The sequence below is a fragment of the Microchirus variegatus genome (assembly GCF_963457635.1).
Source record: "Microchirus variegatus genome assembly, chromosome: 2".
Taxonomy (NCBI): Eukaryota; Metazoa; Chordata; class Actinopteri; order Pleuronectiformes; family Soleidae; genus Microchirus; species Microchirus variegatus.
The window spans coordinates 4,137,324-4,196,180 of NC_139803.1; the positions used below are offsets into that span (position 1 = coordinate 4,137,324).

The following is a 58,857-nucleotide window of genomic DNA, read 5'->3' on the forward strand; positions in this document are numbered from 1 at the left end:
GGCGAGGGCTCAATTGCGGCGTCTGAGTGGTGGGGATAATCGCCTCGGTTTTAGCAGCGCGTTGCCACGAGGTCGCTGTCTGGCCCCGTTAGCGTTGCACCCTGCAGGGAAATTGTGAAGACGGGTAAAGCAGTAGTAGCAACGGAGGGGGTTTAAACAGGCCCTGGGCCGAGCAGGGGGGCACCAACGTTTACTCTTTGTCGTCATGGATACGGTGTCACCAGTAGTGAAGAATTCTCACCCCATGGCAGTGTTTTAAAGTTTGTGTTTTTTTCACTCTGATTCCTGTCTTTCTTGTTCCCCAACAGTGACCGGTTTCTCACAAAAGTCCACCTTGTACCCCAAAGAATACATAGCAACTACCCTCTATATGTATTTGCCAAGAAAGTGGTGCTAAGGGAATCGCTGTTTAGTGATTTTTTTTCCAAGCCCGTGGCAAAGACAAATTATATGAGAGGGGGGTCAGCGACTGAAGAAAAAGCTGCTGGCTCAGGGGACGTCGGGTCACAGTGTGGGAAGCTGTGCACCCAAGGGGGGGGGTGGGGGGGGGGGGGGGGGGGGGGGCGTTCTGCTTTTGTACCGAGCCAATCAGATTGGACGGAGAACGCCATTGAACGCTTGATTGATTGGCAGGATTTGCATGCCAGCAAATGGAGGAGATGTCCTTGGCGTCTAAGTCAGCAAAAATACTTCAGCAGCAAAGTTGATGAAACGCCAGTTGTTCTCAGAGAGAGAGAGAGAGAGAGAGACACTTAAGGACAACATAGATCACCATTATGATAATCACAAGCGGCAATGTCTGGGGAATAGTAATGGGAAGGAGATGAGGTGGCGGCCGTAAAAGAGCGTTTCTGCATTAGCACTGGCCTGATTAGACTGACAAAAAGTTTCACTAATGGACAATTAAGCAAATGGTCGAATGAGATGTAAGGTCTTCCATTACCAATTGGTGTATTTTTGTGCCCCCCCCCCCCCAAGTTTCCTCGATTCGAGACGTGTGATGGACTCGTGACACGTGATATACACTTGAAGAGGAAACTAGGGGCCAATTCCAATTCCTATCTTAACCCTCAAGCTCAACCCTTAATCTTAACTGGCCCTCAAAACCAAGTGTTGAGCGTTATTTTGTCACTTAGAAATGGGACACCCCTTAAATGCAGATACGTCTTCAGACTGTAGGGGGCAGAATAACGCGAATAAGCTGCGTCCAGTCTGTCAACTCCAAAAAAGAAGAAGAAGAAGAAGAACACGTTTACGTCAGGATTATTTATTACGATCCGTTTGTCGGTCAAGTTATTAGGTTGTCAGTTAGTTATAAGATGATACTCATGCAAATATTCAGCTGACAGTTACCACACACCACGGCTTATTGAAAAGTAAACCATAGCAAACCATCGCTTGGCCGCACCGGCCGACTATTGACAAAAGATCGTAAAATAAAAAAATAAATGTTACGCAACAATGACGTCAGTAATCCATAATATGGGCCTAAACTAAGATAATACAATGGTTTTCATCATTTTTTATATCTCTATTAACAAAGAAAATACTTCATTTGTAGCGTACTCGTTTGGCTGCTTTTGGGCGCCATCTTTGTTATGGCAAAACACGCAATGCATTCTGGGTAGCCCTTGCTCCCGAGGGTGGTCTCGGAAAATCTCAATATTGAGGGCGATACAGCCCTTAAACTCGACCCTCAACTTAATTTTTCTGAGAATCGGGACAGCACTTGCACTAGAGGGAGCGCATTTTTGAGATTGAGGATTAAGATTGAGGGTTAAGATAGGAATTGGAATTCACCCTAAATGACCGAGCTTATTATTATTATTCCCATCATTTCTACTTAAGCGAGTGTAAATATAAATTCCTCTACGGACCCGGTCTATGACGCTGCGGGGGGTTATTGAGACGCAATCAAAGCACGAAACAACAGCCGTTCAAAACAAGGAGTTATGGATCGCGCGCCAAAGACTCGGGGCAGATGAGGAGATAATTACGGTAAAATACATCACCTGAACGGTAAGGCCAGGAACTTCTTCTGCTTCTGAGTAATGGACCTATAAAAAAAAAGCCCGAGGGAGAATAAAAACCAGCCCACACTAAGCTCTGTAACTCTTTCAGTCGTCACTTGCGACCAAGAAGCTTATGCCGATGTCGGTTGCTGAGCTGAGATAGCGGGCATGGGCCACCCTGTCAGGACCCTCTGTGACTGCATGCACGACAGCCAGCAGGCAGCTTTTAAAAGAAACTGGAGGGGTGATAGTCGACGACTACTAATGCTCCGCGCTGAGTCACTGCGCCCACATTTTTATGCCAATTTTAAAGCAAAATTTGCACAGGCAATGAAGGCCACTTTGGACACGTGGTGTGCAGCGGTGACCTTGAAAAGTAGGTCAAGGTCACCCATCTTCGAACTCGTCCAAGATACTTGTAAGAGGCACGGACAGCGCCAGTTTGACATCAATATGTCGAATATTTGTCAAGTTATTGCGTTGACGAGCTCGTAAAGTGCCGTTTTTTTGGCTATTTTTCAAGTTTCAAGTGCAGCTGTGACCTTGAAAAGTAGGTCAAGGTCACCCATCTTCGAACTTGTCCAAGATACTCGTAAGAGGCACGGACAGCGCCAGTTTGACATCAATATGTCGAATATTTGTCAAGTTATCGCGTTGGCTCCCTTTTAAATGTTGTAGTCTACTTTTCCACTTTGCAATTATATACAAATAGTTTGGCTGACTTAAAGGCGCCATATGTAAGAATGTGGCCAAAAACGGTTACTACATTCAAATTCAAAATACCGAGGTCTTTTAGGTTTGTTTTTTTTTGGACGTAACTGGCAACCCGTGGTTGCTCGGCAGCTGAGACTCTACCGACTGCAATGATTGGTAGACGGCGGTAGGTGGCGCCACATGACGCCAAAAAACATGATTTCAAAACATAAACATGATTTGCAGTCTGCAAACGATTTTTTTTTTTTTTTATGCAAATATTTTGTCTGTACTGTTGTTGTTGGTGAGTTCAGTTTGTTATATGAACATTATTCCTGAGTCTCTGTGACATATTAGGAGGATTTTACGGCCAGTTGCTTTAGATTTATTACATAATGCACCTTTAATGTTCTTTAACTGTGGTTTTCTTTTGTTTTATTTAAAAAAAGCAAGTGATAGTTTGATCTACAGAACTGGAGGAGAAGACTTTTCTGTTGCAGGGCAGCCAGACACATTTATTGGATTATTATTATTATGGCAGAGGCTGCATGTGAATATGGTGGAAAATGAACATGCTCCCTTGTGGTTCAGAGGTGTACTGCAGATATAAATCAATAGGTTCCAAAAAAAAAAAGTGCTAGTGCTAATTTATACGGCAACCAAAAACAAAAAAAACCTCCTGTGGGTCCAAACCCAGTCTCTGGAAAGAACCGCGTTTGAGAACAAAAGATGTAGAAATAGCAAAGTCAGCGCGATGTGGAAGAAAGTGACAAGGCGATGTCAAGTCTGCTATAATGCAAACTGCATCTGACACAGATCAGAAATAGCAACTGGGATCTGAGGAAGTCTTGCATAAGCATGCAGTCCTATTTCTCTGTCTAAAAGAAACTCCAATGCACTGCATAAGCCATCTATAGGTGAGACGTATATGCACTTGTGTGTGTTTCCACCCATGGGTTTGATGATATGGGTCTAAATGTGTTTGTGTATTGTGTATACAGCATTTTTCCTTGATGTTTGTGTTTACACGCCAGGCTTCTCTCATAGAGTCACAGTGATTTATGCATGGCCTCAGTGTTTCTCTGTGGTGTGTGTGTGTGTGTGTGTGTGTTCTTGTACTTGTGGCATACTGAGGACCAGTGAGGGTTTTTAAATTGAGGTCATTTTTACGGAGTGAGGACATTTTGGCCGGTCCTCACTTTGTTTTTATTGAAATCACTTCCTTAGGTTGCTATAACATGCTATACTCAATTTGTCAAAAAAAACGACATAGTATAGTATGATTTTTTGTTTTTGTTTTTGTCAAAAAAAAATTTGTCCAAAATTTGACAAAAAATGTATGTCTTCCAAAATTTGAAAAAAAAAAAACTTGACCCCAAATTTTTGGACCAAATTTTTTTTTTCAAATTTTGGACGACATAGTATAGTAAGACGTTTTTGTCAAATTTTGGACCAAAAATTTTGGGTCAAATTTTTTTTTGTCAAATATTTTTTAAAATTTTTGGTTAAAATTGTTTTGATTTTGGTCGACATAGTATAGTAAGACGTTTTTGTCAAATTTTGGACCAAAAATTTTGGGTCAAATTTTTTTTTGTCAAATATTTTTTTAAAATTTTTGGTTAAAATTGTTTTGATTTTGGTCGACATAGTATAGTATGACGTTTTTGTAAAATTTTGGACCAAAAGTTTTGGGTCAAATTTTTTTTTGTCAAATATTTTGTCAAATTTTTGGTATCATTTTGTTTTGATTTTGGTCGACAAAGTATAGTATGACGTTTTTGTAAAATTTTGGACAAAAAAAAAATAAAAAAATTCGTAAAAAAATCTAAAAAGTTTTCCAGCCCTTTTAGCTCTGGGGCTGCACCTTCAGACATTTTATGGTACTGCAGCCAGTAGTTCTTTGTAGATGTTGTTCATTAAGTAGATATTTGTAATTGTGTTGATTTATAAAGTGGAAATGCTGGTCCTCACTTTGTCAGCAACCCAGTCCTCAGTATGCAGCAAGTACAAGCATGTGTGTGTGTGTGTGTGTGTGTGTGTACCGGCTATAATTGGTATTCAAATCTCCTCCCACAAGTACGTCCGACGACTGCTGCTGCTGCTGCTGCTGCCGTTTTTCAAACCGCCAGAGCCCCCCCAGCCAAGGACCAAACAGAAATGATGCCAAACGGGCTCAAACGGATGACTCTCATTGCACACTTTCAAACAAAACAAATGGAGGTGATTTAATGTGAGCGCGGCGATAAGGCAGGTGGTAATGGGGAGGCATGAGAGGGACGCAAAGGAAAAGGAGGCAGAGGAATGTAAACGACGGAGAGGGGAAGCGCGGCGGTCTGCAGAGATGGAGTTTAACAGCATTTTGTTACTGTACGTAAAGGGTTTATGTTGAACCCACGGCTGCCATGGATAAACCATGCACTCAGTCCTCATACGCTTTCCCTGTGTGTGTGTGTGTGTGCACGTTAGTCCCTCAGGCCTGCCCATCAGACACACTGTGAAGTCTTTCTTGCCTTTCTTTCCTCCGCCCTTCCCTGGCTCTTTCCCGTCTTTCATATTCCCTCCGTCTCTCCACGGTTTTGACAAAGGAGGGCCCCGAGACTCCCAGCCTCGGCATCATCACAGCGCCCTCTAAATCTATCTGTCCGCTCATCCGTCTATCTGCCAAATCAATCTGTCCATCTCTATTCTGGTTCTAATAACAAGCGCCATCCTTTATGTGTCCGCCCACTTTTTTTTTGTTCTCTCCGTTTTCTCTCTCTCCTCTTAATTGGATTTGACAAGTTTCGCTTCACAGGACAATGGAACGAAGACACGGTTATTATTTACGTGTATTGCGATAGTTCGGGGTCTTTTGAATTGTGGTTGTTTGAGGTACTGACACACGGTGTTTCTCAGTGAAGACACGGCTGCCAGCAGGATCACACAAAAGCAAAGCTTTCAGCGACTTGTGCACGCACAAAGCCCAATTTATACTCCTGCGTAAAGTGCTCTACGTAGGTTACGCAAAGCCCTCTGCGTCGTCTCCGACAGCGAAAAAAATTTTTTTTAGTGTCTGTCACTCCGTCAAGGGACAACGGAGACGGCAAGAGCTGCGATTGGGGCCTCAGGACAGGCCGAGATAACGCTGCTCTGTGCCGGCTCACAGCGCGCACCGAGCGTCCACAGAGGCGGCGCTGATCACCGCCGACAACGTCGCTGCCGAACTATAAATACGTCATATCTCAACGCACGCAGCGCACGTTTAGACTCTAAATGGCCAATTCCTCGCCTCAAATGATCTTAAAACTGCGTTCCGTGACACAGAAAAGTGAGAAACGGCCACTGTTTCAACAACAACAACAACAGTCTTTTTCTCTCGGACGCCATTGCTCACTGTAGCACAAAAGCACAACAACCTTGTGTGTTATGTACGATTGTGTCACCAAGGTCAATAAAACCGAGGTAAAACAAAAGGATTTTGAATAATTAAGTCACAAAATAACACATATGAACTTGTCGATGGAGACAGTAGTGTATGAGCAGGGCCGTTTCTAGCTATTTGGGGGCCCTATGCGAGATGCTATTTGGGGGGCCCCTCGAGGTCGAGATTCCTAACTTTTTCTGATTACCCCACAAACACTTACATGCTTTGCAAATTAATGCATCCAATACATGCAAATAAAGACAGGTACTTTGAATTCTCAAAAATATAATAAAATATGAGTCTGAACTTGCAGTTTGGGTGGCCCCCCTGGTGGCTGTGGGGCCCTATGCAGCTGGCATAGTCCGCATAGAGCAAGAAACGGCTCTGTGTATCAGTACCGTGGGCGTAAAAAAATTGTGGATATTCTCTGTGGACTTTGATGCGGGAGAGTGAGGTTACAAAGCAACACACACACACACACTTCAGTGTCGGGTTGAGAAGGAAGAATTTAAAGTGGCAAAGAACATATTCTTAACCCAGAGAGTTAAGCTGATGTTGACTTTATTAGGGGAGGCTTTTCGTAAGTGGCTCTAATTGAGTTTGAGTGTATTTAAAGTGGGGACAATACATATTAATGAACATATACATGTAAATATGCAAGATTATAGCCTAATAATCGGCTAATTTCCATCTTTAGTGCCTTTGGCAGGTTGATGTCAACGACATAGGATAGTAAAATCAATTAAAAACAATAGTAACAACAAATAGAACAGTTAGCCTTCATGGCTAGTATGAGTAGGGGGAAATAATTACAGATAGAGAAAAAACAAAATTAGACAAAATCCGTTTTAACATTTGTCTCCGATGAGCGTGAAAAGCAAGCGTCCGTGTCTCAAGCTGGTTCTCGACACGAAAAAACTGAATCCCCCCCCCTTTAACACTGAGCGGTTAGAATCAAACCATCTATATTCGTCCTCCTCCTCCTCCTCCATCCATCCACTCACTCTCTGCCTTCAACACCCCCTCCACCCCCTTGGCCTCCTGTCTTCCCTGGCCCCTGTCAGTGGCAGGATTAATGACAGTGATCAGTGAGCAGCCCCCAGCAGAGGCTGCAGCCTGCAGCCTGCAGCCTGCAGCCCAGGCAAAAAAGCAGCGCTGGGTAGAGCGCGCACGGCAGAGCACACGGACACTGCATGCAACACACAAGCACATATGCCCACACGTATACTTAGTATAAATAAATGGGCTACGCTCAAAGTGTCTTACATAGTTTAAGTAACATACAAACACCGACTTATTCGAGCATACAAATGATCCATACGTTGTTCCCGAAAACAGACAAGAGAAGAAATCAATACAGAGGCCGTGTAGAGGTTGGCGTCAGAGCGGCCAGAAGAAACGGTCGTGGAGTAAAGAAGCACAGTAGCACAGTAGCACAGCACAGGGTCTGACTGTGACAACGCACTTCAGAGCATGAGGACAATGTAAACAAACAAACAACAACAATCAGACACAAGCACTGACGTCCTTGTTAAGTCGCTGCCGTTTGGTCAGGGGTCACCGAGGCTTTGGGAGGAATTTAATGAGGTTTGTTACGAGTCTGCATTACAGCACCGACCCACACACACACACACACACACACACACATGCGGGTTTGCACAGCTATCCTTTCAAGCACGTGCATTGATTTTCCATTGATTTGGACGGAAATCGCAAATCACACAATCCCTTAACCCCCAAAAAATAGAATTCAAATCTTAAGCCCCTAAACTTTACCAGTTTACCGCAGAAATTAGGTTCTGCCAGGTTTTGTTGTCTCCATGAGGACTACTAGTCCTGATAAAGGTCAGTGTTTACGCCAGAAAAAGGTTAAACAACAACAACAAGAACACAGATTTACGGCTGAGAAGAAACCAAATCCCCATTCTGCAGCAAATCCACGACTACTGTTATATTTGCCCTCGACACAATAGCTGGCTTTTTCCCATCAACCTGTTTTTTTATGCACATTTTCGATTTGCGCATAAACGGAAACTAGATAGAAGAAAACAATCTTACGTTTTTTTTTTTACTGCGCTTAAGGGAAATGTGAAGTATCTATGAGCGAAGGAATGAAGCGGCGGATGAACCCAACGTGTCAAAATGTCACCAAAAAAACATATTTGTGGACTAATAAGGAGACACAACACTGCTCAAATACTACAACAACTGATGTAGGTCATTTCAAATGCATAATTTAGCTTCTTTGGTGACCCTAGACCAGGGGTCTGCAACCTTTGGGATGCCAAGAGCCATTTTGCATTTCATTTGGAGCCGCAAAACAATCCACAAAATGAAGATAATAACAGGAATAAAGGTTTTTATGCAGAGATATAATACATAAAAGAGCAATAGTTCTTTTATAGACTAGTACTTTGATAGACTAATAGTACTTTAAGAACTACAAAATGTTATAAAGACCTAGTTCTTCCATCGTTTCATTGTTTGTGACAAATTATTGAAATTAAAATGAACCCACTTAGAAGGCATGTGGACCCAAAGATGGACAGGACATCCACATGTGTACTTAATATTGCATTTTAGTGGCTAAAATGCAATATAATGCAATATTGGCTGCAGAGCCACAGACCCCTGCCCTATAGACTGTGTCCACTCATATATCCCAGGCTTAATCGCCTCCAAAATGTGAGGATACAAATTCACAAAATTTACATTGTGTTCTATTGGAAGAAGATCCAAAACCAAAACAACCCAACTGAGACCATTAAATGCTGTGACATTAAATAAGCCAGCCACTAAAGGGGGGGCCACGTCCAGTGTGGTTCTTCTAGTGCCAGAACCAAGCCCCGGGATAAACCGGGGAGGGGGTTGAGCCAGGAAGAGGAGAGTGGTGATGCTAATGTGAACTGTCCCGGGCTGAGATGATGATGATGATGATCCAGGGGGGAGAACATCAGGTGCCATAAGAGCCTCTTTGTGTTGTGTGTTGGGGGGAATCGTGGTTTTATTATTTTGTTAGTGTGTGTGATAAAGGTGAGGTCTCGGAGGTGCTTTCTACTCACATGGAATATTGAAAAAACAGACACAGACAGATAACGTGCGCTCTTGTGGCACATGAGCTCTCCATGTGCACACACACACACACACACACACACACACAAAGTGGAAGTAAACCACATTAAGACATTCACGATAACATTCCCGTGAGTGCGTAAAGTCCAAACCACCTTTCACTTTCGTCGTCACTTTTTGTTTAAAAGGGTCTTTCCAGCGTTTATCACTTTTGCAGAACCGGGTCAAAAATAATGACTCACAACGGTTGCGGGCTTGTTTCTGTTTTTCTTTTCGTTGTGCAAAAGGACAGTGAATTGTGCAGCAGCGGACACGTAAAGTGCACACACACAGTGCGGGGAGGACGTCCGCACACTGAAAATCTCTGCACGTGCAAACACTAACACTAATCTCTCCACAGCCTGACAGCTGCTGCTGGAGATTTTTTTTTGTTGTTGTTGCTTGAATCCTGATGTTTGCAAACTTGCGCCACAAAAACCCACAACAACACACACACACACACACACAAATCACATCGCATCGCAGCAGCGCGATCGCTCCTCGCATTCACATCACACTCTTTTTTTCCTTCCACGCTGCGAGATCCTTACCAGTGCGCACCAGGCAGGCGGCTGTGATCACGGCGAGCGGGACGCAGTAGTTCCACACGGTCGCGGCGCGAGCCATCGCTGTGGTGGTTATTGTTATTATTATTCCTCCTCCTCCTCCTCCTCTTTCTCCTCCTCTGCTGATGTTGCTCTCAGTCAAGTATTCCTCTTCCGTGCGAGGGGGAAAAATCACAGTGACAACGAACCCGCAGTGTGCGCTCAGAGCGTCCGTGCGTCTTTCTCTCTCTCTGTGCGTGTGTTTGTCTTGCGCGACTGCGCGTGAAAGACTGCGAGTGTGTGTGTTTTTCCTCCTGCGCTCGGTGCGTAAAGCTGCTGCTGCTGCTGCTCCCAGTTCCTTCCCACACACACACACACACACACCCACTTTCACTCTCTCTCTCTCTGTGTGTGTGAGAGTGTGTGTTTGAGCGTGACTGCGACGGCTGAGCCGGTTTTTCTTGGTTTTCTTTACGTTGTATTTAAATGTCATTTAAAGGCTTTTGCCAATGAGGCGGGGCCCCCGCGCGTGCGTCAGTCTGACCAATGGCAGGGAGCGGGAGAAGGTGGAGGGGCTGGGCTTTAAATGGGGTCGTATATAGGAGCAGGGGCGATTCTAGGGTCAGAGCTTTAGGGGTAATGAGCACCCAATGAGCCACCACCACCACCACCCATCCTTATTATGAGCAAAAGTAGGGCTGAACCATTTTGAATAAATATCTGATTGCGATTATTATTATTATTATTATTATTTGTGAAGCTCTGTGAGAAACAAAGATGTGTAATAATAATTCATCTAAAATGATATTTTCTCACACAGATATCGCGCCTCCTACGATTTGAAAATTGCTGTATTTGGATTTTTATTATTATTGAGCTTAAAAACACAATATTTGTTTAAAGCCCAAATTCCTTTCACAATGTATTCTCCATTGTGGATTTGAGATAAATAATAATAATAATAATAATAATAAATAAAAGTATTTTGACACAAGATATATATAGCTGGTTTATATTACTATGCTAGCTTACTAATGCTACTTTCTTTTAAAGGTGCCATATGTAAGAATGTGGCCAAAAACGGTTACTGCGTTCAAATTCAAAACACCGAGGTCTTTTAGGTTTTTGTTTCCTTTCGACGTAACTGGCAACCCGTGGTTGCTCGGCAGCTGAGACTCTACTGACTGCAATGATTGGTAGACGGCGGTAGGTGGCGCACCACATGACGCCAAAACACGATTTCAAAACATAAACATGATTTGCAGTCTGCAAAAGATTTTTTTTTTTTTTAATGCAAATATTTTGTCTGTACTGTTGTTGTTGGTGAGTTCAGTTTGTTATATGAACATTATTCCTGAGTCTCTGTGACATATTAGGAGGATTTTATGATTTATTACATAATGCACCTTTAAATAAGTGTCGTATGTCCGTGGTCACCGGCTCACACACAAACACACACAGAAACGCTAGGAGTTATCTTTCATACACCTCATACCAGTGTGATAAATAGCAGCTATTTAACGCAGCTAACAGCGCTAACTGGTGCCTGGACCCCCCAGTAATCGCCTAATTTGGTATCGGAATAACTCTCGGTAAAAGGAAAGAAGTGTGAGACATGGCTTTGGAGCAACTTACTTGATTCACAACACGGATTCTCACTCGTGCATGAGGAGGCGCTTGCAGAGCGGTGCAGCCGCACAGGTACAGAGAACGCAACGGTGAGAATAGGGTGATACCATTTGTTAGGCGGGGGACAACAACATCCGCGTTGTGGTCAATCGCGGGAAACAAGTTTTTGCGTTGTTGTTTTTTGAGTTGCATTTCCGTTGTGTTGTCTGCTTTTTTGTTTGCGTTTTATGATTTGCGTTTCCGTTGTGGGATAATGTTGTTGTGTTAAATGCTTTTGTGTTTGTGTGTTCTGCATGGGGCGGGATTCGAACTGGGGCTATCTGTAGTGTGCACTTCTACATGGAACGGCAGCTCTACCAAGTGAGTTAATGTTCTTGTGTTTTCTGCTTTTGTGTTTGCGTTGTGAGTAAATGTTTTTGTGTTTTCTGCTTTTGTGTTTGCGTTGTGAGTTAACATTTTTGTTTTTTCTGCTTTTTTGTTTGCGTTGTGTGATTTGTGTTTGCCTTGTGAATTAATGTTTTTGTGTTTTCTGCATTTGTGTTTGCGTTGTGAGTTAATGTTTTTGTGTTTTCTGCTTTTGTGTTTGCGTTGTGAGTCAATGTTTTTGTGTTTTCTGCTTTTGTGTTTGCGTTGTGAGTCAATGTTTTTGTGTTTTCTGCTTTTGTGTTTGCGTTGTGAGTCAATGTTTTTGTGTTTTCTGCTTTTGTGTTTGCGTTGTGAGTCAATGTTTTTGTGTTTTCTGCTTTTGTGTTTGCGTTGTGAGTTAAAATTGTTGTGTTTTCTGCTTATTTATTTGCGTTGTGAGTTAATGTTTTTGTGTTTTCTGCTTTTGCGTTTGCGTTGTGAGTCAATGTTTTTGTGTTTTTCCGCTTTTGTGTTTGCTTTGTGAGTCAATGTTTTTGTGTTTTCTGCTTTTGTGTTTGCGTTGTGAGTTAACATTTTTGTGTTTCTGCTTTTTTGTTTGCGTTGTGTGATTCGTGTTTGCGTTGTGAGTTAATGTTTTCGTGTTTTCTGCATTTGCGTTGTGAGTGAATGTTTTCGTGTTTTCTGCTTTTGTGTTTGTGTTGTGTGATTTGTGATTCCGTTTTGAGCTAATGTTTTCGTGTTTTTGATTTGCGTTTGTTTTTTGTGATTTGCGTTTGTGTTTTGCGTTTGTGTTTTGCACCTCAGGGCCACCGTACAATTATATATATATCCATTTTACATATTCATTTTACATACAGATGAGCAACAATTTTAGAATAACAACATTTCTTACTCCAGGTTTTAAGGGTGCTGAAAGGGCTAGCGACGCCCATGTATAGCAGAGAAAGGGGGGGGGGGGGGGCTGCATCTTCCAATTAATTGCGCTCAATTCGCTCTAAACATGATTGATAACCAACATCAATTTCCCACACGCAAACAAGCAATTCCTTCCAAACTCAGCTCCGCAGAGCGAAAAGAATGCGCGTGGCACAGTGATTAAGACGACGAGGACGGAGCAGATGTTTATTGTTGGAAGAGACAACAATGTCCTTCACTGAATCCTGAAGTGGAATGAGGAGAAAGAAAAAATTATAATACAGATTATCCGTGCAGAGTTTGTTTTTGTCTGCTCATTCACCTGCAGCTGGACTCACCTTCTTCAAGGATGGATCAGTGAATGGATTACTGAGGGGGCCCCAAGGACACAGGGGGGCCCCAAGACCCACGCATCCGTGCTACTACCCTGATATCTTTGTTATTACTATTATATTTTATAGGGGCCCTGAAGCCAAATCATTATTTATTATTATTATTCTGGATGTCTTCACAGGGCCGTGTATAGGCTATGTGATACACTCTCACTGACACGGCAAACAACGGCCCAACTCAAAAAAAGCCAAAAAAAACCATCATTTATTTAAATGTTCTTGTTTTACGAAAAATAACCTGCAAGAATACTTAAAGGCAGGGGTTCTCAAAGTGTTGATACCTGAGGGCCAATTTAGGAACCCAACATTGGACTGAGGGCCGCCAGAAGGGAAAAAAAAGAAAAAAAACTGAAAGAAATCCCATTTTTAATAACTATGGCGTCCAAAATTTGACAAAACAGACATACTATACTACGTTGTCCAAAATGTGACAATTTAAAAAAAAAAAAAAATTTGGGTCCAAAATTTGACAAAAACGTCAGAATATCGTTCAAAATTTTAGCATTTTTGGGAAAAAAAGTTTTTGGTCCAAAATTTGACAAAAACGTTGTACAATACTATGTCGTCCCAAATTTGACAATTTTTTTCAAAGAAAAATTTGGTCCAAAATTTGAATAAACGTCATACTATACTATGTCGTCCAAAATGTGACAATTTTTTGGGAAAAAAAGTTTTTGGTCCAAAATTTGACAAAAACGTTGTGCAGTACTATGTCGTCCCAAATTTGATAATTTTTTTAAAAGAAAAATTTGGTCCAAAATTTGACAGAAATGACATATATGCCGTCCCAAATTTGAAAAAAAATTTCCAAAAAAATTTGGGTCCAAAATTTGACAAAAACGTCATACTAAACTATGTCGTCCAAAATGTGAAATTTTTGGGGTAAAAAATGTAAATGCCAAAATTTGACAAAAACGTCATACTATACTGTGTCACTATGTCATCCAAAATTTGATGACATAGTAAATACAGTTGTACAGTTTACACTTATTGGTCTGTATCCAGTAATGTCCAATAAACATTTAACAAGTTTAGTAGCTCCTGGATTAAAACTATCAACTGTAATTCATTGCAATTCATTGTAATTCATTATATCTGGGCCGCCAGATATATTTCTGCGGGCCGCCATTGGCCCGCGGGCCGCACTTTGAGAACCAATGTTTATGTTTGTTGATTTAAAAAAACAACAACAACAACAACAGCAAAGTCATGCCCTGTGTGCAGATGAATCCCAGGAGTGTCGAGGTCCTGGCACACACTGCTGTTGAAGCTGCAATCGTCTACACTGAATATGCATACAAGAGTCATTAAGAAGAGCCTGGAACAGACCTGAGTGTATTTGGTTAATTCACCATTCACGAAGACGGTAATGGCCCGGAACTAAAACTTGAGCTCTGGATGAGCCAGTGTTCCTGCTCCTCTGCAGTCAGGGCCTATTAGATCCTGCTAAAGGGGGCTCTTTAAAATGTTCCCTCATGCTGTGGCCATAGTTTGCCCATAATTGTGTTTTCTAGTCAGAGAGTGCTGCTCCATTATGAAAATTGTTTCTATTTCCACATCTCTTTTTTTTTTTTTCTTTTTTTGTCCTCTCCCTAATCTAGTGGGCTTCAGTGGCTCCAAGACCCTGAATTCATTTGTTTTTTTAAACTGTGTCTTTGGCGCCCTCATCAGGTAACATTGAACATGACATGTCATGTCTCTGTCTCTCTCCCTCGCTCATCCGTCACAAATCCTCCAGACACTTTGGTCAGTTTGGGTTCAAACAGTCAGAAAAAGTTCAAACAGAGAGCGAGGCATCAAAGTATTCAGTTAGCATTAATATTAATATTTATCCCCCTCGACTTCCACAAAGTTACTTTGAACACTTCAACCTCTTATTTGAATTTCCCCTCATGGATCTGTGCAACAATCTTGAACAGTCTCAGCTCCAGGCTCTCTCTCCGCTAAGCTGAGTTTCCGCCTCGACACAAAGTTTTAACCTTGTTGTTTCGGCGACGATAACATCTTCCCTGCTCCTTCCCCAAAACCCTCCCTCCCCCATTTCTCCCTGTCAGCCTCCCTGCGAGTGTTTGTTCCCCCACTTGGCAGGGAGTCTGTGGCAGCAGCTTCCCCACGACACCAGATGGGGTATTGTCAGGAAGTAATGAGGGAAAACACCTGCTTCAGCAAACAAACTCCGCTCCTCCATTTTTCCACCGACATTTGACACAACACACGCGGCGTGAGCACACAAACCTCAAGTGACCGTGACGAGAACAGCAGTGGGTGATGGCGCGCGGTCGCAAATGCGGCTTCAGTGTATCAGTCAGTGTTTTGCTGCGAGTCGGTGTTGTGTGTACTGCACACTAGAGGGAAAACGAGACATGCTTTAGAGGTACGAACGCAAATTACAAAAAAACACAAATCAAAAACGCAAATGCAAACGAAAAAAAAAAAAAAAAACGCAAATCAAAAAACACAAACGCAAATCAAAAGCACAAAAACATTAACTCAAAACGGAAACACAAATCACACACCACAAACACAAAAGCAGAAAACATGAAAAACGTTAACTCACAACGCAAACACAAAAGCAGAAAACACGAAAAGATTGACTCATAACGCAAACACAAAAGCAGAAAACACAAAAACATTAACTCACAACACAAATCACACAACGCAAACACAAAAGCAGAAAACACAAAAATATTAACTCACGACGCAAACACAAAAGCAGAAAACACAAAAACATTAACTCACAACGCAAACACAAAAGCACAAAACACAAAAACATTAACTCACAACGCAAACACAAAAGCAGAAAACACAAAAACATTAACTCACAATGCAAACACAAAAGCAGAAAGCACAAAAACATGAATTCACAACGCAAACACAAATCACACAGCACAAACACAAAAGCAGAAAACACAAAAACATTAACTCACAACGCAAACACAAAAGCAGAAAACACGAAAACATTGACTCATAACGCAAACGCAAATCACACAACGCAAACACAAAAGCAGAAAACACAAAAACATTAACTCACGACGCAAACACAAAAGCAGAAGACACGAAAAACGTTAACTCAACGCAAACACAAAAAAAGAAAACACAAAAACATTAACTCACAATGCAAACACAAAAGCAGAAAGCACAAAAACATTAATTCACAACGCAAACACAAATCACACAGCACAAACACAAAAGCAGAAAACACAAAAACATTAACTCACAACGCAAACACAAATCACACAACGCAAACACAAAAGCAGAAAACACAAAAACATTAACTCACGACGCAAACACAAAAGCAGAAAACACAAAAACATTAACTCACAACGCAAGCAGAAAACACAAACACAAAAGCATTTAACACAACAACATTATCTCACAACGGAAACGCAAACAAAAAAGCAGACAACACAATGGAGATGCATGTCAAAACGGAAACTTTTAAAAAAAACAACAACCAAAAACGCTGTTTCCCGCGATCGACCAGTGACAACACAATGGATGTGAGTTAATGTTTTTGTGTTTTTTGATTTGCGTTTGTGTTTTTGATTTGCGTTTGTGTTTTGTAATTTGTGTTTGTGTCTTTGATTTGTGTTGTGTTTTGCACCTCAGGGCCACCGTAATAGACAGTGGAGACATCACAGTGGTCATATGAAGTGATCATAGGACACATAAGTGAAAAAAGAGCCACAGAACCAAACTATTCTCAGTCATTAGCAGAAACAAAAATGACATTCTGACGCTCAAAGTGAATAATTAGGAGGAAAAAAAAACACCAGAGACGAGGAAACACAGACAATGTTCAAAGAAACACATTCTGAGACCAAACATCTTTAATTTAAGAGATGTGAGGAACTGTGCAAAGCTTGATTATAGTTACGGTTGAAATAGATTTTAAAGCTGATTTCATCTTAATGATGTAAGAATGCGGATAAAGGCTTCAAGAGACTAAACATTACAGTCGGAAATGTGATAGTGTTACAAAAAACTGGTCTGAAACCAGTATTTAAGCTGCATAAAAAGCTGCAGTGAGTAACTTTTGGTGATTTTTATTGTTGTTGAAGAAAATTCTTTAAAGAAAAACACACACACAAAAAAAAACCACTTAACCTTTGCAGCCATTTCAATTCTGTTGCCGCCGTCTCGTTCTGTCTTGTAAAAACAAATCACACTGGGAGACATAATATCCAAACATCTCTATACTGAGAAACACAGGCTTAATCAACAGTTTTAAGTTTTCAGTGAGGTTTTTTCAGCAAACACGTCTGACAAGGCCGCCGTTTTTTCCCCCCCCTGGCAGGTTTAGAGGTGGTTCTTAACGCACTGGAGACATCCAGCAGCTTTTGTTTACATCCAACAAGAGCAGCTATCTTTTGATTTGGCTGTTGCTTTCATTTCAAGCGAATTGCTCCGCTGACCTCAACTGGGCAAAAAGTCGTTAGACGCCATCACTAGATAGCCATCACTCCTCGAAAAACTACAAACACGTTTGTTGACACATCACATTGCGTCGCCATCCGGATCATTAGTCTGATTGGTTGTAGGTTTTTGCATACAGAGACATTTTGATCTACGTTTCCTTTGGACACGCCTCTTTCTCCAGCCTCATACTTGTTAGCCAGTCTTGGTCTGAGTTGAAAATACGATATAGACTTATATTCTGAAAAGAAAAGATATGTGGTGTAGTTCACTTCGTCGCCTATAGAGGGCAGATTAATGACGACAAAAATGTCATATTATAGTATGTCGTCCAAAATGTGACATTTATTTGGAAAAAAAATTATTAGTCCAAAATTTGACAAAAACGTTATACTATACTGTGTCGTCCAAAATTTGACAAAAAGGTCAAACTATAGTATGTCGTCTAAAATTTGACACTTTCTTTGAAAAAAACATTTTGGTCCAAATTTTTTTTTTTTAAATTGTCCAAAATAACAAACAAAGTAACAAGAACGTCATGCTATAGTATGACGTCCAAAATGTGAGCATTTTTTGAAAAAAAATATTTGGTCAAAAATTGGACAAAAACCTCATACTATAGTATGTTGTCCAAAATTTGACTGTTTTTTCCCTATTCTTTTTTTGTCCAAAATTTGACCAAAAAGTCAAACTATAGTATTAGCCAGTCTTGGGCGGAGTAGAAATACAATATAGACTTATATTCTGAAAAGAAAAGATATGTGGTGTAGTTAGCTTCGTCGCCTATAGAGGGCAGATTAATGACGAAAAAAAAACGTTTAGTTTTAGTTTAATTTATAGTATGTCGTCTAAAAATTTGACATTTATTTGGAAAAAAATTCTTTGTCCAAAACTTGACAAAAAAGTCAAAGTACAGTATGTCGTCTAAAATTTGACAATTTCTTTGAAAAAAACAAAAAAAAATGTTTCAATTATCCAAAATATATATATATATATATATATATATATATATATATACATAAAAACGTCATGCTATAGTATGACGTACAAAATGTGAGCATTTTCTTGGAAAAATTGTTCTTTGTCAAAAATTTGACAAAAACTTCATATTATAGTATGTTGTCCAAAATTTGACTTTTTGTTCACTATTTTTTTTGTCTAAAATTTGACAAAAAAGTCAAAGTATAGTATGTCGTCTAAAATTTGACAATTTCTTTGTTTTTAAAAATTGTCCAAAATGTAACAAAAAAACGTCATGCTATAGTATGACGTCCAAAATGTGAGCATTTTTTTGAAAAAAAAAATGTGGTCAAGAATTTGACAAAAACCTCATATTATAGTATGTAAAATTTGACTTTTTTCACTATTTTTATCTGTCCAAAATTTGACCAAAAAGTCAAACTATAGTATAGTCCAAATTTGACAATTAAAAAAAAAAATATATATATATGTTTGTTCCAAAATTTGACAAAAATGTTATATTATAGTATGTCGTCCAAAATTGACAAAAACGTTATATTATAGTATGTCGTCCAAAATTGACAAAAACGTTATATTATAGTATTTCGTCCAAATTTGACAAAAACGTTATATTATAGTATGTCGTCCAAATTTGACAAAAAAGTTATACTAGAATGAAGCTGAACAATGCTGAACTGTAGATCAGTTTAAAAAGCCTTAACGATCCTGAAAACATGCGTTAATCTCCAACATTTAGCAAGGACATTTATAAAATCTCAATATTTAACAGAGGTGTATTTAGTGACAACACCGCCCGAAAAGCAATTGTGAGCCGAATCGCCATATTTGTGGTCCGGTCATGCAGGAAGTACTGAACTATTCGTTTTAGTTAACCGATTCTAACGATTCAAGACACCAAAAATAGCTGCTTTGCTCTTGTGTCGCGTAAAAAAGGACATCACTGCCGTTTCTTCTTTCTGTGATGCTATTGCTAGCAGAACGAGTACTCAGTGTGATATCAGTTATCATAACGTTTACAAAGAAGGTGCCTTTAACCCGACACAGGGTCCCAAACAGGACCACACGTGGTGTTTTGACTGCTCTAAATTCTGTGCACAGCTCCTGCATCTACTTAAGCTGTTGCCCACTGGTTTATCCATGAGACACTATGAAGGTCAAAATGTCACTGTGAACTACATCACCCCCCCCCCTCGACCAGAGCCTCCCTCCTCATGGGGACAGCTCCACTGCATGAAATACCTGATACATAATCTTGTCTTTTCTGACCAACCGGATGAAGCTTCTTGCATGAACCAAAGCCCACTAGGGAGTATTCAGCCTTTCACTCATGACTGACTCAAAGGCCAAAAACAAAATGGTGCTTGCTGGCATTTCGCAGGAAGGCATTTTAACATTTTTCAACATTGTGTTATTGTGTGTTTTTCTTTTCCAACAGAGGATGACAGTTTTTCAAAATTTCCTCCAGTGTTTTTTGATTTCACAACTTTCATAAAACATCAAGTATTGGCTGTTTTCCTCTAATGGCCTCAAGATCGTATGATGTTATCCACACTAAGAATAACAAACAAATACAAATATTGTCCACTTTTTTTTTTCAGTGGATTTTTTTTTATATACTGGCACTTTGGTGTCCACAACTTCCATCTAGCCATCGAAGGCCTAACTAGGACTAACTAAGAGACAAACAACCAATCCACTTTCACACTCACACTTACAGTCAATTTAGAGTGCCCAATTTACCTAATCCCCAAATCTGTATGTTTTAGACCATTGGTTCTCAAAGTGCGGCCCCGGGGCCAATGTTGGCCCGCAGAAACATTTCTGGCGGCCCCGCAATGAATTACAGTTGATAGTTTTAATCCAGGAGCTACTAAGCTTGTTAAATGTTTATTGGACATTACTGGATACAGACCAATAAGTGTAAATTGTACAACTGTATTTACTATGTCATCAAATTTTGGGTGACATAGTGACACAGTATAGTATGACGTTTTCGTCAAATTTTGGCATTTAAATTTTTATCCAAAAATGTTCACATTTTGGACGACATAGTATAGTATGACGTTTTTGTCAAATTTTGGACCAAATTTTTCTGCGAAATTTTTTTTCAAATTTGGGATGGCATAGTTTTGTACAACGTTTTTGTCAAATTTTGGACCAAAAACTTTTTTCCCAAAAAAATGTCACATTTTGGACGACAAAGTATTGTTTGACGTTTTTGTCAAATGTTGGACCAAATCTTTTTTTGTTTGAAAAAAAAGTATTTTTTTTTTTGATAACAATTGTCAAATTGGGACGACATAGTATTGTACAACGTTTTTGTCAAATTTTGGACCAAAAACTTTCTGCCAATCCCAGCTGACAAAGAGCAAAAGGGGGAGTACATCATGAACTGCTCGCCAGTCCATCACAAGGTCAACATATAGATTCGAACATACACTCTCACAGGGTCAATTAACCTAATCTGCACGTTTTTGGGCCGTGGAAGGAAACCTGAGAACATCTACAGCACATGTGTCAAACTTAAGGCCCGGTGGCCAGATGTTGTCCGCCACGTCATTTTATGTGGCCCGTGAGTGATTAATTGGTCTTAAGAATCTGTGTTAAAATAGGTCTATGCTGCTTTGAGGCGTCCTTTGGCCATAAACTACATTTCCCACAATGCATGGCGATTGCGTTACCCGCAAAGTGACGGCATCACCATCGCAAAAAGACCGTGAATCAATCACTCCATCAGAAAGTGACATACATAAATGCATGATAAGATAAGATTGGTAACAGTTGCTTTAAATTGTTGTTGTTGTTGTTGTCGTGGTCTTAGAACAATAACAATAATAGAAGTTTCAATGACAACATTTTATTTTGGTAATTTTCTAACCCTGTCCACTGTTCCCTTGCTTTCCTGCTGTGGACCTGACATAAAATAAGAGTAGAGTTGCAAAAGAAATACAAGGCGTGTGTAAAAATGACTCAACAGAGGACGGTTGTAGCAGAGCAGATCTGCACGGGGGGGGGGGGGGGGGGGTCTTGAATAATCAGTTTAATAACATTATCTTGGCAGTGCTCTGTGGCGCATGCACCCGTTAATGGAGTGTCAGTGTTGAACTGCCACTTCACCCGTTATTAACGATGGCCCACGGTCAACCACACACCACATAATAAAAAAAAAACACATAAAAACCCCCAACATAACTTCAACAGACAAGCGTAATGAAATCCTCGGCATTATGGGCAAAGTTATGGTAATAAGTGATGTTGCGCGGTGGTCGGGGTTACAAGGCAACAGAGGAGAAAATTAAAAGGATGAACTCGTGGGCTGCGATCATTATTTTGCGTGAAAAGTGAAGAGACTGAATCTTGCGCGGTAACAAATGAACTAGCGGTGGTTAATGCGGCTTCTGCTTCGCTTGACTTTATTCTCATGTTATGTATTTGTATTTTGTCTGTGAGCTGAACAGTCTTGGAATGGGGGTTTTGTGCTTAAAGGCGTGGTTCAGAAAAAAACCAAAAAAACTGATTTAGCCGAGAAACGGCCTGAAACACTTCGCTCTGTCTGAAAACACGGCTGCCAGCAAGGACAAACTGACAAACCGGCCACTGAAGAGAAGGCTCACCTTATAAAAATGTGCACCTGTTTGAAGTTTATATAATATCCAAACATATGTTCTGCAGCTTTACCTTGCCATACGACCTTTATGTTGAAACTAAACAGAAAAAAATTAAAAAACTTTAACTAACACATTTGCAGTTTAAAGCGGACCTAGACCAGAAGTTCCAATTAAAGCTGTTTTTTAGTGTGTATCTGCGTCATTACCTTGTTTAAGAAGCCCTGAAGGTTCTAAACAAACAGTTCAGCCACTGCTGAGAACGCTGTGTTTTATTTTAATCTCAGGCTCAGCGAGATCTCTGAAAAAACCCGGTCCGGTTACGTAAACACCGGTTCTCCTGAACAGCAGATCGTCCTGCTCCGGGCACTAGTCCGGGCACATCCGGTTGCGTACATTGAACCGCAGAAGAAGAATAACGTCCGTTGTGGAGGTGTTTCACGAGCGACAGTGTCTTCTGACTCTGGGTCAAAGGTCGTCAAAGGGACTGCGGCGGGGAGTCGTGAAGAAGCTATTTTTTAAACACTGTTAAAACAATGTTTTGATAATGAGGAGCAGTGCATCCACCGTTCCAGAGGGGGGAGCTGCGCTTCTGAGAGCGTGTGTGCTGAATATGTCACTTCTGGGTACTGGCCAATCACATGATAGTTGGGAAGCCTCTACGCTGGCTGGCCAATCACAACACACTCTGTCTTCTGGGGGTGAGATTTATGTCTGAAATATCGAGGCTGAGGAACGGCGCCAGAAAAGAGGATTTCTATCGGCTCGTTCACAGCAACTAGGAGGTTTTTGACCATAAAAACAAGTTCATGTATGTAAGTAGACCTCCATAACTAACATATATGTGCAACAGGACCACTCTATGTGAGCTTTAAAAAAAAAAAGCAACACAAGATTTTTCCAACACTGAGATGACCCAGCCAGTATTCAGGCTTTGTCCGTGGTTTCTATGGTGGCCCCACCCATGTTTGCCCACTTCCAATTTGTGGTTCATGTTATTTAAATATATACGAGACCCGTATATGGCCTGCATTGTTCGGTTTGATACTCGAGTCGTTTGTTGTGTTCATGACTCTGCCAACCAGTGGCCGTCAGTCTGTCGACGTCACATTTTAATATCGGTTCAGCTCACTTGGAACCTCTCCAGAGCAGGTACCAAAAAAAGGCTCCAGGTACCAGGGACTATCGGGTTGAGTTCTTGAACTGTATTGTGGCCATAAGTACCCTCTCCAGGCTATCTGGGTACTAAGTGGGCATTAGCTTGAAGTGGGCAATTTATACAGGTCTCATGAAACACAAATTTGAAGTGGACAAACATGGGTGGGGCCACCGTAGAAACCTTGGATTAACTTGCTTGGGACCCATATTGTCAGTACGAATATAACCATTATAGCCAGGGCCTACATGGACATGCTAGCTGGGTAAGAGACAAATATTCTTAGACAAACATTTTATGAGGTAAACTGAGAGCGAACCTGGACTGTCATCCCAAAAGCAGATGGAGGGGGAAAAAAAAAAGGCAATGAACGTTAGGTTTAAAACGTTCCTTTTAGTGTAAGGACTTAAGAGACTGACAGGGAGGGTTGGTAAACAAGCTGATGCAAGACCAAAAATAGCACTGGATCGAGAAGATGTGCAGCCATGCAAGCATGCATGCATGCTCAGCCTGTCAATATTTCCCCATTCTCTTTTGGAACAAAATCAATGGCACCAACAAGGACATTAGCCATTTAAAAGCCATTTAATGTAGAAGAAATTGCAATGTAGAAGTACAACAATTTAAATAGTAGAGTGCATTGTGCTTATACTGGCTGTCATGTTAAGGGACTTATCATTTTCATTTTAACAGAATCTTAAGACGGCTCCACTTTTTAGAGGGAGGGGGGGGGGGGGTCGATAGGTAAACAGATCTACGAAATAAAAGCTTTTCCCTTCACCCACTAGGTTTATTCATGACGAGCAACCATGTTTGCAACACAATGGCGAGAATTGCACGCGTCTTTTCAGCTGTCGCAGTACACGATAATCACCCGGCGTAAATGCCGGTAAAATTGCCCATGTTTTTGTTCCCGATGTGTAAGTGCATACACCCACAAGCAAAGCAGCTGGCGCGGCTCTAAAGCAATCATTTTGCCCTGCAGTTTTTAACACCCAGCTAATTACTTTATTATGATTTCCATTCACAATGTATAGTCAACTAATAACACCATTCTCTCCCTCCCCTCCCTCCCTCCCTAAATGTAAACCATTTCCTTAACTATCCTCTTCAAGGCAAGTCATCGCTCCTTTTTCTGGCCATCGACTCCATCTTCATCCCTCCTCATCCTCCAGCCGGTGCAGTCACACCAGAGGCTGTTTGTCTCCGCAGGCAGATGGCAGGGATTCTGAACTGCCTTTGTAGATGGGCTTCTTCTGAGAGTGGTCATCGCTGAGGAGAGAGAGAGAGAGAGAGATGGGGGGGGAAAGACAGAGGAGCGTGATTATCAGTGTATCGACCTCCCAGTAGGCACTAGGACAGAATAAGTGAGGAAATTGTAGTGTAGGACTGAGCGGTGGAGCCACACATGGCTGTTGATGAGAAAGTCCATTTGTCTCTATTTTACTCTCCGTTTCTCTTTGTACACATTATGCTTATTTTGATGAATTAAGAAGTACAGGAAGTAACCAAGGTGTGAACGCCGCTGTTGTCGTCTCACACTCCCTTAATTGGCAAGTGTGTAACATTTAGTAAGATTCATAGGCACGGACACAGGAGAGCTGTGGCTGAGGACGTGAATCTCGTTCGCGAACGTACCGACACTGGAGAGCTGCGGCTGAGGACGTGAATCTCGTTCGCGAACGTACGGACACAGGAGAGCTGTGGCTGAGGACGTGAATCTCGTTCGCGAACGTACCGACACTGGAGAGCTGTGGTAGAGGACGTGAATCTCGTTCGCGAACGTACTGACACTGGAGAGCTGTGGCTGACGACGTGAATCTCGTACGTGTACGTACTGACACTGGAGAACTGTGGCTGAGGATGTGAATCTCGTTCGCGAACGTACCGACACTGGAGAGCTGTGCTTGAAGACGTGAATCTCGTTCGCTAACGTACTGACACAGGAGAGCTGTGGCTGAGGACGTGAATCTCGTTCGCGAACGTACTGACACTGGAGAACTGTGGCTGAGGACGTGAATCTCGTTCACGAACGTACCGACACTGGAGAGCTGTGGTAGAGGACGTGAATCTCGTTCGCGAACGTACCGACACTGGAGAGCTGTGGCTGAGGACGTGAATCTCGTTGGAGAAAGTACTGACACTGCAGAACTGTGGCTGAGGACGTGAATCTCGTTCGCGAACGTACCGATACTGGAGAGCTGTGGCTGAGGACGTGAATCTCGTTCGCGAACGTACCGACACTGGAGAACTGTGGCTGAGGACGTGAATCTCGTTTGCGAACGTACGGACACAGGAGAGTTGTGGCTGAGGCCGTGAATCTCGTTCTGGAACGTACCGACACTGGAGAGCTGCGGCTGAGGACGTGAATCTCGTTCGCGAACGTACCGACACTGGAGAGCTGCGGCTGAGGACGTGAATCTCGTTTGCGAAAGTACTGACACTGGAGAACTGTGGCTGAGGACGTGAATCTCGTTCGCGAACGTACCGACACAGGAGAGCTGTGGCTGAGGACGTGAATCTCGTTGGCGAGCGTACTGACACAGGAGAACTGTGGCTGAGGACGTGAATCTATTCGCGAACGTACTGACACTGGAGAACTGTGGCTGAGGACGTGAATCTCGTTCGCGAACGTACTGACACTGGAGAACTGGGGCTGAGGACGTGAATCTCGTTCTCGAACGTACCGACACTGGAGAACTGTGGCCGAGGACGTGAATCTCGTCCGCGAACGTACCGACACAGGAGAACTGTGGCTGAGGACGTGAATCTCGTTCGCGAACGTACCGACACTGAAGAGCTGTGGCTGAGGACGTGAATCTCGTTCGGGAACGTACCGACACTGGAGAACTGTGGCTGAGGACGTGAATCTCGTTCTGGAACGTACCGACACTGGAGAGCTGTGGCTGAGGACGTGGATCTCGTTTGCGAACGTACTGACACTGGAGAACTGTGGCTGACGATGTGAATCTCGTTCTGGAACGTACCGACACTGGAGAACTGCGGCTGAGGACGTGAATCTCGCTCGCGAACGTACTGACACAGGAGAATCCGTTCATGGGATAAAGAACAGATTCTCTGTTTTTTTTTAATTTTTATATTAGTTTTATAAAAGTATGCTTCCTGTTTGAAATTATACATGCATTTATGGAAATTCTGTCTTTTGAAATAACTTTTTTTTCAGCTCCTGAGAAAAAAAAGGAAAAATTTAATGAGCGAAGCTACATAGGGTCATGGCGCACATTAGCATACTGTCAGCAGCAGCATACAGGTTTAATGGGAATTCCCGCTAATGATCTTATCGTCGCAGCGTCCCTGGTTGTAGCTTATACACTCTCAAATAAGTCAACCTGGTGTTAATAACCTCGTTTTTCAGGGGAGGGAGCATGAAAAAGATCGGAGATGGGGTCAAGAAATGTCAGTCCTACTGAGGCTGACTCATATTCAGAGTGGATAATACTTTTTAAAACACATAAAAAGCAACCAGGCACCGGTCTGTGCATTCGAGCAGAGGTATTTTAGACACACACACACACCAAAGTGAACGCTGGCACTCAGACGACACACACTATAAGCGAAATTGCCCTTGTTCAATCACATGAGACAGAATGAAATAGTGCTGCAACAGCCATATCTGCAATATAAATCAAAACTTTAGGGAGGAGAGACCGGAGCTGAGTTAGTGAAAATGGGAAAAGGTGGATAAAGCGTTGTCAAGGAACGAAACAAGCACACACTGCGCTCCCGTCCACGGGCGCGATATACATCACATTCTGAGAGTGATTTAAGAGGAGGATCGCGAGCAAAGAGCAGAGAGATTGTTTATTATGAGAGAGGAGCGGCAGACCCGAACACTCCGACAGTCCTTTTTTCTTACATGGGTCCCTTGCTGGCGGTGTTGGTTTGCTTGGCCCTGCGGCAAAGGAACACACTCATGGAGAGGATGAAGACCAGGAGAGCCACGCCAGCCGCCGAGGTCATCAGAATGAGACGGCCATTACTGGACTCGTACCAGGGGGCGTCCTCTGTGGGGACGGGAAGAGTCAGACATGAAGGTGATGCACACATGCTTCACGTGGAATCGGAAATCAGCTAAACTGAGCTTCCTGCCTCTGGGCACATCTTCAAACAGCTCACCTCATTGTTTGTTTGTGGTGGGGAAAAAGTGTACAGTTATATTTCCACACACACAACGCTGTGTATCTTCAGCCTGTGATCATTAAAAATGCTTTCATATTCATTTTTAAATGCTTTGGTGAATCAAAACTGACCCTTTCTTTGGTAGCCATTTTGACTGCAGGAAAACCACAGGAGTTCCTTTCAGTTTCATCAGATATTTTTAGGAAAACAAGCCAACTAAATAGAAAATTTAAACAAAATACCAAAAAAACAGCCTGAAACCAATGGGGTTACGAATTTCTGCATCATTATGCAACTAATATTATAATGCAGTATCTCTTTATTTTGATTTTGAAAAACGATAAATAAAAAAAGCAAAGCCTGTCAAAAAACGCTTTACTTACACTTAGTATAAGTGTTTCTGTAAAATGCGACACTTGAGGTATTTTGGTCCCTTCAATCTGTACCTGCTTAAATCTACAATATTTTATCGATAACTTTAAATGTTTCACCTCATAATCTCAAATTAATCAGCCTTTTCTACTGGAGAAATGATGTTTCTCAACTTGCTCACTCTTCTGCACCAAAGTCCATAGAGAGAATCAACATTTTAGAATTAAATTTGACAATTTTTTTTCAAGATGCTTACGTGTAAGTTGTCATCTGTGTGAAACCTTTAATGCCTTCTGTGTCTAAGTTGAGTCTCTTTCTATCTGCGGCATGAATTATAAGGAAGAAGACTTCCGTGACATCACAGAAAACACTGCAAGTTAGAAAAGTCAAATTTGGGACAGCATATATGTAATTTTTGTCAAATTTTGGACCAAATTTTTTTGTGAAAAAAATTGTCACATTTGGGACGGCATATATGTAATTTTTGTCAAACTTTGGACCAAATTTTTTTGGGGAAAATATTTTCAAATTTGTGACAGCATATATGTCATTTTTGTCAAATTTTGGACCAAATTTTTTTTTTTTTAAATTGTCAAATTTGGGACAGCATATATGTCATTTTTGTCAAATTTTGGACAACATTTTTTTTTGACAAAATTTTGTCAAATTTGGGACGGCATATATGTAATTTTTGTCAAATTTTGGACCTAAATTTTTTTTCGCAGTTGAACTTTCCCTTCCAAGTTTCCAAGATGTCTAAAGAATAAAAGTGACAACCATACATTAGATGCTTACATGTAAGTTGTCATCTGTGTGAAACCTTTAATGCCTTCTATGTCTAAGTTGAGTCTCTTTCTATCTGCGGCATGAATTATAAGGAAGAAGACTTCCGTGACATCACAGAAAACACTGCAAATTAGAAAAGGTGACAAAAAAGGCCCAAAGGGAAATTACCACCGAAATGTCAAAGGACGTCGCAGCGATAACTTTAAAGGACGAGAAGATAACGCAAACACACAAGACCAAAACTATTTTATCTGACCTTTTGATTCTTTGTTTTCTTCTCTACAAACTTTTACTTAAGTGCAGTTCAGAGTGAAGAGACACACTGAAGACTTGTTATAACTTATTTCTTTTGATTTTATTTGTCCTACAATGAGAAATCAGACGAGCTGAGGGATACAGCACAGTGTGATTTTAGAATTCTGCTTTTCAATGCTCGTGTTTATAGATGACAGTTTGTGGCTCACTTCTCGTGAAAACATGAACGCCACACAAACCGAGCGCGGTACTAATTTCATTACGGTGTGTTATAGCTGATCCGATTTATGGCCCTTCATCGATCTTCATCATCTTTATCAGTGACCTGTGAGACGACTGCACTGTGTTAACGCGCCGCAGTTTTCCCCTCAGCTCAGCTCAGCTCAGCTCAGCGCGATTCATGGTCCCCGTGATTTCAATCACAGAAATTACACAACCTCTAAAAATGCAATTAAGCCAATGCATGTTATTTATTACGCCGGCGTTATCTTATTACTGCCGCAATTGACTCATTGGTCACCGTGCTCCGCGCGGTGTCTCCTCTATCTTCTCTGGAGCACGTGTACTAATTAAAACGGTAATAATTTTTGTAGATGCTGGAATAATGTTTGCTCACCCTTGAAGGTGCGACAGGCAAACGTTAGACGTCACCGCTGCGGCTTTGATTTTCACGACCGACGGTGGCGGCAAATATTGCCATGGTGCAAAGCTGCACGACTCCAGCTGCCAAGCCGTCCTCTTAAAGCATTGGTTCTCAAAGTGCGGCCCGCGGGCCAATGAATTACAGTTGATAGTTTTAATCCAGGAGCTACTAAGCTTGTTAAATGTTTATTGGACATTACTGGATACAGACCAATAAGTGTAAACTGTACAACTGTATTTACTATGTCATAGTGACACAGTAGAGTATGACATTTTTGTCAAATTTTGGCATTTAAGTTTTTCCCCAAAAAATGGTCACATTTTGGACGACATAGTATAGTATGACGTTTTTGTCAAAATTTGGACAAACATTTTTTTTTTTTTTTAAATTGTCAAATTTGGGACAGCATAGATGTAATTTTTGTCAAATTTTGGACCAATTTTTTTGGATGTCAGTCAATTGACATTACAACTTGAAATTCTGACCACATTCAAGATTTTAAAAAAAACACACAAAACAAGCGCTAACGTCTACAATGTACACACAAAAACTACGACAGGTACTGACAAAATTGACTGACATCCCAAATTGACTTAAATTTGGGATGTCATATGTCTTTTTTTGCCAAAATTTGAGCCAAAAATTTTTTTGAAATCTTTTTTCAAATTTGGGACGGCATATATGGAATTTTTGTCAAATTTTGGACCGGAATTTTATTTGAAAAAAATTGTCAAATTTGGGACGGCATATGTCATTTTTGTCAAATTTGGCATATGGTTGTCACTTTTATTCTTTAGACGTCTTGGAAACTTGGAAGGGAAAGTTCAACTGTGAAAAAAAATGTAGGTCCAAAATTTGACAAAAACGTTGAAAAATTACAAATGCCGTCCCAAATTTGAAAAAAAATAATCAAAAAAATGTTCGGGTCAAAATTTGACAAAAATTACATATGCCGTCCCAAATCTGACAATTTTTTTCCCCCAAAAAATTGGTCCAAAATCTGACAAAAATGACATATATGCTGTCCCAAATTTGACTTTTCTAACTTGCAGTGTTTTCTGTGATGTCACGGAAGTCTTCTTCCTTATAATTCATGCAGCAGATAAAAAGAGACTCCTCAAACATAGAAGGCATTAAATCTCAATTGATCTCAATGGGTCTTTTCTCTGGTTAAATAAAGGTTCAATAAATAAATGTTCTAATGCTTCATGTTCTAAACCAGGGGTTCTCAAAGTTTTGATACCTGAGGGCCAATTCAGGAACCCAACATTGGACTGAGTGCCGCAAAAGGAAAAAAAACAGAAAGAAATCCGATTTGTAATCATTGGGTTAAGAGTCTTGTCATTTTACTGAGATTTCTTATCCTGTGCTAATAGGCCATTGATATTACAGATGTCCTGTGGTAAAATGACATTACTCCACCTCCTCATGTAAAGGTAAATTCACTCCTTGTGCTGGTCCCAAGCCCGGATCAATGGGTGGGTGTGGGATCTCTGCCAAATCAAGTGTGTGAATCATCCACAACCCCTATAGTAGGGTGTGTTTGCTGCAATATTACGAATAATGACCTCACATTTGTGATGGGGGGGTGAGTTTTGGACAGGGGAAATATATGAATATCCGTAAAAAGGAATAGCTTATCAATAAATATTCATTCAAACTCGAGTTTTGAAAAAAAGCGACAGCCCTAATCTAATGACGTAAGTGCAGCACAGACATAATTCAAGAACCCGTTTCATTACCACATTTTTACAGTTTTATTTTCTTCTGGCTCACGGGATCCAGTGAATTCCCCTGCACTTATGAGAAATCACCAAAGCAGTTTTTTGGAAAGAGGAAGCGAGGAGAAAAAAAAAAAAAATAATAATAATGCTGCGGGCAGTAAAACTGGCAGCCGGCCTTGTCCGGGAAGATGTGAGGTCTTTTCTTACCTGGCAGCACAGTGATTCTGACCGAGCGCTTCTTGCTGAGCGACTCCACGGAACGATGCTCGGCCATGCAGGTGTACTGTCCTTCATCCGTCACGCTCGCCTTCCTCAGTGTCAGCGTAGACGAAGGCAGGATCCAGTCGCTGCCCTGCGATGAAAAGACAAGAGACAAATGGGAGAGAATAAGGAGCCTGATTTACTACAGAAAACAGAAAGCGCTACAGCGCCTGCTGCTGGTTTTGCGTTTTGCGGGTTATACCAAATACCAAAGTTGAACATGCTCTGGAAAAGCGTAATTTCCTGATTTACAAATAGTATTTTTGTTTATGGATTATGCTTCAGAGGGGTGCGGAAATATGTGCGTAACCGCAGCCATGTGTGCGCACTGCTGTGTCAGTTAAAGCGGACATAGAGTTGGTCCTGTTGCACATATATGTTAGTTATGGAGGTCTACTTACATACATTAACTTGTTTTTGTGGTCAAAAACCTCCTAGTTGCTGTAAACGAGCCGATAGAAATCCTCTTTTCTGACGCTGTTGCCCAGCCGCGATATTTCAGACATAAATCTCACCCCCAGAAGACAGACAGACTGTCTTGTGATTGGCCAATACCCGGAAGTGACATATTCAGCACACCAGCTCTCAGAAGCGCAGCTCCCCCCTCTGGAACGGTGGATGCACTGCTACTCATTATCAAAACATTGTTTTAACAGCTTCTTCACGACTCCCCGCCGCAGGTCCTTTGACGACCTTTGACCCGGAGTCAGACCCAGAGTCAGAAGACACTGTCGCTCGTGAAACACCTCCACAACGGACGTTATTCTTCTTCTGCGGTTCAATGTACGCAACCGGATGTGCCCGGACTAGTGCCCGGACTAGTACCTGGACTAGTACCCGGAGCAGGACGATCTGCTGTTCAGGAGAACCGGTGTTTACGTAACCGGACCAGGTTTTTTCAGAGATCTCTCTGAGCCCGAGATTACAATAAAACACAGCGTTCTCAGCAGTGGCTGAACTGTTTGTTTAGAACCTTCAGGGCTTCATAAACAAGGTTATGACGCAGATACACACTTAAAAAAAAAACGTTAATTGGAACTTCCGGTCTAGATCCGCTTTAAGGCAAGACCCCTAAATGGATTGCGAGAGCTATTTTTGCCCCAGTTTGCGCACGTTTTTGCACGCGCAAAGTTTTAGTAAATCAGGCCCTAAGTGAGCGGGAAACAAATATGAATGAGGGCCGCGTCAGTAGAAAGGTAAAAGTGTGATCTGCTGAGAACGGAAAAGAGATGGAGAATAAACAACCCTTACTGGTAAAAGAGCGAGTCGGAGAGGAAAACATACACATCTGTCATATTTGACAAGTGCAGCAGGGAAGCAAGAAACTGAGAGGAACAAATAAAGACAACGAAATAGACGGGGGGGAAACCGAGAGACTGAAGATCGGGCATGGAATGATAAGATCGCAAGACATGAATTAACACAGTGAACAATGTAAATATGATTTTTCCTGATCTAAATAACTGTGATTCATGAAAATATTGTGATAGTAATCATTATAAATCATGAGGTTCTGGAATGACTGGCCCTCTATGGCACTTCAAAATCACTAGGACCACACTCACATGAAATAATAGTGATGTTTTTTCCACTTCAGGATTACCCCAACTATACAAATTCACCACTATCAACTTACTCCGAGTGCTTTTTCATCGCAATGTGCAACAATACGATGTATTGCGCCGTCTCTAAAGGCGGTAACATTGGGACAGAGACAGGAAGACGGAGCGTATTTACCTGGGCAGTAATCCCAGTGAGTGAATACAACACGAGCCAATAACCCAGATAAATAACACCATCATCTACACACAACGCTGCTGCTGCTGCAACACATTGTTAACACAACTTGTAATGAGATGGCAAGAGGGAGAGGGATGAATTGTGGACACACAGAATATCAGCATTGTTACGAGACAGATCCCAACATGGGAGGAAACAAATAAACAGGCCTTTGGATTGGAAAACAAACAAATGTGAAGAATGGAGTTTTAAAAAAAAAATTACACCATGCAAATGATTTGGCTTCTGAGAGCCACAGCTCCTGCCAAGAAAGTCTATTTCAATTTGAATGGATTGGAATTAAGAGGATTTCCCATAAAGGACAGGTCTGGCCAAAGCAGCATTTTGTATGCAAATCCACTGGCTCCTAAAGCAGTGGAGCGTTTCTGCCTCTATCCTAGCTGTCATTACCAGGGGCCCCGACGTGTCCACAGTGACCGTCTGTCATTCTGATGCAACTTCCTGTACCATATCCTTTCTTGTCAAATATAAAAGTGGGCCACACACACACACACCTAAACACACTCCGTCAAACATTTGTTTTATGTGTCACTTCTGGTTTCTAGAGGTCTTGTGAAGTATGTAAATACACCTGCAGACACATTGATAGAGTGAGTCATGAGCTCCAGGCGAGGAAGCTGCCAGTCACGCAGACTGTAAAGTCTCCTTCACACAATTATTAGTGGCTATACATTTTAAAAACAATTCCCATTGCCAATGGTTATGAACACACTGGAAATAAAACCAGTTGAAGGAAGAAAAAAAATGAAGCTCCAGGAATTACATGTGTTTACATTCATGTTAAAAGTTCGATTTTAGTCGGACTAAAATAATTACTCTTTTCTTATTGTCCCGTAAACACGTTAGTCTGAGTATACTTTTACTTTTATCTTCAGCTCTAATGTGTTTTGTTGTTGTGTTCAACCAATTCGTTATGAAGACTCTTTTAAGACACAATTGTACGGAGCCCACGAAGTGACATGAGAAAAAAAAAAAATGACGAAAAAACTTTTTTTTAAATCTTTGAAATCTCGCGTTTCCCTAAAAAAATATGAAAAAAAAAATTTGACCCAAATTTTTTGGTCCAAAATTTGACAAAAACGTCATACAATACTGTCGTCCAAGATTAAAAAAAAAAATTTGACCCAAAATTGTTGGTCCAAAATTTGACCAAAACGTCGTACTATATACTATGTCGTCCAAAATTTAAAAAAAATCTTTGACAAAAAAAATGTTGGTCCAAAATTTGACAAAAACGTCATACTATACTATGTCGTCCAAAATGTGAAAAAAAAAATTTTACCCAAATTTTTTGGTCCAGAATTTGACAAAAACGTCATACTATATACTATGTCATCCAAAAGTTGAAAACAATTTTGAAAAAATAATTTCGGTCCAAAATTTGACAAAAACATCATACTTATATTGTCGACCAAAAAAAATAAAAAAATTTGATCAAAAATTTTTGTTTTATGTGTCACTTCTGGTTTCTAGAGGTCTTGTGAAGTATGTAAATACACCTGCAGACACATTGATAGAGTGAGTCATGAGCTCCAGGCGAGGAAGCTGCCAGTCACGCAGACTGTAAAGTCTCCTTCACACAATTATTAGTGGCTATACATTTTAAAAACAATTCCCATTGCCAATGGTTATAAACACACTGGAAACAAAACCAGTTGCAGGAAGACAAAAAATGAAGCTCCAGCAACTACATGTGTTTACATTCATGTTAAAAGTTCGATTTTAGTCGGACTAAAACAATTACTCTTTTCTTATTGTCCCGTAAACACGTCAGTCTGAGTAAACTTTTACTTTTATCTTCAGCTCTAATGTGTTTTGTTGTTGTGTTTAACCAATTCGTTATGAAGACTCTTTTAAGACACAAATGTACGGAGCCCACGAAGTGACATGAGAAAAAAAGAAAAATTACGAAAAAACTTTTTTTTAAATCTTTGAAATCTCGCGTTTCCCCAAAAAATATGAAAAGAAAATTTGACCCAAATTTTTTGGTCCACAATTTGACAAAAACGTCATACTATGCTCTGTCGTCCAAAATTTGAAAAAAAAAATTTGACCCAAATTTTTTGGTCCCAAATTTGACAAAAACATCATACTATACTATGTCATCCAAAAGTTGAAAACAATTTTGAAAAAAAAATGTTGGTCCAAAATTTCACAAAAACATCATACTTATACTGTCGACCAAAAAAAATGAAAAAATGTGATCAAAAATTTTTGGTCCCAAATTTGACAAAAACGTCTTACTATACTATGTCGTCCAAAATGTGTTTTTTTTTTTTTTTTGACAAATTGAGTATAGCATTTTATAGCAACCTAAGGAAGTGATTTCAATAACAGCAACAGCATTCATCACATTTTTCAACAGCATTCATCAAGCAAATACAGAATCTCTTTGAATCATTTCATATTTTTTCAGAATAAAAGTTCTGAATTCTCTCTTTGAAGATAAGTAAATCATTTAAAAAAACATTTCAGAAAAATCATCCACCAACTGTTGCTGTCCCTCAAAATGAAAACCGTGAAGCACTTACACACAATCACGTTCAAGACTATTAGCCGTATATAAAGTCCACACAATTGGATTTGCACTTGTAAGCCCATTTAAAACCAGGATTAACTGTGACCCTTTAACAAGCGCATTAACCGCCTCCAGCTAACTTCTAAAGAAGAATAACAAAGGAGGAAACTCAGCCGTTATGTCGGCCAATTCCCATGATGTCCTCGTCGCTGCATTATTGTAGCTTCGCCGCGTCCGTTACCTGCTCGTGGCAGCGGCGGTGATTTTCGATGACACGTTCAAAGTGAATCTCCCGACTCATCGACTCTGTTCTTGTCCTATACACCGCAGTTGTCACAATAGCATTTTACACACCGAGTTGTCTTAATTTCCCCCCGGGCGAGGCTTCCTTAGCTCAGCGAAGAGCCCGATTGAATAAAATCATTAGAAATCTCCCCCCCCCACATAATTGTTTTAAGGTTGACTGGCTCTTGTCTAGACCTCATTAAACTATTAATCCTCCGTAAGTGGACAAGCCGCAATCCCCCAGCGAGAGGTGCATGGGCCTGTAAGCCGACAGGTCACTTTGAATACAGCGAGGAAGATGGAAGGCAGCGAAACGAGCAGCTTAAGAAAGTCAGGGAGAGAGTGTGTGTTTAAGTTGAGAGGATATGTTTCGAACAAAGCCACGAGAGACCTGGAAGAAGATGGATACAAAAATAAAGAGGTCACGCTGAAAGGAGGAGAGGGAGAGTGGGGTGGCTTTTTGGATGACAAGTACATCCAAAAGCATAATGAGGAAAACTGCCTCGGTGCACACACTCCAGAGGCTGCCTCACCTCCTTGTGCCAGAAGTAGCTTGGCTTCTCTGAAGAGCTGGCAGAGCACGTCAGCACCACATCATCCCCTGGATGCACCTTCAGCTCCTGTGGGACACCCAGGTACCTGGCGTAGCCTTCCCTGGACAGTGACAGCTCTCCCATGTCTAAAATGTAGAGAGAATGAGGGAAGCTTATTTAATGCGATAAACTGAAAAAAAATTTTTTCTCGATTTTCAACTAAAAAAATATACGGAGCCCCCGAAGTGACATGAGAAAAACAAAAAAAAAGACAAAAAAAATAATAAAAAAATTGAAATCTCGAGTTTCCCAAAAAATTCAAAATTCAAAATTCAAAAATTCAAATGTTTGAGCGGCTGGCAGTCAAAAGAAAAAGAGTTTTTTTTTTTGAAACTCGAGATCGAGTCTAACCCTAACCTTTTTTGTGGAGATCTTGAGTTTCCAAAAAGTGCTGTCCAAGGTGCTGAAAAAACATGGTTCAATTGAAAATGTTTGAGCGGGTGGCAGTCAAAAGAAACTGAAGTTTTCAAAGATTATGAAAAAAAAATTCAATTATTTTTTCTTTTTTTTTGAAACTCGAGATCGAGACTAACCCTAATATATATATATATATGTATATATGTATATATATATATATATATATCTTTTAAGACACAAATGTACGTAGCTCCCGAAGTGAGACATGAGAAAAAAAAAAAAATGACGCGTTTCCCAAAAAAATATGAAAAAAAATGTTTAATTTTTTTTTTTTTTTTTACTTTTTTTGGGAAACTCGAGATCTCGACTTTGAAACTCGAGATTTCATTTTTTTTTTTCATCTTTTTTTTTTCTCATGTCACTTCGAGGGCTCCGTACAAATGCGTATGAGATGCTGAGAATAAGATGTCCAAAAAATGCTCTTTACAAACTATATTTATCCTATTATATATACATATATATGTATATATATATATATATACACGTATACATATATATACATATACATATATATACACACACACACATATATATATATATATATATATATATGTGTGTCCAAATGTATATGGATATATGCATATCCATATACATTTTATGGACCAAACGATTATTCGATTACTTGTGAAAATAATCAACAGATTAATTGATTATGAAAATAATCCTGAGTTGCAGCTATAGAGATATACACTCTCTTTTAAGAGTCAGGTGCATGACTGAATAAATTGACATTATGTTTTGCATTGTTTTGCAACATTTGAACATACTGTACAGGCCCCAAGTATGAATGCCCCCTCCCCCCTCCCCCTCCACCCCCTAGTGGAACAGGCCGTTCCAGGCAAAATCGATACTAATGATAATAGGTTTCATCTTCATCGAAGTCTTTAGAGAGGCATTGTTGTGAATAATGACTCACTTTCTCCTCCATCTCAATAAATGCCCTACGTCTAACCGTCTAACTGCTGGCCTCTCTCTCCTCCGCTGTCCATTCCAGTCTTTTGCCTCTTATTGATCCCCCCCCCCATAGATCTGAAGAGCTTATCAAACCGCATTACAATCTGTCCATTTGACAGCCACTAAGAAGACGGAGGACGCCGATAATAGGACGCGGACGCAATTTCATGTAATTATGCGTCATACATTAAACCCCAAACTCCCAGCACATTATTTGCTTGTACTACTCCTATAGCATGGATCGCTCTGTTCAGTGGATCTGCTCGACTTCGGCCGTTGCTTTGTTTTGCTGGCTGCATTGCATAAAGCAGGGGTTCTCAAAGTTTTGATACCTGAGGTTCCAATTTAGGAACCCAACATTTGACTGAGGGGGCGCCAAAGGGAAAAAAACCCAGAAAGAAATCCCATTTGTAATAACTTTAATGACCAGATTGCAGTTCTACAGTTTAGCGTTAAAGGGATACTTCACCGATTTGAATGTGGCTTTGTATTGCTGGAGTAGTAGCAGTATTTTTTTAGAAAATGTACTTCCCTCCCTCAGTTTTTGCCTGACATGTAAAGAAATCTGTTTACCCTTATCCAAATGTGCCCTACTGTGAGTCAAACGACGCGTTTCGCATCACAGTAGGGCAAATTTTGAAAATGGAAAACAGATTTTTTTTAACAACTCAAGTGAAAAACTGAGGGAGGGAAGCAAAATGTTTAAAATACAATACATCATTTAGCGATACAAAGCCACATCAGCAAATCAGTGAAGTATCCCTTTAAGTAATATAAGCGTTAATATAATGTTATTTAAGCGTTAATATAATAACGCTTTATAATTTACTGGGTAATTACCCAGTATTTTGGCCATTGTTCTTAGCTTCTAATTACAGATTAATACCAAGTAACACATTTCTGTTACCATATATTTACTGGGTAAATAGCTAGTAATTGGGGGCTGTAGCTACCTGCTTATTACCAGCTTATAACCCAATAATACACTAAAATTCACCAGGTGAATACCCAGTATTTTTGTTTACACTTATTGGTCTGTATCCAGTAATGTCCAATAAACATTTAACAAGCTTAGTAGCTCCTGGATTAAAACTATCAACTGTAATTCATTGCGGGGGCCGCCAGAAATGTTTCTGCGGGCCGCCATTGGGCCCCCGGGCCACACTTTGAGAACCAATGGCATAAAGCTTAAAGATTTCTTGTGTTATCAAGTTTGAATGTGTTTTTCGATGTCTCACGTAGAGGAAAGTTGTGTCCACAGTGTCTGAAAAGATTGTCTACCATTTGGTTTGTTGGAAATACGAGGACAATTACAAGGTTTCTCCCCCGAGACTGTTTGACATTGGGTTTATATATTAGAAAGTTTAACAAACTGTATCTAATTTGCAGGACACGTGCTGTATTTATCTCGGCTGCTGTTGTCGTATTTCTGCAGAACGCTCTTTGACCTCATTGTTTCAGCTCCTCACTATCACTCACAGTGCACTTTGAAGGCCAGCGGCTCGGTGGAGTTGTCCGGCGCCGTCGCGTTCTCGGCGTACGACACGCAGCGGTAAGGGCCCTCGTTGTAGCGCGCCGCGTGGGGGATGGACAGCACCAGGCTGTTGGCCTTGCGCTCGGTCAGCATCGAGAAGAAACACCACGATCGCTCGTACACCGGACGCCAGCTCTGTATGTACTGGTGAGGAGAGAGAGTGAGAAAGAAAGAAAGAACTGAGTCACTTTTATTCAGCTTTATGAAGATAAAACGTTTTCAGCCAGTCTCCCAGGAAAATTTTCCACCAGAGGTGGAAAGTAACGAAATACATTTACTCAAGTTACTATTTACTACTTTTTTTTTGTGAATTTTGTATTTTTTTAAGTACAATTTAAATAAAATCAGGATTTTGTATTTTACTCGAGTACGTATCGACTCAAGTATTGTACTTAGTTACTTTATAAATCCTATCAGTTACCAAGTAAAAAATAATAATAATTCAGCACAATGAATGAAGACCTACGGGGGGGGGGAAATATACACCAGAACAAAAAAAAGTGACGTAATTGATCCAGGTGTGTTAGTCCGACTAAGACTGACCTTAGTCGGACTAACGTGTTTATTCACCTGCTTCAATCGGACTATGAATCACATGATCCAGGTGTGTTAGTCTGGAAAAAGTGACTGGTAGCGTGATCTCCAAAATAGTTTTGGATTACAACCCTCAAGTAACTTTTACTTAAAGTACATTTCAAATGAACTACTTTTTACTTCTACTCGAATAATATTTCATCAAAAGTATTGGTACTTTTACTTGAGTACAATATTTTAGTACTTTTTCCACCTCTGGATTTTACTTTCTTGCCAACTGGGAGAAATGTTACATTTGTATATTCATCAGTATAATGGTGACCCTCAAAGGGCCAAGATGTAACTGTCATACAGAATAAATGTAACTAAATGTAACCAAATATAATGTAAAATAAAAGGTAACATGTTGCTAAATAACTTTATTACTTATTCAAGTTACACATATTGATGCATTATCGATGTAACCCAGTCCGCGGTGATGATGCCGTCACTTTGCGGGTAACGCAATCGCTGTGCATTGTGGGAAATGTAGTTTATGGTCAACGCGCATATTTTTAAGACCAATTAATCACTCGTGGGCCACATAAAATGACTTGGCGGGCCACATCTGGCTCCCCGGGCCTTCAGTTTGACACATGTGGTGTATCGGGGACGATTTGGGGCGAATAATCAATACAATTCAAACAACCTATTTTCTTTCAGTGTCGGAGGTCATGCGTTGCAGATTGTTTCTGGGTTACGACGACATTCTGGTGTGTTTTTATGACAATTATGGAAGGAAAAGCAGGTGCTTTATCTGCTTTTTTATTATTATTATTTATTGTCACTTACGTTTTAGATATTGCCACGTACATCCAGGAGATTCTTCCTGCTCTTTTATTGTTTTTATTACAGTGACAAATGTTTATTCTCGCTATCTCATTTCTCCATTTCTGCCAAAAAAGCGTCTCGACAAGCAGGTTCGACAAAGCACAATCGCGCACGAGGGGTAGACAAAATAAATAAAGTGATTTTGTTTCAGAGGCGTGCAGTTTCTGCTATACAAGGTCGTTACTGTTCATAAGGTCCTAGAATGACTGGAAAAACTGGTGCGTCCTTCTCAGGGTACTTCAAAGTTAATGACATGGAATTTTGGTGAGACTTTCAAGTCGTTCGTGTAAAATTACAGAGCCCCTGAAGTGACATGAGAGAAAAAAAAAATGACGAAAAAAAAAAAAAAAAAATTTTTTTTGAAGTTTCCAATTTTTCTCCAATTTTTAGGAAGTTTAAAAAAAATGGGAAAAAGATAAAAAAAAAAAAAATTTTTGGGAAACTTGAGATCTCGACTTTGAAACTCGAGATTTAAAAAATATATATATATATTATTATTTTATTTTTTTCATGTCACTTCGGGGGCTCCGTATAAAATATTATTATTAAAAAGAAAAATTAATAAACAGGTCGCACGGTTGGCCTGGTCCAGCGTGTACACCACCAATCGCCCAAATGTCAGCTGAGATTCTCGACCCTTGACCCTCATGTAGAAGATAAAGCAGTAGATAATGGACGGGTGAAAAATAAATAAATATAGTCGTCATTCACAATAATTATTATCCCAGCAATGGAAAATCACCACAATCAACTTATTTTGAGTCATTTTTAACCCGATTATTAAATTAAACATTTCACAACCTCCCATCTGTAGTTTATGGTAACAAACAAAACTGCTTATTTCTTTTTAATAAAGTTTGTGTTTTGTCCTTATTGTCTGATAAGTAAACGAAAATGGGATTATTGTGTGTGCTAAAGCTCTCAGCACTATCAGCTGCTCCCTGTGACATTTACATAGAGCTGTTTGTGTTCATACAGAGGCAGATAACACGCATGCATTCAGGTTATAAAGGTTACAGGGCGTGTGACGCAGTGCGTGTGTACACACATTTTTGTTTTTCCCCAATCTTACAAGAGTCATTAAATCATGACACATTGTTTTCAAAATCTTATTTTAAACCACTGTTTGCCAAAGACTGGGTCAGGAGGACCCACAGATGGGTCGCGGGGTCGCCAAGGAAATTTGGGGCGTTTTTAACCTTTTAACTTTTACTGGTCACTGATAAAAGAAGAGTGCAGTTTCAAACACATCCGTCTTTGCCTGTTTTTCTCGCACACTGCGTGATTATAAAAGGTTATAGAGTGTGTGTGCGTCACTCTGCAAATAAAAAACATCGTAAAAAATGATTCACGAGTCATTAAATCACTGTACATTTTTATATCATCTGAAACCAGCGCGTCCCAAAGACTACAGTAAGGTCGGTAGGTTTCTGGGTCCCCCAAACGGGGGATTAGCAGAATTTTTCGTGCCTTTTAGGCTGTGCTTTACACGACAACGCTCCCGGGTGTAAACGACAAAATATTTAAATCAGATGTGCCTTTCGTTTAGACGGCGACGTTGTTTTTGGGGCTTAAAAACGCAAAAAAAATAAAGCCGCCCTCCAGAGTGGAAATCTTAGAAACGCTCCGTCGTCACGTTCCCGTCTAAAGGGTTGAAAAACGCAAAAGTGCGCTCTGAGCTGCTCACGCTGGCTATCCCTCCCGTACGCCGTTGACGTCAGATCCAAGTCACCTTAGCTGCTACTTCGCGCTACTAGAGAGAAGTAGAAGGACGTTTCGGCGCATGCGTGCGCTCCTGGTGTTGTTGTACGACAGTGCTTCACAGCGCCACCTAGCCACCTGGCATGCACACTACATCAAATTTCACACACTTTTGCGTCTCCGTGCAAAAGAATTCCACCCAAAGACGCTCGTCTAAACCCGGGAAAAAACGCCATTTTTGCGATTTGTGTTCAGATCGTTGCCGTGTAAAGCTAGCCTAAGTTAACGTTTATCTGTATATACGTTTTAAATAACATCCGCTTTCTACCGATTTATCCTGCGACAGCTTATTCTCATGAAAGATTCATATACTGAAAGCTACGAAAAAGTAGCGCACGCCGTTTTCGTACGCTTCCGCGCGTCATTTTCGCAACCAGAGCCGCGGTCACGTGACGATGCGCTCTATCCCCTAACCCTAACTGTCCCTTTCTCTAACCCGACCCGTCACCATAACCATAACGCGAGGTAGAAACCTGAAAAATCTCCGTGATAACTGAGAAATGGAAGATCGTCCGTTCGCCGAACTCACTCGCACTTTTTTCCCCGGAGCGCGGGTGCACACGCTCGTGTCGTTGGATTTTTCGTAGGATAATCTCTTGGAAATCCATTCGTTTACCAATGCAAAATTATACGCGGGGGCTAGAGATATTATGGGCCTGAATGAGTCGCTACATTAAGCACAAATTTGTGCTTAATGTCATGATTTATATAGTGATTTGGGAAACACTGTTTAAAGCAATAATTCATTGGTAAAAAAAAAAGAGGAGTGCCGTTCAAATGCAGCTGTCTTTCCCTGTTTTATTTCTCACACGTGATTCATGTGATATTTACATAGTTGTTAATACAAATGTACCCTGGTCATAAAGGTTATGGGGCATGTGACGCTGTTCTGTTTTTTTAGGCTACGTTTACACTAGCACGGGTATTTTAAAAAACAGAGACTTAATTACACACAAGATTTTGGAAAAACTCAGTTTATTAGTTTTATGTAGTTTTTATGTTTTAGTAGTTATGACGGCTCTCGGCAGCATATTTATGCGGGTTAATAGAAACGAAAAAATGATGATGATTTTGAAAACGACGATGTGTGCACAAAGTTAGTTTGGAAAACGGAGGGAAGAAAATATCCAGCTAGTGTAAACGTAGCCTGAGTTTCTTTGAAATCACATAGTTCTGTGTTTAAAAAAGAAAGATATAATTAAACAATGGTATCTGAAATGCACACACTGTCTGCTTACTCATTCATTTAGTCATTAGAAGAAAATCTAACTTTTGATCGTGATTCATCTAGATCATTGGTTCTCAAAGTGCGGCCCGGGGGCCAATGGCGGCCCGCAGAAACATTTCTGGCGGCCCCGCAATGAATAACAGTTGATAGTTTTAATCCAGGAGCTACTAAGCTTGTTAAATGTTTATTGGACATTACTGGATACAGACCAATAAGTGTAAACTGTACAACTGTATTTACTATGTCATCAAATTTCGTATGACATAGTGACACAGTATAGTATGACGTTTTTGTCAAATTTTGGCATTTAAATTTTTCCCCAAAAAATTGTCACATTTGGGACGACATAGTATTGTACAACGTTTTTGTCAAATTTTGGACAAAAAACTTTTTTCCCCTAAAATTTTTAACGACATAGTATAGTGTGACGTTTTTGTCAAATTTTGGACCAACATTTTTTGGAAAAACAAAGTCAAATTTGGGACGGCATATATGAAATTTTTGTCAAATTTAGGACCAAATTTCTTTTTGAAAAAAATTGTCGAATTTGGGACAGCATAGTATTGTACAACGCTTTTAGTCAAATTTTGGACCAAAAACGTTTCCCCCCAGAAATGTTAAAATTTTGAACGACATAGTATAGTATGTCGGTTTTGTCAAATTTGAGACGCCATAGTTATTACAAATGGGATTTCTTTCCGTGTTCTTTTTTCGTTTTTTTCCCTTTGGCGGCCCTCAGTCTAATGTTGGGTTCCTAAATTGGCCCTCAGGTATCAACACTTTGAGAACCCCTGATCTAGATGAACAAATTTAAAAAATAAATAAAAATGTAATACTTTGTTTACCAACTGAAAATGATATTGGGTGTTAGAGATACGGGTTCTAAATGAGTCACTTCGTCAAGCTGACGACTTATAATAAAGCAACTTGGCAAACAATGATTTAAACTGGTGAAAGAGGAGTGCAATTCAAAAGAATCTCTCTGTTCCTGTTTTTTCTCCAATCGCACACATCCACTCACCCTGGAGTAGACCTCAAAGTAGACCTGGCTGATGTTCTGCTCGGAGTCCGAGTACAAACACTCCAGCGTGACGCTCTCTCCCTCCAGAACCGGCTGACTCGGCCCTTTAATGAGCAAAGTGGCTGCACGTGGAGAGAGATTACAGACGTGGGTTATTGATCACAACATGAATGGATTTTGGAGGAGGAGGAGGAGGAGGAGGAAGAGGACATGTTGACCCACACCGGGGACCCAAACTGCTGTTTCTGGTTAGCAGCACTTTTGAAAACAAGCCCTCCTTCTTCCTGCTGTTTGTTCCGGGCTCCTGCTGGAAAAGTGCCAATACTTTCAATGTCACCACGACCACACGACCAGCAGGTTCTTCCACTTTTCAGGAGTGACAGCGGAGCCAATTTGTCTTTCACCTCAGGGGAAGATTTACTGCGACGAGCACACACACACACACATACAAACACTTTCAAGCTGATGGGTTCTTCCCAGTAAGGGGCTGAATATGTGGTTGACCTCTACACACACACACACACACACACACACACAAACACACAGTACATATATATATAAAAAAACTTTTAACTGATCATAGAGAGTCTGTCAATAATGTCACTAAGACTTCCTGTTTTCGTCCAAACCGTGAAACTGGCAGGGGGAAGCACGTCACTAAAGACACACACACACATTCTTGTACTTGCTGCATACTGAGGACTGGGTTGCTGACAAAGTGAGGACCAGCATTTTCACTTATCTTTATCAAATATCTACTTCATGAATGACATCTACAAAGAACTACTGGTTGCAGTACCATAAAATGTCTGCAGGTGGAGCCCCAGAGCAAAAAGGGATGGAAAACGTTTTCGATTTTCTTTTTTTTTTTTTCTTTTTGGTCAAAAATTTTACAAAAACATAATACAAAACTATGACGTCCAAAATTTGAAAAAAAAAATTGGGCAAAGATTTGACAAAAACGTCATACTATACTATGTCGACCACAATTAAAAAATAAATGTTTGGTCCAAATTTTACAAAAACATACTATACTATGTCGTCCAAAATTTGAAAAAAAAAATTTGACCCAAAATTTTTGCTCCAAAATTTGACAAAAACGTCATACTATACTATGTCGTCCAAATTTTTTTTTTTTTTTTTTTTTTTTTGACAAATTGAGTATAGCATGTTATAGCAACCTAAGGAAGTGATTTCAATGAAAACAAAGTGAGGACCGGCCAAAATGTCCTCACTCTGTAAAAATGACCTCTCTTTGTTGGTTAAAAACCCTCACTGGTCCTCAGTATGCCGCAAGTACAAGAACACACACACACACACACACACATTCTTCACAGACAATGCCAGAGCCACTTCAGTTAATCGTAATCATCGCATCGACATGCCTAACCCTAACCCTTAACCGAAACTTAACCTAACTCCTTTAAAAGTCCTTTAAAGTTGTGAGTACCAGACAAAATATCATACGTTTACATTTGTTTTTGTCCTGCAACAAGATACTACAACACACACACACACACACACACACCCTAACGTAAATCTAATTCTAGTCCTAATCCTAAAAGCAGGTCTTAAACCTCAAAAAGCCCCTAAAGTTGTAAGACCAGACGCACACAAGAGCACACACACAAGGCTGGTTTCCTGGTTTGATTTCCCTGGAGACTTACTCTAGTCTAACCCATAAATACTCGCCGACCTAACTAACCCTAACCTTAACCCAACCATGTCTTCACCTTAAAAGTTATAATGAAGAACAGCGAGACCCCACAATGTGACCGTCAACAAACTCCTCCAACGTGAGTGGAAGCAAAATAAAAGTGAAAGCTTATTATTTACCATAACTGGCCTGGATCAGGGCGACCAGAGCAACAAGCAGGAGTCGTTTCATGTCTGTAAATCCTTTCAGTTATGAAGAAGAAAAAAAGAGCTCAGTATAAGTGCAATGTTCAGTATAATAAATGCTGCTGCGGTCTAATCTGAAATGAAAGTTTGCTCACTATTTATCTCTCAAAGGCAGCGGGGGTGTGGCTTTCATGTGTTTTCGTTTTTTTTTCCAGGAAGTGGAGTCGAGATCATGAAAGCACAAAGAGGAAAAAAAAAACTCAACCTACAGCTGAATAATAATAAGTCTTACTCTATTAGATTTATAGTAATCTGAATAGAAGTGTGAATTATTTTGGATTATTATTGATGTGAGTTACATTAAAAAAAAAAAAAAAAAAAAAAAATGCTCCAATCGTGAAGCAGCGTGTCATCAGTCTCTGGGGGAAGTCAGACCTGTCATGTTTCCAGCCTGAGTGTATGTTGTTGTTGTTGTTGTTGAGGCCAGCGTTTCTGTGGAAGTGGAAGAAAGTTCTGACACGTTTTGGTTCTGAAATTCCCCCCCGGGCTTGATATCAAACGCCGAGCAAGCAAACAAACGCCTTTTTTTACGCTTCATTTCTGCGACCTTTGTCCCGCTAGTGCTGTTAACTGGAACCTGAAGTGAAAGAGAGTCAGAGACGCTTTCACTGCTTTACTGTGTTTACAGTAACACCGAGTGACTCTCAAGTATGAAATTACTACTTAGTTTAAGCGTTTTGCGCTCTCACGCTTAGATCATCTCAAATTGAGCAACACCTGCCAAATATGAAGCTGTTACAGAGTCTAAATTCTTGTTTTGTCGTTTTCCCCAAACGTGTTTTTTCCTAAATTAAACTAAACAAACACAGACATTTTTTTCTTTTAGTATGTGTGTTTTTTTTTTAATCGTAATTGTTTGGATTCATTTGATTTATGTCAGGGGTTCTCGAAGTGTTGATACCTGAGGGCCAATTTAGGAACCCAACATTGGACTGAGGGCCGCCAAAGGAAAAAAAACCAGAAAGAAATCCCATTTGTAATCATTTTAATGACCAGACTGCAGTTCTACAGTTTAGCGTTAAGTAATTTAACTATAATATAATAACGCTTTATAATTTACTGGGTAATTACCCAGTATTTTGGCCATTGTTCTTACCTTCTAATTACAGGTTAATACCAAGTAACACATTTCTGTTACCATATATTTACTGGGTAAATAGTAATTGGGGGCTGTAGCTACCTGCTTATTACCAGCTTATAACCCAATAATACACTAAAATTTACCATATAGAAACCAGGTAAATACCCAGTATTTTTGTTTACACATATTGGTCTGTATCCAGTAATGTCCAATAAACATTTAACAAGCTTAGTAGCTCCTGGATTAAAACTATCAACTGTAATTCATCGCGGGGCCGCCAGAAATGTTTCTGCGGGCCGCCATTGGGCCCCCGGGCCGCACTTTGAGAACCACTTGTTAGGGCCCGAGCCACAAATGGCAGTGGCATGAAACGGCTCCTGGTACGAATTTTTAATTACAGTTGTCCACACTATTATTGATGCAATTTAAAATAAATGTCAGTTTTTTGATATTAATACATTCATTTTTCATCAAATTATGAAACATTTTGATTAAGATGTCTTGGGTTCCTGGGTTTCATGCCGTCCCCCCTTGAATCCTACTAGTGTAAGTCGAGGAAACAACCAGCAGGTGGCAGAGAAGAGCCGATGTGTTCCCACCGGAAATGGTTGTGAAGAAAGCGGAAGTATTGGGGGGGGGAGAAAAAAAATATCGTCGATCGTAGTAGCACCGCGAGCTGTTCTAGAGGCAGTGAAAGCGGGTTTTTCTCACTCAAACTCGGACATTACTGTCATCTCTACCGCGGACATGGACAGATAGTGTTCGTTTTATCGGGTGAGTTGCACATTTAAGGCGTTAATTGAAGATGCGAGTCCGCACAGAGCCGCGAAGATGGATTAGCTGCTACAGTAGCATGTCCGGCTAACGCCATAGCTTCGATAGCGGCTATTGTTTTTAGCAAACAGTGTCCGCGACGGTCGCCGTATTTGTCGAAGGGACACGGACACTAAATGGATTCAAGTGCTATGTTTGTGTTTTAATTAGATTAATCCTTTATCGTAACGACTATGTACCACAGCGTTGATTTAGGACATCGGTACTTGTGTGTGCTGATGTAGTTTAGCATTTAGCAAACAGGATTTGTGTCCATTCAAAAACCTGTGGGTACAGACTAGAGTTGCAATGAGTTTAAAGGGGAAGTTTAAAAACGTCATTTTTTTTCTATAGGTTTCTTCAACACACTGTAGAAGAATAAAATACACAATTTAAGCGCAGTGTTTTTGTACCCAATGAAATACAAGGTGCTACCTTAGCGACAGCTACACATTATATCTAAAGTATAGACAAAATTAGCATATTTAGACGTTTAAACGTATGAAAAATTTAATATTACAATTCTGCAATCTAGTGTAAAAACAAGAGGCTCAACTAGTGCAGTATTTCTACCAAGCCGCACACACTGGAAGTGACTTGTTTATCTGGCTCATTTCTACTGCACTGCACACATTGGTGCCCTTAGCAAATTACCTTTACCTGCAAGGGACCCGTTTAACAGTTTTATGAATAACAGACAGACAGACGTTCCTTAAATTAAGAGATTTCTTTCATCGGCTGTGGTTTCACATCAAAGGAATATCCTCCTTTGTTCCAGGCCAATACACTCTTTCATGGCAGTTTTGTTCAAAGTCATCAAAGGACTCTGAATAGGACGCCTGTCCAGTGACCGAAGATTTGCTATTATCATATCATTGCAAAGCATTGAGTCTGGCTTTTGTCAACAAAGCAACGTCCAGTCTGCTGCTGAGCATTTTTATGGTTTGGACCTTTGATGTATACGACAAAAGAATGTGATATGTTTCATTAAAACTGTAAGAACGGCTCACGTCACTGATATGTTGTGTTGATTTTGCCACAGATTTAGACACGCGCTGTCATAGGATAACGCACCGCACCAGTGCCCACCTTGGACTGTCACTCGCAGACACGTACTCAGTGAGACGCAACTCTTCAACCGATCGTGAAACTCCAGAGACCCTCGACTGTTCCTGTGGCCACCAACATGGCAAACAGCACCACAACGGCTGTCAAAGTAATGGGGGGCCCTGGGCCTGCTGGCAGGACTAGTCCAGAAGGATCTCAGGTCAGTCAGTCATGGATACCTCTGCTGCTTTGCTGCACTAATGTCACTCTTTCTCTCTTTAAAGCAGGGGTTCTCAAAGTTTTGATACCTGAGGGCCAATTTAGGAACCCAACATTGGACTGAGGGCCACCAAAGGGAAAAAAAAACGGAAAGAAATCCCATTTGTAATAACTATGTCGTCCCAAATTTGACCTTTTTTTAAAAAAAAATGGTCCAAAATTTGACAAAAATTACATATGCGGTCCCAAATTTGACAATTTTTTGCAAACAAAATTTCTGTCCAAAATTTGACAAAAATGACAAACATGCTGTCCCAAATTTGACAATTTTTTGCAAATAAAATTTCGGTCCAAAATTTGACAAAAATTACATACATGCGGTCCCAAATTTGACAATTTTTTTCAAAAAACGTCGGTCCAAAATTTGACAAAAACGTCATACTATACTGTGTCACTGTGTCATCCGAAATTTGATGACATAGTAAATACAGTTGTACAGTTTACACTTATTGGTCTGTATCCAGTAATGTCCAATAAACATTTAACAAGCTTAGTAGCTCCTGGATTAAAACTATCAACTGTAATTCATTGAGGGGCCGCCAGAAATGTTTCTGCGGGCCGCCATTGGCCCCCGGGCCGCACTTTGAGAACCAATGCTTTAAAGGATTATATGCAATGCTTGACCAAAACAAATCATGACAGCTAATGTCAGGAAGTTATCGTGCCTATTCTAGCTGGTCACCAATGAAAAGGAAATGTAACATTATTTCTGCACCAGGTTAGGTAGGAGTCCAACTTGGTATCGGAACATCTCTGTCTACTTTTCATGAAATTGAAAAAGTCAAGCAACAACATAAACAATTTCAAATGGACCAAAAGACATGATGTTGTCATTGCCACGTTTGAAGTGAATGAATGAATGAATTTCTCTGCTTCCTTTTCCAGGTGCTCAGTAAGAAGAAGCTCCAGGACCTGGTTAGAGAGATCGACCCAAATGAACAACTGGATGAGGATGTTGAAGAGGTATGTTGATCTTTTTTTTTTTTTTTCATAAATGCAAAATAAACATAATCAGTCTTACTTTTCCACCCTTTAAATTTCATACTCCATCTTGGCTCTTGCGTGTCTTTGTTGTCCTAAAGCTTCCCTAACCGACTGCACATCAATCACCTGCAGTACGTTGCGCTGTAAAGCTGCATGATAAATGACACGAGCGCTTTTCCAGCTGGAATGTCGCTTTTTTTTTGCCTTTTCTGAACTCGATCGATGGTTTTCAAAACGCCCGTCTCTTCTCTCAGATGCTGTTACAAATCGCAGACGACTTCATTGAGAGCGTCGTGACGGCGGCCTGTCAACTGGCACGTCATCGCAAGTCCAACACCCTGGAGGTGAAGGATGTTCAACTACATCTAGGTAAGCTGCTGGAGGCCCTTTGAGTGTGTAAAAACAAATATTTGTGTTATAAAAAATGAAATCTTATCATCTCTGCCGCTTTGGTAAATAACACAGAAAATATCACTGTGTGTGATACAAGGCACTTCCAGAAGTAGAACTGTTTTCTTTATATCTTTGACATAAGTGGACCATCGTGGTCCATATCACCTTATGTTAAAAGGATTGTTTGCCAATATCTGTAAATGCCGATATATTGGGTGTACTTGGGCTGATAACTCATACCAATACTAATATGTACATAATATTTGGCACACTCATGTTGCACACCAAGAACAGTCGATGCACCCTGTACAACATTTTTTTATGTTTATATTTTGTTCCATGAAATATTCAGATATCAGCAAACGTCCGATATCGTTCATCCCTACCAATACTACTTTTAAAAGCGGATATTGTGACGATAATATCATAGTCGTAAGTTAAAGGCACGCGTCAGATATAAGAATATTTATAAAAATCGGCATAGAAAACCACGTCCTCTCTAGTTTTGATAAGTCTGATTTTTTTTTTTATGGACTTGCCAACATTTGCCAAGTTTCTGAGAACAAGAATGCGTATGTGTAATAATTGTCCGATTAATAAATGATTAATAGGCCTGACTAGCTAATCAGAACAGACAAAAGTACAAATTAGGGAGCGAAATAAAGAGGTAGACGGTGAGTGTGTGAAAGGCTACAAAACATTTGCTGTACAATATTCTTGTTAATCAATGAAATCAAACACGAACACAAAGGTCGGACAGATGATAATGTAAAAAATGTTGTCGGCAGTCTGAAATGATGGAGGTAGAGTGATTCTGTGACATTAAATCAGCAGAAAACCTTCTGCAGCCTCTCTCTTTATTTCCTTTCCTGACTCAGCGTATAGTTTTACATCCTTTTCTCTAAGTTGCATGCATCACACAACAATCGGCAGTTTAAAAAAAAAAAAAAAAAAATGTGGCCGCCTTGGCATACCATGATTTGATTCGATTGTTATCGAGTTCTGCCATTTCACGATAAAAAAGATCGCTGGAGCTGTAAAGTTGTTCTATGAACCGTATCAATCATCCGACGTATTTATCTTCAGTCGTCTTTGTTTTAATAGAAAGGGAACAAAGTAGTTTCTGAGGAAAACCGGAAAAACTGTCCCCCTAACGGCAGCGTTTAACGCAGACGCGACTCGTTTCTCTGTTCCTTCTCCTGCTGTTTGTAATGGAACGTCCTCTCTGTGATACTTCAGCCACATGCGGTCTGATTCTGACAGAAAATTGATACATTAAAAATATTATTTACTGCTTTGCTAGTTCTGTGGTCTTTTTATAAGAAGCGTATAAAATATGGATTTAACAATGAGACTATTCCATATGACGGCACTTTTTATTTTTATTTCCACTTATTGATTTTTCTGCATCAATTCTTTATCAAAGCATCTTAGAATTGAGATATTTTCTTCCCTAGTCGCCTCTGATGGAAACACAGAAATCTGTGTCTGACATTTGTTGTTTTGTATTGATTTTTTTTTGTTTTTTGCTTTTGTTTGAACCCAGAACGCCAGTGGAACATGTGGATTCCTGGTTACGGCTCAGACGAGATCAGGCCGTTTAAGAAGGCTTGCACCACAGAGGCACACAAACAGGTGAGTCACAGTTAGACGAGAGAAAAATTACAACTGCTGGTTAAAAACGGCAGTTAAAAAAAATGCCCTCACATTTAAGGACCGAAGGTGCCGACACAGTTTAAGATGGGAGGGCAACTTTTTAAAGCCAAAATGTGTGTGAAAATATCATTTTAGATGAATTATTGTCTTGATCTATAGACGTTTTTATTATTCTACAGACTGAGTTTCTGTTTCTCACAGATCTGCACACATAATCACAAAGTAATCATTTTAAATGTGACAGGTGGGAGCCTTATGAGTGTAATTTATTTACTTTTTTATAGTAGAACTAACAGTTTGTGTTTGTTTTTCTCATTTCAGAGAATGGCGCTGATCCGCAAGACGACCAAAAAATAACCAGACCGCACCGTAACATGTCGACCCCTCTCTACTGTCTGTTCTTTTGGATCGTTTCTGTTTCTTTGTCTTTTTTTTTTTTGAAGTGTGATCTTTTGGACTTAGGGGGCAAGAAAGAGAGGGTGTTGGTGGGGTGGGGGGGATTGGGTTTGGGGAGGTTCCTTTTCTGACATTAGTGATTATTGACACGTTTCCCTAATCTTTGAGTGTTTTGCCAGCATCATCCGATTCTGTTTTGTTTCTGTTAAGCGAAGCCTGGCAGAACTCAGTTTGTTTTTTTGTTTTTTTTGTGAATAAAACTTACCTGGAAAACATTTTTTTGGTTTGTGGCAACTGTTGTGTCCAGTGTTTATACTCTTTATACTACTTCAACATTTAGATGCATATGTTACACATTAATTTGCCTAAAAGTTTGGGCGCCAGGCAGGACAATTAAAAAGTTGACCAGTTAGCTTGTCTCTAAGCTACAAAAGATGCCAACATCAAATAAATATACAACCAATCATCATCATGCAGATTATCCATCCATCCATTATCTATCGCTTTATCCTCCACCAGAGGGTCGCGGGGGATGCTGTGCCTATCTCAGCTGACATGGGGCGATAGGCGGGGTCACACCCTGGACAGTTCGCCAGTCCATCGCAGGGCCACATATAGAGACAAACAACCATTACCACTATGGTCAATTTAGAGCGTCCAATTCACCTAGTCCCCATATCCCCATCCCGCATGTTTTCGGACTGTGGGAGGAAGCCGGAGAACCCGGAGAAAACCCGCGCACACACAGGGAGAACATGCAAACTCCTTGCAGAAAGGACATTGTTCCGAAGTTGCTCCAAACGGGGCTCGAACCCAGGAACCCAGGTCTTCTTGCTGCAAAGGCAAGAGTGCTAACCACTACACCAAGGGTCTGCAACCTTAAGAACAAAGTTTTGATAACTGAGGGCCAATTTAGGAACCCAACATTGGACTGAGGGCCGCCAAAGGAAAAAAAAAAAGGAAAAAAACTGAAAGAAATCCCATTTATGGCGTCCAAAATTTGACAAAACATCATACTATACTATGTCGTTCAAAATTGTAACAATTTTGGGGAAAAAAGTTTTTGGTCCAAAATTTGACAAAAACGTTGTACAATACTATGCCGTCCCAAATTTGACGATTTTTTTCAAAAAAAAGAATTTGGTCAAAAATTTGACAAAAATGACACATATGCCGTCCCAAATTTGACGATTAAAAAAAAAAAAAATAAAAAAAAAATTTGGTCAAAAATTTGACAGAAATGACATTATATGCCATCCCAAATTTGAAGATTTACAAAAAAAAAAAAAATTTGGTCATAAATTTGACAAAAACTGTGTCACTATGTCATCCAAAATTTGATGACATAGTAAATACAGTTGTACAGTTTACACTTATTGGTCTGTATCCAGTAATGTCCAATAACCATTTAACAAGCTTAGTAGCTCCTGGATTAAAACTATCAACTGTAATTCATTGCGGGGCCGCCAGAAATGTTTCTGCGGGCCGCCATTGGGCCCGCGGGCCTCACTTTGAGAACCAATGCTTTAGAATAGCCATTTTTATCCCCTCTTCACCCAAATAAAATTATTCTGGAGCCGCAAAACCTATTTGATCCTTAAAATGAAGATACAAATCTTTACACACGTAAAGTTGTTGTTTTTACACATATATACGATATTTAAAGAACGACAGTTTGTCGCACGTTGATACCAAACCTATAAAGGGTAGAAAAATGACTGAGAGGAAATTTTATGTACAATTTTATGTAGTTTATGTTCTGAGAAAATCTGACCTGGCCTAAGCACATGGATGGACAGGACTCCAAATGTGAACTTCTTCATGTACACATTACTTTAATGGCTTTCAGGGGAGGTTTTTGACAATTGGATGTGACGGACAAAATATCAAAAACACTTTTATTTACGCCTCTAGAGCACCAGTTTTGCAGACTACCTGCACTACACCAACCGTGGGCCCCTCATGCAGATTATATTAGAAATAATAACTGAACGAGACCAACCCTTAAAAGTCAACACAAATCTGTAGCTTGGGGTGGAAACCAGGAGAAACCAGGAGAGTTCCAGAAATGTTGGACTTATCTGCCCTTGGTAGGTGTTGAGGGCGTCAGTCACTGCATCCAAGCAGGTTTTTTTTGAAGATCCTCACGGTCTCCTGCTCCCAGGATCGGCTTGTTCCTCTCGTTGTTAGTTACACCACCAAACTGTCTTCCTTTTTACTTTTCTTATTTGTCCAAAAAAAACACTTCAGAATCACTCCTTTCTCCTGCTTTCGTTCCACCTGCCAGCAGCATTTGTTTTTTTCCCTCCTCTCCCTCTCATTCACCTCTCAGGTGTGACCTATTTATCAGTTCCCGCCTCCTTTTACTTCCTGCTCAGGTGAAAAATCGGATTGACCACTCCTTTCATCATCTTCCATCCTCCCTACTCGTTACACAGGTTTATTATGAACGGACCCGTTTGATAGAGGCCTGTATCTGAAATACTGCAGGGGTCCAAAAAAAAATAATATATATTGATTGTCATTTTGGTTATCATAAGCAAATAAAATAAAATAATTTAAAAAAATGCTTTTTTCGTGCGTACCTTAAAGGGTTAATTTCACATTTAAATTTGTCTAATGAAGCAACAGTGTCAAATTCACGGTATCGGCAGCGTCAGACGCAGCGACAAAACTGTCATACAACCATGTCTAACTTTAACAAACACAGACATGCTGCTTACCCACAGAAAGGTCAGCAACTCGGCTAAAAGCTGAAATGGCACAGATGGTTCCAAACTGTGCCAAACTGTGCCAAAAAAAGAGAGAGAACACCTAGACATCTCTTTACTAAAACCTCTGTAATTTCACTCTGCTTCACTTCAGCAGCATCAGACTTTGCACAGCTCATGTCCACATGTTGTTACATGACCTCCCATGTGTTTTTAAGCTTTTGTGTCACTCAAGTCAATTCAAAGAAAGGACTTCAAACAGAGTTCCTGGGGAACTGACAGTTCATAAAGCAACACAAATACAGTTGCAATCAAAACCCAGACATTACAGAAACACCACACTACTGTTCAGTCCATGAACTCGTGATACAACAATACACTGATGAGTGAATCTGGGAGTCCAGTGGAAATAGACTGCAGTTTATTTTGGGTTACAGAAACACAGGAGGTTGCTCATCAGACAGATACACAGTAATTGCAACGAAAGCCTCTCACAGTCATTTCTAAAGAACAATATCCAGAAGCACCCCGGGGTTTTCATTTCATTAATTTCAACAATGGCACTTAAAAACAATCGCTCAGTCACCGGAGGCCGTGCCGTGCCGTGCCGTGCCGTGTCACTGGTGACAACAAAACCTTTTCCACACTACTAAACTACTTCAGCCCAGGATATTAGATCACATCAGGGCCTGAGGTGATGTTTATAATCTCAAACTGGAGACTCGATACATTTTTATCTGCATTCATTCTTCAACGAATCGCACTAACACACACACACACACACTGCAGATTTGTTTCAGGTTTCGGGGAGGAAAAAGTCAAATGTCCTTGTACAGAAGTGGCTACAAAAACTTTACTAAATGTCTATTTTGGAATCCTAACTCTGGGTACGGGAGGTTTAGTTCCTTGGAAACACCCCATGACCTCAGAAACCCTTCCGAGTTCCGACTACAAATGGAACGCACCATGAAACCGTTTTTTTTTTTTTTTTTTTTCTTGGCATCATGTAAATCCAGTGATCTGAGGCAGAAAAACAACACTTCTGCAGCCTCACAACTACCTTTAGCATCCTGGGAGGGTCACGCCAGGTAAGTATGAACAGGCTTCTGGACAAACAATAACGCCGATGACATGTTAAAGGTGCATTATGTAATAAATCTAAAGCAAGTGGCCATAAAATCCTCCTAATATGTCACAGAGACTCTGGAATAATGTTCATATAACAAACTGAACTCACCAACAACAACAGTACAGACAAAATATTTGCATTAAAAAAAAAAATATTTTGCAGACTGCAAATCATGTTTATGTTTTGGCGTCATGTGGCGCCACCTACTGCCGTCTACCAATCATTGCAGTCAGTAGAGTCTCAGCTGCCGAGCAACCTCGGGTTGCCAGTTACGTCCTAAAATGCCTCTGTATTTTGAATTTGAGTGTAGTAACAGCTTTTGGCCACATTCTTACATATGGCGACTTTAATTCTAACTTTGTATTAGAACAGTTGGAAAACAGAATATGTTACTACTTTTTCTGGCATTTCCTTAAACCCCAACCATCCCCTTAAGACAGGGGTTCTCAAAGTTTTGATACCTGAGGGCCAATTTAGGAACCCAACATTGGACTGAGAGCCGCCAAAGGGAAAAAAACGAAAAAAAAACCGGAAAGAAATCCCATTTGTAATAATTATGTCGTTCAAAATGTGTACATTTTTTTTGGAAAAAGTTTTTGGTCCCAAAATGTGACAAAACGTTGTACAATACTATGCCGTCCCAAATTTGCCATTTTTTTTCCAAAAAAAATTCAGTCCAAAATTTGACAAAAATGACATGCTGTCCCAAATTTGACAATTTTTTTCAAAAAAAATTTCGGTCCATAATTTTACAAAAATGACATATGCCGTCCCAAAGTTGACATTTTTTTTCAAAAACAATTTCCGTCCCTTAAAAGTCTGGATTTCTGGACCATTTAGAAATGTCATAAAGTTGCACACATTAAGTTACGTTTTTTTAAACAGAGGTGGAAAAAGTACTAAAATATTGTACTCGAGTAAAAAGCATCCAATACTTTGATGAAATATTACTCAAGTAGAAGTAAAAAAGTAGTTAATTTGAAATGTACTTGAAGTAAAAGTTACTTGGTTACTTTGCTCCACATAAACAAAGAAATCATTCAAACTGAATCATTTTTTGTTTGTGGACAAAAACAAAGACGTTGGAGAACATCGTCATTTCCAGCTTTGACAAACACCGATCAACGTTTTTTAACCTTTTCGGACATTTTACGGACCAAACGATTCATCGATTACGAAAATAATCGTGAGTTGCAGCTCTAGATATTACGTCACTTTTGGCCACGCCCTCTTATGTTCGCTCGCCAGTGCTAATCACATCATCATTGGTCTGGTTCTGGTGTATATTTTCCCCCTGTAGGTCTGAATTTTGAGGAGGATTTATAAAGTAACTAAGTACAATACTTGAGTCAATACGTACTCGAGTAAAATACAAAATCCTGATTTTTAAATTGTACTTAAAAAAAGTACAAAATACACACAAAAAAGTATTCAATACAGTAACTTGAGTAAATGTATTTCGTTACTTTCCACCTCTGGTTTTTAAGTTATATTGCAGTTATCTCACCTCAAGTATATTAATAATATAAAATCACAACAATTTCAG

General features: G+C 40.2%; 2 protein-coding genes across 2 annotated transcripts; one reads left to right on the top strand and one right to left on the bottom strand.

Annotated features, from left to right (window-relative positions):
• Positions 1–24,287: 24,287 nt before the first annotated feature.
• LOC310940136 (advanced glycosylation end product-specific receptor) lies at positions 24,288–46,885 on the bottom strand. The gene is made up of 7 exons (XM_083905069.1): positions 46,757–46,885; positions 44,921–45,042; positions 39,452–39,650; positions 36,542–36,687; positions 31,352–31,496; positions 27,102–27,249; positions 24,288–24,496 (listed from the first exon to the last, which is right to left on the bottom strand). Exons 1-7 carry the CDS (start codon positions 46,806–46,808, stop codon positions 24,409–24,411), a joined length of 900 nt encoding a protein of 299 aa, XP_083761195.1. The 5' UTR covers positions 46,809–46,885; the 3' UTR covers positions 24,288–24,408.
• Positions 46,886–48,546: 1,661 nt separating this feature from the next.
• taf12 (TAF12 RNA polymerase II, TATA box binding protein (TBP)-associated factor) lies at positions 48,547–53,534 on the top strand. The gene is made up of 6 exons (XM_083910806.1): positions 48,547–48,677; positions 49,759–49,983; positions 50,928–51,005; positions 51,281–51,395; positions 52,966–53,054; positions 53,397–53,534. The coding sequence occupies exons 2-6, from the start codon at positions 49,903–49,905 to the stop codon at positions 53,430–53,432; spliced, it is 399 nt and encodes a 132-aa protein (XP_083766932.1). The 5' UTR covers positions 48,547–48,677; positions 49,759–49,902; the 3' UTR covers positions 53,433–53,534.
• The last annotated feature ends 5,323 nt before the right edge of the window (positions 53,535–58,857 follow it).

Coding starts and splice junctions, on each gene's coding strand:
- LOC310940136 (XM_083905069.1), bottom strand. CDS start 46,808: ATGAAACGACTCCTGCTTGTTGCTCTGGTCGCCCTGATCCAGGCCAGT. Junction 39,651..44,920: donor ACTTTGAGGTCTACTCCAGG/GTGAGTGGATGT, acceptor TCTCCTCACCAG/TACATACAGAGCTGGCGTCC. Junction 27,250..31,351: donor CAGAATCACTGTGCTGCCAG/GTAAGAAAAGAC, acceptor CCGTCCCCACAG/AGGACGCCCCCTGGTACGAG.
- taf12 (XM_083910806.1), top strand. CDS start 49,903: ATGGCAAACAGCACCACAACGGCTGTCAAAGTAATGGGGGGCCCTGGG. Junction 51,006..51,280: donor TGGATGAGGATGTTGAAGAG/GTATGTTGATCT, acceptor CTCTTCTCTCAG/ATGCTGTTACAAATCGCAGA. Junction 51,396..52,965: donor GGATGTTCAACTACATCTAG/GTAAGCTGCTGG, acceptor GTTTGAACCCAG/AACGCCAGTGGAACATGTGG.